This window comes from Ceratotherium simum, chromosome 12 (assembly GCF_057802395.1).
Source record: "Ceratotherium simum simum isolate JZ-2026a chromosome 12, ASM5780239v1, whole genome shotgun sequence".
Classification (NCBI taxonomy): domain Eukaryota; kingdom Metazoa; phylum Chordata; class Mammalia; order Perissodactyla; family Rhinocerotidae; genus Ceratotherium; species Ceratotherium simum.
In genome coordinates this window covers 56462943-56535031 of record NC_141911.1, presented here as the reverse complement: position 1 = coordinate 56535031, position 72089 = coordinate 56462943, and the positions used below count along the sequence as shown (strand labels likewise).

The window sequence follows — 72089 nt, the reverse complement described above, 5'->3', positions numbered from 1 at the left end:
TGCTGTGATCTGAGCTGTGGCACTGTTTGAGGATATTCAATTCTATAAAGACAAGAAAAGCAAACAAGGTGTGGTAGACATAAGATATATGAAGTATGCGTAATATATAAGCTAGTAGCTTATGAGTTATAGGCAAAATGTGTAATAAATAATAAACATACATAATAAAAAAGCTAGTAGCTTGTAAAATAAGCGCATAATTGATGTAAGTTAATAATATGTGAAACATGCCCAAAATAGAGTCAACGGAGAATATGACAAAACAAACAAAAGAGTTGCTGATAGATAGAAAGAGATGGAAAAAACAAATGCTAGTCCTGCCACTTCTGGGCTGAGAGCCATCTCGCCCCAAATCAGCTGCCCACTGACGCCCCCCAACGTGTTCCCATTTTGACTCCACATGTGCTTTATCGAAAGAGATGTAAATAAAACCCATGGCGGTTCAGCAGGCTGATGACAAGTTACTGCTGTAGCCTCGTCCCTGTATACTTGTCCCTGTATCTCTCTGATAGAATGAGTGTGTATCACTGGCCTGGGGAACTTTCTGTCTGTGGGTCCTTTGCTCAAACCCCAACTCTGGTGCTTATAACTGTAACTTCTGCAGGGGAAGTTAATTCATCAGAGAGAGAAACAGGACAGAGGAACTTTGTGTAACACCAGATCAAGGTACTGTGGACATTTTACCACTCTCATGCTCTCCTGTGTTACCTTACCCCACCTCTCTCCTTTTATTTCTTGCTGTGTGATTAAATTAATTTAATAAACTGTGTGATTTGAGCATTTTCATCAGGTCTGTGAGCACTTTTGGTTCTTTCGCCTCTGGAATAGCTTACTGGGAGTGTGCTTGGAAGCTACTATGGCCTCAGAGTCATTTCCCACATGACCCTGACCTTGCTCATCTAAGCACTAGAAAATCTTCAAGCCCTGGACAGAGGGTCTAGAGTCAGCTGGGAGTCTAACCAAGTAAATCTTCCAGGTCTGTGGTTTGATGGTGATTCAGCTTCTGGGTGAATCCTGCTCCAACAGAGAAGGACCAGTATTACTTATTAGGTAAGTTAGTAAGTCATCTCCAGGAAAGATCCAGGGAAAATAAACTTAAAATCCATCAATGAATAAAACATAGTTGTCACTTACTCCTTAAGTATCACTTTGTTCCTTATATTATTTTTAAAAATAGATCAAATTTACATGCAATATACTATTATCGATAATATTTTTTAGTTACAACTGAGGCTTACCCTTTGAAAAGTAATAAAATATCATTTTAAATGATTCAATTTTTATATCTTAATCACCAAATAATAAAAACAATACAATATTTCTCACAAGTCCTTTTTTTCTCTCAGGAAGCAGGAGAGCGGCTTTCCATCTTATATATGAATCCAAACTAAGGTAACACACACATTTTGACAAAGTTTCTGCGTAAAGGTAGCTCCTAGCCATAAGTCACACTATTTCTTTGCATTATTTAGTAGCAGACCTGGTTTCCTTTCTGGAATAAGATTTTTACTTTTATTAGGATTCTTGGTCCTGAGAGACATACAAAGCAGAATAGGGAAATCATTCTGAATTCAAAATATTCAGTCTGAGGTCAATGTTACTTTTTTATGAACTATAAAGAAGTCAGAGATTGTAAAGTAGTTGTCTTTGTCCATCATAATGTTGTTGTTGGTTTTTGTTTGATTTTAAATGCCTGTGGACGCCAGGGTGGTAGACACCGTACTTCGTCCTAGTTTCTACCATTCCCTGCTGTGTTACTGCTTCACGCAGTTCCTGCTTGACCCCAGAAGACATTGGAGGCTGTCACTCCACAATTTGAGGTATATTTAAAGCTCCATGGGGGCACTGAGGAAGCCAGGGGTGACAAATTATGCTTGGGAAAAGTTTCACCAAAAAGATGAACTTTGAAATCCATCAGCAGACTGTACTGGAACTGTACACTTATTTTCCTTATCTTAGAGGCTTTGAATTATCTTTATTGTTTAATCTATTTGTATAATGCAATGATACAATATTATAAAATGCATTTTGTAGGTTAATTTGCCCATGATTTATTTCTTACTACTTTGAAATATTTTTATAAATACTCAAAAATATTTCATAGTGAATATCATTTGCTCAAAAATAAATGGACCATCCTTATTTATTAGAGAAACTCTTTGTCATCTCTAGAAGAAAAATATGCAGCAAAAATGTTAAAATCCCGTGGTGAGACTTCTGCTTCTGAGGAGACAGAGTAGATATACTTTTCCCTATTCCTCCCAGTAAATACAGCTAGAGGGGCTGGCCTGGTGGCCTACTGGTTAAGTTTGGCATGCTCCACTTCAGTGGCCCTGGTTCATTTCCCAGGTGCAGACCCACACCACTCAACAGCAGCCATGCTGTGGCAGCAACCCACATACAAAACAGAGGAAGATTGGCACAGTTAACTCAGGGCAAATCTTCCTCAGCAAAAACAAACAAACAAAAAACCAGCTAGAAATCCTGAGAAATAAATATATAATTAAATAATTTAAAAATATAAATTATGTATAATGAAATAATTAGAAATATAAATGTTATATACACAATTAAAATATATAATTAAAATTTTATATATATAATACATATGCTTATATTTATATGTATGTAAAATGAACATAAGAAGAATGAAACATGGAGCGAAGGCAGTGGACTGGACTGGCTAGGGATTCTAGAACTCAAGGAATAACACAGGGGTGAGTTCCCTGGGTTTTCTTTTTGGCTCACATATTCCAGAAGCCAATAACCTCCCCAACAAAACCTGCTCTCCTTAGCTAAAAGACCAGGAAAGGGACAATCTAGCAAGAGAGGAACTTTTAAACGATAACCCCTCTTCTTCAGCCAAGTACCACGAGGTTGCTGTCTAGACAAGCAAGTGTCCAGTGGCAAGCCTAGCCTGTCAGGAGCCACAGCCATTCCATCCTCGTCTTTCCAGGTGTCAAAAAAGGCCGAGTGCGGAACCAGATGAGACCCTCCACTGCACAGTGTTCTCAGAAACCACTTGAGGAGCTTGGACTTTCATCCCCACGCAGAAGTAAGGAGACACCCCTCCCTCTCCCTGCTGGAGCGGTGTCAAAGGAGGCCTATGGCAGAGTCAGTACCCTCACCACTACCTAGAAGTAAAGAGGCCACCTCCCACCATGTGTCAGTGGAGGCCAGGTGGGGTGCAGGAAAGAGGCACTCCTGCCCCTCAGCCAGGGTAGTGTCAGCGGAGGCCTGATGGGGATCTGGAACCCCCATCTCTGCCGGGAGTAACAAGTCCCTCTCCCCATTGGGTGTCAATGTAGGTTGACGGGAAACCTGGCCTTCTACCGCCATCCCCCAACCCTCCTGGAGCAGTGTCAGAGGAAGCCAGAGAAGGATTAAAGAAGATCTAGAGTCTAATAATACCCAAAGTGTCCAGATTTCAATAGAAAATAACTCATCAGACCAAGAACCCAAAAAATCTCAGCTTAAATGACAAATGACAACCAACTAATGCCATCGCCGAAACAATAAAGATGTTAGAATTACCTGATAAATATTTTAAAGCAGACATTTCACCAAAAAGTATATACAGATGGAAAATAAACACATAAAAGATGTTCAATGTCATTCATCATTAGGGAAACGAAAATTACAACCACAATGGGCTATCACTACACACATATCATAATGGCTACAATAAAAACTTTGGGAGTTCATTTCTTTTTCCTGATCTCGGTTTCTATCAGGAACAGTTGATAGAAAGGGATAGCCACAAACTGTGATATTTCTCCGGCAATGGAGCATCCGTGAAAGGAGAAGAATTAAGCCCAGGTGGAATACGAGTGCAGTCCGAGAAAATGCTGGGGCAGACATGTCTCAAACTTTTATTCTAACTCCTGACAGAGAAGATCCTGGTGAGTCCCAGGAATGTGGCCAAGTCCCGTATAATTACTGAATATAATCAATATATGGGACAATAGGCTAAGAATTGATTTTTAGGAACGCAGTGCTGCCCTGCTACACAAGCTAGACTTATCTTCGGGCATCCACTAGAAATAGGGGGGAAAGGTTGACCTGCTGGACATTGGGATTGGAAGGAATGGTTTGAGAAATGACACCCTGTCAGGCTAGCAGGAACACAGGGCTGGCCCAACAGCTAAGGGACCTGGTCCCCAAAGGCCTGGGCAGAAAGAGCTAGACCTGAAGACGTGCCCCAGCCTGAGGGATGGTACTGACAAGCAGGCTTCATAGGCCATGGCAGTGTAGCTCTCTGCCATGAGATAAGAGAGAATTATTTCCAAACTCATACTTAATAATTGGGGAGGAAGCACCAGACACCATACCAGAATGGAGTCATAGCGGGTTTGAGGTAGAATAGAGCAAGTGGCATGCTTCTGGATCTTCTTTTTAAATCAATGGCTGAGTTTAGGATGGAGCAGAATAGTTTCTCAGCAAAATGAGGTGGTTGGACGAGATAGACCTCAGGATCCTTCCACTGTAGGATTCAATCGACAAAACTACACATAAATAAAATCTAGATTGTGTTTTTTCTCGCTGTGAACTTTGTGGAGTAAGATGCTTATAATCTTCTTTGCTTTGTTTTGCAAGTTAATTAGGGGTCGAAACAAAATCACTCAAAATAACACAAGAAAATATTACAACATAACATGAATACTGTCTTAGAATAACAATGCATAGTTAGTCAAATACTTGAAAGGCGTAATGACAAAATGAACTTTAAGCCAAGAAGGGTACAAACTGGTCTCTAACATTTCTGGAGATAACAAAGTAAAAGCAGAAAATTATCCATAAGTCATGATTGCTCTTGTGTCCACAAACATCTTATTGATAGAATGACACTGAAAAATCTAAATAATGAATGAGTAAAAATAATTTAGAATTTTTACTTTTGAAATACAGTATTTAATCTAACTCCAGGAACTAACTATGACACACTATTCTCTATAAGCAATTGCATGCATTTTCTTGCTCTTTTCCTCCACTGATGTTGGACTCACATTATTAACTGCCTCGTGCTTTTCTCTTTTAAGGACAATGTATTATGACGCAGAATTAATTTGAAAAGTACTTTCTGACTCTTACCAGTATTTATTCATGCAGAAAAACTGAAGAGACATAAATCGTTATTAAAAGTAGCTATTTTAAAATAAAAGGTAAGATTGGATACTATATGAATGCACACATACACATATCAATATGTAAAGCAAAATTTAGAAATCTGAGAACTGGCAGTTGCTTCCTTTGACTTTTTAATTCTGCATAGTCTTAGAGTTTCTCCAAAGCTTATAAAATGTTGCTATAAAACCTAAGGATCATCTTTTATCATTTTGAATGTATCATTTGACAGCAACACCATGTTTTATCATTTAGCTTAATTTAGGTTGATGAGCTTAAAGATGTTGTGTATTTTTTTGTGTGAGTGTGAGGAAGATTTGCCCTGAGCTAACATCTGTTGCCAATCCTCCTCTTTTTGCTGAGGAAGATTGGTCCTGGGCTAACGTCCATGCCCATCGTCCTCTACTTTATACAGGACGCTGCCACAGCATGGCTTGATAAGCAGTGCGTAGGTCTGCACCTGGGATCCGAACCTGTGAACCCTGGGCCACCGAAGTGGAGCATGCGAATTTAACCACTAAGCCACCAGGCCGGCCCCCAAGTATTGTGTTTTCTTAATTCAGTATTAAGTTAACCTTTGCATTAAAAGAGGCCTTAATCAAGAGTTAAAAATTCAATTTTTCTTGTCCTTTAAATACAATAGTTAATGAATTAGACACTGATATCTTTTCTTTAAAAAGAGCATACTAATAGCAGTTTAACTCAAAATCGGAGATGCTCATAACGCAGCTAACACATATTGGGTGCTGTGCCATGTGCGGGGCATTGATCTAAGTGCTTCACGTTTATTAACCCATTCAATCCTCACAGCAACCTGGAAAGCAAATGCATTTATTCTCATTTTACGGAGAGGGAAAGTCTTGAAGAGAGAAGGCATCAGAGGTAGTCCATTTTAGAGTTCTGATGTCTTCTGGCTGCAGGATACACACTTCTAACTATTAGCTCTTCTGTCCATTCCAAGGTAATGCATTAAAAGAAAAGAAAAAATCTCATGTGAAAAGGTTGACATTTAACTATATTCTTAACAGATATTTGAAAATCTTCTGTCAGGAATTATATTGAAACATATTTTCCTCACCATTTTTGCAATCAATTTATATGCTTACAATCTGTAATTGAGATAAAAGAAAATGCTCAGTTGGCCTGCCACTTGTATTTTAATTTTTCTCTTGTGCAGTGAAATTAAATAAGCTTGTGGATAAAGAACATATCTTGAATGGTTACCTTTCTTTTCCTGGATGAAGGAAAGATGATTTTGAATATGAGCATAGGAAATCATTTGGGCCAATTGGTAAAGCTGCCAATGATATGGTTATAACATCCTTGTCTGCAGTCAAACTCTGATGTTTAGCTGGCTTCCAGTCAGCTGAGTTTTCTCTCTTCTTCTATGGCGAAGACTGTTTCTATTTCTTGGGAGGACACTCAGTGGCAGAGAAGTGGGTTCGATAATTCAGAGCAACTGTCTCAAATATCCCAGGTGAAGACCTCACCCAAAGGTCAAAAGCTAATCACAACAGCTGCTGAGTTACCCAGCAGAATAGTAAATAGTTCCCCAGCCCAATCTCTCTGAACGTAAACACACTTGGGCTCTCACTCTTCTCTGAAACATTTTAAGGTGAATTGTAAAGAGTGCTCTTGTTTACCAAGCAGATTTCAGAGCATTAATGGGTACTGTTTACAACTCCTCAGTGGATGTCAAAGTTTATGTTTGCTTGCCTTCGAAGCTCGTTATCAACACAGCTGCCAGCGATGGTCTGAGAAATGTTTGAAACGTTGAGAGCTGCTGCTAGAAACCACGTTCTCAGCATAGGAATCAATATCAGTGAAATGTGTCTCATGATGGTACACTTATATCAGACACTTTACCTTTCAATCTGTTATCCCATATTCAAAGGAATATATCCTATTCATTTTGCAAGTCATATGAGAGAACCTCCTTCCTTCCTAGATGAAATGAGGCAGTTAATATGCATTGTCGGGCCGGCCCCGTGGCTTAGCGGTTAAGTGCGCGCGCTCCGCTACTGGTGGCCCGGGTTCAGATCCCGGGCGCGCACGGACTCACGGCTTCACCGGCCACGCTGAGGCCGTGTCCCACATACAGCAACTAGAAGGATGTGCAGCTATGACATACAACTATCTACTGGGGCTTTAGGGGGGGAATATAAATAAATAAATAAAATCTTAAAAAAAAAAAATATGCATTGTCTTTGCTGTCTACAGCAATGACTGTTCAATATTTAATGGATCTCCAGCCATGGGGCATTGACTGCTCTGGCCAAGATAGTGAGCATCCTGGAAAACCAGTGCTTGTGTTAAAGCTTTCGATTTGTTCCACCAGAAAAGAGAAAACAACACAGACTAAAGAATAATGGTGGGCCAGCGATATCTGGGGTGGAGAAAAAACATCAGCCACTACCAGCTATAATAAATGAACCAGTTTGGTTTGGAAGGGGGAGACATTTGCTATTTACTTTTCAAAGAGAATGCAGTAGAATTCATTCTAGGTTTTCCACGTGAGCATACATCGCAAAAAAAAAAATTAAGAAACAACTCTTGAAATCTAATAAAGCTAATATTTTGCAATATTCAAACCTTTGTTCAATTATTTCTGTATTGAATTGATGCATTCAGCTGTGGCAAAAGGCATGATTTTTTTGAACTTTATGGATTTCTTTTTATTGTGGATACTAGTACATTAGATTTGCAACAATTCAAGGGACAAAAACTTGCTCATCAGTTTTGTTTTAGATTATAATCATAAAATTATGTGGTATAGTCTATTAATTATCCTTTCATTGTTGTCATCATTTAAAAATTTATTTGTTCCTATGATTTCTGTAAAAGCAATGACAACTAAACATATTTATTCATTAGAGTAACATACGAGGGCTATGTGAGCCCTGAAGTTGAGTAGATGTGACAGACTTAAAGATTCTTAAGCCACTTCCCATTTACCACAGAATAAAAGTAAAGAGTAAATATAAGAATTTTTTTCCTCTTTTATTTCGACTTTGATTTTGTATATCAAGTGAATGAATAGATTTGCAATATGATGGAAAGAAAAAAAAGAAACATCAGTTTTCCATCCATTTTGTTCCCAGGTAAGGAGCTAAACCTGAAAGACAATAACTGGATTTTCTAGTTTCCAGAGCTAACTGCTGACCTCAGAGCCCCAACTCCTGGCCTACATCCTTATACATATGTGTGAGCTACGCTGTCTCTTTGCCTTGGAGTTGTAAGAGTTCTATTGTTTGGAATATCATTTTGGTTACCACTGCTCTTGGTTACTGTTAAAACCCTTACCAATCCTTTTGACAATATTCTGACTTTTCTAGAGTGTTTTTTTCTAACACTGAAAATTAGTTCATGCCTCAATAAGTCCCAAGTATGTTTTCAGTGTCCACAAGGGCCGGGTTTCTATTTAGGTATAGCAGGCAGCTGCTGAGTGGTATGGTTTCAGAAGCCCTGACTCCTCCCGCTCCCTTGCCCCAATCCAAAATCTGCTTTCCACACATGTTCACCAACTTAGGACATTCCTTTAACAGGGAACAAAAGCTTTCGATTTATAATTAGAAATATGACTTAGGAATCCCCTCTGCCAGAGAGTTCCAAGCACAGAGGCCCAGGTTACTTTATGGCGTGTCAAATTTCTCTTGGCTTTGGCTGCTGCCCAGAACACTCAGAAAGTCTTTCCACTGTGCTACTCACCAGCCTGCCACCATCTTCTTGATGTGTGAGCACATGGCAGTGATGAAGTGTCCGTGAGAAGTTTTATTAAAACAGACAAATTTCAAAACCTGTTATGCATCTTTCAAGTGATAAGTGACGTTACATAGAGCCCCAAAGGATTATTGCTCAGTGTTACAAAGATGCACTCTTCCTTAGGAAAATCCTCTGTGAACTTCTAGCACAAAGTCCCAGGCAGTGCCCCTGGCCTTAGCCTTCTGTCGCCGTGACATGCTTCCTTTTCTTTCTACATCAGTAGTGTTCAAACCTTGTGATTGAGGCCCAATGTCAAATGCAAGAGTTTTAGGAGTTTTATTTGAAGAAAGTAAAAGTTCCCCACCAGTTTTTTAAATGTTACAGAAAATCGAAGGGAAAAAAAACCCTGCTTTCCGGAGTTTTTGGAACCCTGCAGTCATTCGTAGCTCTGGGTGGCAGTTTGAATAGAACTGTTCACTTTCCTGGCTATAGTCTTCTTTGTGTCAGGAAACGAAGGTCTTGAGTGTTTCAGTAAACACATGACTTTTCATCGGGGCTAGTTTGACTAGTACTCCTGTCCACACGGCAATTACACCCATCCATTACTGCATCACCTGGCTCATGTAGCTACACGGTGTTAGAAAACATGACTTTGACTATTGATCTAAACTTGTCAGCACACGTGGGAAGGGTTTACAGTGTATTATCAGTATGGCTGAGATTCCTTGTGGTGTGTGTTTCATGAGAAATCCTTGACGTGTTTGTACCAGATCTCTCTGTGGATTATGATTTTCCAATAGCTCTTGCAATCCATTTTTCAACAGGAATATTTAATTGAGCCTCTTTCGTTTTCAACATAACCACTGTAAAGAAACAGCTCCCCTCGAGTCATCGTTGCTCCTCCCTTTCAAGCTTAGAGCTCTTCTGCTTCCAACTATGGAAGTAAAAGGAGCATCTGCTCTGTTGCACAAATTAGCCGAGAACTTTCCCCAACCTGATGTCATTTTCCGTCTCCCCCAAATAAGGGAAAACTTTCCTTTCCTCAACAGAGCTTATATCAGTTTTCTTTGGGCTAACAAGTTTCCCCACTTATGTTTTAATTTCCTCGTTAGACAATGAGGTGGAAAAAACAAGCTGATTCTCAATGAGAAGCGTTCATCACAGTGGTTACCCATCCCAGGTGAAGATATGTTTTCAATAGCTCCTAAAATATGTATATGCCAAGATATGCTTTTTTTTTCTTTTTTTTTTGGTGAGGAAGATTGGTCCTGAGCTAACATCTGTTGCCAATCTCCCTCTTTTTGCTTGAGAAAGATTGTTCCTGAGATAACATCTGTGCCAGTCTTCCTCTATTTTTTGCGTGTGGGAGACCGCCACAGCATGGCTTGATGAGTGGTGTGTAGGTCTGCGCCCAGGATTGGAACCTGCTAACCCTGGGCCAAAGCCGTGCGCGTGTACTTACTACGGCACCGGGCTGGCGTCCTGAGATATGCTTTTATATATGAACATGGAGGAGGCAAACTTGCTGTAAATGTTCTGGGTACCCAGTGTGGAAGGATAATAATTCATTATCATTATTATTATTATTATTTCTGTGAGGGAGCTTCCTTTTGGGGCTGCTGTCAGTTTTCATTTCCTAGAGGTGGAAATTTTGTTTACTTTTGTCACACACACCCTTTGTTTCTGGAAAATGACTGGGCTGGGTCTGCTAGGTCCACAAAAGTAAAGCAGTGGTCATCATGGGCATCTATTGTTTTTAGAGAAAACAGAAAATAATTTACACATTTGAATGAAGATTTTAGAGACTAAAATTTTAAGTGCTCAATTTAGTATCTAAGTTGCGTGAATAATCAGCTAGACTGTTTTTTGCTTTCTTTTTCCTCCAGTGAATAACTTTCAGAATCACTTGTCACATGCATATGTTGTATGATTCTCATGTTCACCTTCCCTCTAGAGTTTTAAAATCTACCAGCCCGTCAGTTAAAGTTTTTTTCTCCCAATAATTAAATTATATTGGATTATTAGGGGTTCTACACTTGACGTTTTTTAAGATTTAATAAGCCAGATTTGGGGAAATAATTGTTCTTTGTGTCTCCTTTAGTGAGCTGTAGAGATCAGACCATCTCCTAGGGATTGGGTTGGAAGGTGAAACTGGAATCAGGAGTATTTCCTGAAGGAAGTGAATGTTCCTACTATGGTTCATTGAGCACATCTTAGACTATGGAGAAGGCAGGTTCTTCTTCTTGTTTTGCGACTGTATGGTAAGGAGTTGTTGGATTCCATGTCTAAATGTCCTAGAGATGCTCAATGGCAGCCTTCAAAAAGTAGGTAGGGATCTTGAGATTAAGTCGGCTTCCTGCGGGCCTTGGAGTAATTTGTGATACTGATATAACTGATGCATGAACTTTATTTCTGTTACCCTCTACACCCCAGATATTATGGAAATAAAAATTATGCATATAGTCTGTCCTCATCTTTGCTTTGAAGTTTTAAGGGCTGCAACTCTGTCCATGCTCCGAGTAAACATCAATGAAGAATTGAGTCTAACAACAAGGACAACTCATTGTATCCTGTCAATAATCCTATGAGGGAGGTAATATTATTATCTCTACTTTGCAGCTAGGGAAACAAAGGGAAAGAGAGATCAGATAAACTTCCTGTAGGTCACACAGAAGTGTAAGTGATTTGGAGAGCTCGGGAGCAGCAAAGTTTCACTGGTCCATTCTTTCATTCATTTGCACATTTATTCTGTGCTTTCTATGTGCCAGTCATCGTTTGAATTGCACGGATACAACAATGAATAAGACACCCTTGCTCTCCTGGAGCTCGTATTCCACTGGGACACTGGAAGTGGGAGAAAGAATCATCCACTTAGAGGAATGCACGGACTAGAGAATTCTTCAAAGATACTAAGAAATTTCTTGTGGAAGGAAATATGAGAATGAGTGGACTTGATGTAAATCTGGGCACATGGGGACTTGCAGACCTAATGGTTTGATATACTAAGATACATATATATATAAGTGGGTGTCTGAAACCGTGGATAGTGCCAAACTCTATATATATACTATATTTTTTCCTATATGTATGTGAATATAATAAAGTTTAATTTATAAATTAGACACAGTGAGAGATTAACAATAACTAATAATAAAGTAGAACAATTATAGCAATATACTGTTCTAAAAGTTACCATAGATCTTGACAACAACAGCATATGATTTTTTTCTTTCCTTATTAAATCCAGAACTTCGTCTTTTCACTTAAAGGAAGCACGTTACGTCTTCTCTTTGGCATGTCCGAATTGCCAGCATCACTCCTCTTGTGCTTTGAGGCCATTATTAAGTAAATGAAGGATTGCTTGAATAGGAGCACTGCAATCAGACAGCAACAGGCCATGGCAACGGTCAATCTGATAACCCACACGCTAAGTGACTAAGGGGTGGGGAAGCATACAGCAGGAATATGATAGACTAAGGGATGATTCACATCCTGGGCAGATTGGAGCAGGATGGCGCGAAATTTCATCACACTACTCAGACGGGTGTGCAATTTAAAATATATGAAATTTTTATTTCTGAAAGATTCCATTTAATATTTTCAGAATGTGTTGACCGTGGGTGACAAACTGTGGAAAGAAAAACCACAGGTAAGCAGGAACTATTTATATATGTCCTCAGTTACCCCCTAAGAACAGCTTGTTTGGATGGGAGGACAAGGAGAGAAGAGAGGCAATATATTCTGGTATAACAGTTGCCATATAGAGACCCTAAGTGATTTTAAATAAATTTTCCATCCCTCATGTTTATGACACTTGGCTATTTTCTCTTCTTGGGTGTCTTTTTTTTTTTTTTCCTGGTGAATGAACATAAGAATCGTTAGTTTCATGTGGTATATTACACTATTTTCTCTCTCACCACAGTTTTCCCCTGAGTCTTTAAATCCACCCATCTGTTGGTTTCTTTCTCTTTTCTCTCAATTGGTTTTTCCCAGGTGCTTTAGCTGGTTTAATTTCCTCAAGTTCACTTTTTTATTTTATGATATGGACAAAGCCAGAGAAATTTTATAAAGAAAAACCCTGAATCATTAGGTAAGTGATTTCTTTTTATTTGCTTGCTACCTGACAGCCTTAAATGGCCTCGACACATGGTAAATACATTTTTTTTTTTAATCAAAACTATTATGGAAAAAATGAATAGCATCAGGAAATGACTGGAATGGTCTAATTCACGCTAGGTGTTTTTAATGAATTTTCTAAGAATTTGATCCTCAGCTCTGCATTCTTTATATATATCTTTGAAGGATATAAACTTATTTTTCATGTGAAAAATTAGACCACAAACTACTTTAAATGGAATTTGACAGGCTCAGTAAGTCGTAAAAATAATACATATATATATATATATATATGTATACCCTTTCTAGGTTATGTCATGTAACTTGCCCATTTCTCATTAAGGTGCAATTATGCCAGTGTTTCATCTTCTCTGATTCGTAGAACTCGCTGGTGGTCTTTCCCCTTTATTACATGGTAGCATGATTACCGAAAGTAAATATTCTTCTCTACCAACCTCAGACTCTTATACTCGGTGAATATCGAATTTATTTTTTCCACTCTCCTAAATAAGATGAAAGAAAAAAACAAAAAAATAGAGATTTCAGATATCTTTGGTTGGAATAATAGAAGTTTTTACATTGTGTCTAAAAATTGGACTTTTATATGTGTATATTTATAGAGAAGTTCAGAAAGCTATAAGGAAGGTTCAGAAAACTGTGTCTATTTAGGAAAAGTTCAGAAAAGTACAAGGAAAGTCTGCTGGCATTTCTGCTAATGATCATAGCTACGAAGCAAATCATAACTGTTCTCCCTATAGCTGTGGCCTGTCTCAGTGAACATGGCAGGTGCATTAAAAAAAAAATGCGTATTCTACAATAATGGAGTGTCGTGTTCTACATATGTTAATTAAGTCACGTTGATAGCATTGTTCAAATCTTCTACACACTTACAAACTTTTAGTCTAGCTTTTCTTTTCTTTCTTTTTTTTTTTTTAGGAAGCAACTTTTTTTTTTTTTTGAGAAAGATTGGTCCTGAGCTAACAACTGTTGCCAATCTTCTTCTTTTTCTTTTTCTCCCCAAAGCCCCAGTACATAGTTGTGTATCACAGATGTAGAGTTGTAGCTCTTCTATGTGGGATGCCACCTCAGCATGGCTTGATGAGCGGTGAGTATGTCCGTGCCCAGGATCTGAACCGGCGAACCCTGGACCGCCAAAGTGGAGCACGTGAACTTAACTGCTACGCCACCAGGGCAGCCCCTAGTTTTTCTATCAATTACTGAAAAAGGGATGATGAATCTGAAGTTAAAATTGGGGATTTATTTATTTCTCCTTTTAATTATGTCATTTTTCTTCATGTATTTTGAGCTCTGTGTATACATGTAGGATTATTGTATGTACTTAATGAATTGACCTTTTAACATTATGAGATGTCTCTCTTTATCTCTGGTAATACTCTTTGTCCTGAAATCTACTTTGTCTGATATTAGTATAGTAATACCAATATTTTTATGTTCAGTGTTTCTTGGTATTTCTTTTTCTTTCTACTTTCAACAAGTCTCTGTTGAGACTCTCTGTTTATATTTAAGGTCATCTCCTATGAATAGCATCCAGTTGGAGTTTTCTCTAGGGATTACAATAATCATCCTTAACTTATCACAGTCTACCTTTAATTAATATTATAACACCTTATGTATAATGTTAAAAATGTATAACATCTTTTATGTTATTTTCATTATATATTTTACTTCCAAAAATGTTATGAACCCCATAATATATCGTTATTTTTGCTTAAGGAATCAACTGACTTTCTTTTCCTATTTTAAACTGATTTTAAATAATTCAATAAAAGAAAGAAAAACACTGTAGCTTATTTACCCAAATATTTATCATTTTTAGTGCTCTTCATTTTCTCCTGTAGATCCAAACTTCCATCTGGTAGCATTTACCTTCTGTTTGAAAAAATTCCTTCAGAATTTTTTGTAGTGTGGGTACGTCCATTGGCAAAGAATTCTTTCCTTTTATTTATCTAAAACATCTTTATTTCGTCTTTAATTTTAAGAGATATATTTACTTAATAAATATTTGCTTAAGTTATATATTGACAGTATTTTTTTTCTTGCAGACTTTAAATATTTTATTTTATTCTGATCTCATTGCTTCTAATGAGACAACAGCCATCGTCATTCTTATTTTTGTCTTCCTATGTGTAATCTGTCTTTATTCTCTGGATATTTTTAAGGTTTTTTCCTTTACTTTTGGTTTTCGATAGTTTAACTATGATATATCTAAGTGCGATTTTCTTTGTACTCATCCTGCTTGAGTATTACATACCTTTGTGAATCTGCATTTGTTTTTTAAAAAACATTAAATATTTTTGCAAATATTTTCCACCCCATTAACTTTCTTTTCTTTTTCAGAAACTCCAGTTGCATTTACATCAGACCAGTTGATACTGTTCATTTTTTTCAATGCCCCCCCACCCCTAGCTACTGCGCTTCGGTTTGTATAACTAACATTTCCTTTTAGGTCCTTGGACACCACGTATCTGACACTAACGGCAGACACTAAGGCCAAATCAATGAACGTGGGCCTTTTTTCAGTTGGGGCAAGTGGTTGGCTCACTTGGCTACATTTCAGATCAGGACCCATGTGATCATTAGGATATGGGTCAAGTAAATGAGGACTAACAAGGAAGCTTAGCCAATAAAAACTTGGCCAGAACTTGGCCTTACTAATGTTATCCATTTATAAGAGAACATGATATACTGATTTATTTTCTGGAGAGTACTATCTTTAAAGACAAACTCTTCTAAATTCTCTGAACATGGTGAAATGTATCGGTCATCCATATTCCTCACTCCGCCACGTAGCACTGACTTCATAACTCGTCTTCTGCTTCAAGAGAGATGTCCTCAACTCCATACCAATCTTCTAGTCTGTCGAGCATTATTTTTATCAAAGATTCATATGCCCCAATGTACAAAGGGAAATTCATCACTATAGGTATACTTTATAGAAGGTGTACAGATTAGGATTAGAATGCATGTCTGGCTTTTATGACACGTGTGACACTGGGAAAGTCGTATATCCTCTGATATTGAGCTTTCTTACATCTTAAATGGAGAAATATCAAATATATATTGAAAGGAATTTTCTGAGGATTAAATGAAATAGAGTAAATAAAAATAATTTTATGTTATAAAATGTTAAATGTTTATTACCTTAAGGATATGTTTTCTTATTTAATAAGATTTCACTTCACTTGGCTTAAAATCTCCAAAGTTATTCTAAAGTTCATAGCATAAGTCACATGGCTAAACATTTTTTCAGACATCATCTCCTGAATTTTGTCTCAGAAATTACGGTCACTATAAGCTTTTCTATTACATTGGTGAGGTACTTCAGAAGTCAGAGACAGCTTTTCTGAGGAGTTAGTTGGTGGTTCAGTAAGAAAACTAAATATTTTTAGAATTAGATGAAATTAAATAACTCTGTAAGTAGCTGATCCAAAAAATATTTAACCTTGCCTATTAATCTCACACACGCAAATATGTGCATGAGTGCTAAGAATTTGTTGTAATGTTAAAAGTGTCTAGAGCCAAATAATTAATGTGCAAACCAACAACGTAAGAAAACTAAACAACAACAAAAACAAAATGGCAGGAGTATTGCCAAGAAAGCTTTGATATAGAGGAGGGAGGGTGTAAACTTTCAAAGTTAAGGATATAGTATGTGCAGGAATTCTCTTTAGTCAACTTGGCTTTTAGTCATACTTCGTCTATTTAGAAAATTAAGATTGAATGCATGCTATCTTATCTTAAAACACATCCCTGTGGGCATGTACTTTAAGAAAGCTTTCTTTTATTTTTTATTTTTTTTAATTTTTTTTTTAAAGATTTTATTTATTTATTTTCCCCCGAAAGCCCCAGTAGATAGTTGTATGTCATAGCTGCACATCCTTCCAGTTGCTGTATGTGGGACGCGGCCCCAGCATGGCCGGAGAAGTGGTGGGCGCCGGGGATCCGAACCCGGGCTGCCAGCAGCGGAGCGCGTGCACTTAACCGCTAAGCCATGGGGCCGGCCCTTTTTTTTTTTTTTTTTTAAAGATTTTATTTATTTATTTTTTCCCCCAAAGCCCCAGCAGATAGTTGTATGTCATAGCTGCACATCCTTCTAGTTGCTGTATGTGGGACGCCGCCTCAGCATGGCCGGAGAAGCGGTGCGTCGGTGCCCGCCTGGGATCCAAACCCGGGCCGCCAGCAGCGGAGCACGTGCACTTAACCGCTAAGCCACCGGGCCGGCCCAGAAAGCTTTCTTTTAAATAAATTCTGCTAATTTTCTTTGCTTGCCTATATCCTGAGGAATACATTTCTTAGAACTGTTCTACGCAATCTATAAACCAAGGATCGTTTTATCTCAAGGTCTCTACTGTCTCTAGAGTGACATACCTCTGATTGCTTAGGGATTTAATAACATTTGCCACACTCTTAATAGGAAAATCTGCTTCATTTTTCTGATTAATGAATGACTCCAATGTTTCATGATCTTTTTTCATTGCCATTGAAAGAAGGGAAATAGAGGGACAAGAATAATTGAGAATCTACTTCTGCTAATATCTCCAAAGCCTGAGAACTCTGAATATGCCTTTGGGATAATTGTACAAAAGAGAGAATTTTGCAGGGGTGGTGGGTACTGATTGGTGTCTTACTCAAATGTGAAAGTATACATCTATACACAATCAGCAATATACAGGCATCTCAATATGAGAATTCATTGATCATATAGTTCCTATCAAGAGAACCTTGATAACACCTAGACTATATTATCATATTATCTTTGGAAAGTGAATGGGGGTGGGAATTACAGGTATTCAGGCTTTTGTCAGAAGGATTAAGGATAAGTGATGATGAGAGTCATTAAAATGAGCAATGTTCACTTATCAAAAAAGACTATTTGCATTGGCTATTAAATGCTTTCAAGACAGGCTTCTTATCTACCAAAACATTATTGAAGAGAGTCTGAGGAGTTTGAGAGTATGAAAGAATTTGTTATGGGTCCAATGAGAAAGTAAGACTGATATAAGAAAAATATTTTTACTTGAGGAGGAAAGGAAAGATTTTACAAAACTTTACTTGGTTTTAATTAAAAAGATAATACATGCTTATAGGATATGTTGAAATTTTTTGTTGCTATTCTTAAGAACTGTCAATTTTCAAAACCATTTCTTAGGGAAAGATTGATTTAAAACATGTCTGTTATCTGTGCCTGTGATTGTTGTTGAGTGATGGAATTGTTGAGGAGTTTTAATTTGTCTTTAAAGCTTCTTTATACTCTATTTTGATTCAATACAAAATATAAATATCTTATAACATCATACATTTTTTATATTATTAAAAACATAAAGCTATTAATGACATTTCAGTCAATGACAGACCGCATATGACGGTGGTCCCATAAGATCAGTACCATAAAGCCTTGGTGTGTAGTAGGATATACTTTCTAGGTTTGTGTAAGTACACACCATGAAGTTTGCACAACAACACATTTCTCAGAACGAATCTCTGTCGTTAAGTGACGCGTGACCGTACACAAACAAATAGATGATAATATATTGAAAATACTTGACTTATTTATTTTATTTTTATTCATTGGATTATTATTAATTGGGGATATCTTATATCTTCTCGAGCAATATAATTATTTAAGTAATTAAAGGCATCAGAAATATTGTTTTTATCTACTTAATAATATGAGAGTATTTCCCTGGATTTTCACCGATTGAAAGAAATTTTTTTGGTGATATAGCCAAATATTTTTATTCCTACGTCTGTGCATTTAAATGGTGAAATAGTGTGATTGGAAGATATTTAGATGTTTTTAGTTTCCTTCTTTATATTTTCTAATTTTCTTACAAAAATGTGGTAAATCTATACCACAAAACTGTTTTAATTAGAAATCAAACAATGGTAAGATCAAAGAGTGAAAAAAGGAAGCTTCTATCTAATAGCTTTTGATGTGTAAATGACAGAGAATGATTTAATATGGAAGCACTGGAATATCCTGGAAAAGCATTTGTTTTTCTTTTTAAAATGTGATCACGAAGCAGATACTGCTGCTAATTGCCTAGTCAATAGCAATTCTCCCTTTTCTTTTTTACAAATGGAATCACATTTTTTTCAAGGTGGCAGTGCATCCTGTTGAAAACCCTCTCTTGCATGTGACACAGTCCTAGCAAATGAGATACGCGACGTGGAGATCTGGGATAGTTTTTCTCTTCTCATAGATGTGCTGCCTCTTTCTTCTTATCACTTCCTATTCTTATTGCATAGAATGTGAAGGCAAAACTTGGAGGATCAAGGGACCGGCCCTGTGGTCTCGTGGTTAAGTTCGGTGCACTCTGCTTCGGCGGCCCAGCTTCGGTTCCTGGGCAGGGGACCTACACCACTCATTGGCAGACATGCTGTGGCGGTGACCCACATACAAAATAGAAGAGGATTGGCACAGATGTCAGCTCAGGGAGAATCTTCCCCAAGCAAAAAGAGGAAGATTCGCAACTGATGTTAGCTCAGGGCGAATCTTCCTAAGCAAAGAAAAAAAAAAAAACTTGGAGGATCAACAGCTATCTTGCAACCGTGAGGGAGAGTCACACACAAAGGACAGAAAAGCAAAAAGATAAAGGGGATGTGATTCTTGATAATATCCTTCAACAGCTGAGTCATCCTCTGACTTTATTTATGTGGGAAAATAAACACTTTATTTTATAAGTTGCTATTTCTCACAGTTTCAGTTAAATTGGAGATGAACACAGTCTTAACTAGTAAATGCTAATATGGGTACTCCGATAGGCCTATAGTGCCTAAACATCAAGCTCTCCAGAAAATTAATAGTTCTTGGATTCATTACTGCCTTTAGACCAGGCAAGATGGATCCCTATGAGCCCCATGGTAACACTTCTCCAAATTTCCTTCCTTATGTCCTTAAAAGGAAAGACGACCATGTCTAAACATCATGAAGGGCTTCAGATTGTGCCAATGCCAGTTCTGAGAAGGACACTACTTTGGAGGTAAGAGGGTATTTGAACAGTGGAACGAAAATAATTTAAGAACAAATATAAATCAATTAACTTGTCAAATCTAGCCTATCAAATAGCATACATAGTATAGTAATTTTTTTTCCATATTAAAATGTATTTTTCTCAGTGGTATCTATTTTCTCATCTGAGTATTTTCTTGCTTGTCTTCGTGTTCTAAATAATGGTTCTGGAGACTCTTACAAACCTGTGTGTTATTCCAAACAGGTGCACATGAATGACTGAGGTACATTTTGCATTAGTAAACATTTCCTATTTCTCCTAAATTTGCAAATATATAATGACATAAAATTAAAGTATGATACCAGTTCTATATATTGGCAACCAAATATATATTAAATGTTAGAATTGGGAATATTTTTACTTTGTAAAAATTTTTAGTAATATTAATTAATTTTTTAAAAAATAAATGAAGTGTTCAGGTTTTTATTAAAAGGTCATAGACAGCAAGCGTACGATAATGATGCTAGCATGGCTAATAAAGCAGAATAGAAGCCAAAATTTTGACAAAAGAGCCAGAGCATTCTTTGTGTGATGTAGAGTGCATAGTTAGAATTTTTGCTAGAAAACATGTCTTCAATTGTGCCAGAATTGATAATATTTTTGCAACAATTCAAAATTTATAGTCTATATTTCCTGGACCTATTCAAAGATAGAAATCTTAATAAAACCCGTATAAAATTTGACCTTATAATTACCTTTGGATTTATGGTTGAAATACCATCCAAATGTTATTATAGCAGACTAGATACAAGATGAACAAAAACAGGTGAAACAACAGATGTTCAACGAAAGAAGTCACAATTTTTGTTGAAAAATGAAATTAATTTTGAATATGCATTAACCACATTTTTTGGTATGAACTGTTACTTACAATTATTAGTTTAGTAAAAGCTTATGGAAAACTCAGAGGTTTAAATTTGGTTATTTCAGTTTTAAAGGGATTAAATATTTTAAATGTTGTAGATTAAATGCATTTTTTTGTCCCTAAGTCAAAATAGACTGCATGTAAAATATGAAGCAAAGGTAACATTCCATTAAAATATAACAAAATTAGAACAAGGAAACTAAAAGGTTTGTATGACCACGAAGAAGGATATTCACACACAAGCATCTCAAAAATATTTTCTAGAAATTATTTTATAACTTAAATAGTTCAAGGAATAGTTATGATTGAGCACCATATTGCTGTTTTTGCTTTCTTATATTATCGAAGCTTTTAAAACTTTAGAGGAAGAAGAACTTAAGAAGTGCTATATGTATCCAGTTATTGCTATAAGAGATTGTAAAACTAGTAATATTAAGTTATAGTAATTTATATGGTGAAATTAAAATATTTTTCAACTCACATGGGAAAATGATAAGTTATTCCTTGGGATCCTACTTACATAATATGCAAAATCAAGGCTCCTCCCTGAATCAAAGTATTGATTTAAGGACTTTATTGATATTTACAAAAGCTGCTGCCTCAGTAGAACAGGTTTTCTTTAAAATTTGAAATTAATAAACAAGCTATCTACTTGAAGTAATAACCTAATCAGTAATAAATGTCTAATTTGGCATTGCTGCCAATAAAATACAAATTATGTTAAAAAATCCTTGCTAATAATAACATAACTGGTGATTTTACTAAAATGAAGGCAAGAAAAGAGACTTTATAGGATAAATATATACTAATTCAAATTATGTTAGTCTTTATGACTTTACTTATCAAGACATTTTAGACCTGACAGCAGAACACACAGACATGCACAATAATAATTGATTTCATTTTTTTTTTTTTTTGTGAGGAAGATCGGCCCTGAGCTAACATCTGCCAATCCTCCTCTTTTTGCTGAGGAAGACTGGCCCTGGGCTAACATCCATGCGCATCTTCCTCCACACTACGTGGGACGCCTCCACAGCATGGCTTGCCAAACAGTGCGTCAGTGTGAGCCCAGGACCGAACTGGCGAACCCCAGGCCACCGCAGCGGAGCACACGCACCCAACCTCTTGTGCCACCGGACTGGCCCCCATAATAATTGATTTCAGACTGCTCAAAATTTCATCAACTTTCAATCGTGTAAAAAACATACTTTTGCACATATTTTTAAAATTTGTTCTTATAAAATATATTTACACATATAGCGTGAGGCCCTGCTTGTCTATTCTTGTCCTGGGCCCTGAAAATATTAGAAAACACCGTATCTCCGTTACACAAAAAGTTGTTTGGGACTAAAGAGCAGAGTTAGTATCAGTAACGAGAGAAATGACAAATTCGAGAAACAAATATTTGTTGAGCAGCTAATACGTGCCATGGTCTATTCCACATCATTTAATTTTTATAAATGTCTGAGATAGGTGAGTAGGTCAATTTCAGAGAGGAGGAAATTAAGATTAAGTCATATTTTGTAGTTTTCCAAGTTCATTTTGCTTGTTATGTGAAAGAGCCAGAATTCAGAGCAAGGTCACTGTGGGCTCTCTAATTACACAGCTGTTTCTAAACTTAGATTGTAAAAGTAAAGGAAATGTGTCACAGTATAAGGCAAACCATAGTAGGCACAGAAACTATTGATTATAGAAAATGGTAGAAATAAAAAACTCACCAAGAAAAGAAAAAGAACATTTTGGAGTTTTAGAAATACTACATTTCTAAATTCTGGTAGAAGTATTAAAACATTTAGCAAATATCGAGTCTGCAAACTCTCTCCACATTCTAGAAATATGGTAGATAAGTATGATGGGAAGTGATGGAGTATTCAGGAAATAATGTTGACTATTTAGCTTTATTTCCACATTTACAAAAATAAATTGAGAATGACTAAAATTTATATAGTAAACATTTAAAAACACAAAAATGCAGACCCTGAAGAATATTTTTATAATTTCAAGGTAGAAAGGCTTTTTGAGGCGTGCAACCAAATCAGAAATCATTAAAAAAATAATAAAATATTACAGTCCCTTTTTTAAAAAAATGTTATACTGAGACAATATTAGAAACATTGATGAAAAACCAGGATTCAGATCATTTATATTAAAAAATATTACACATTAATATAACCCCTCCTAAGAAAAGAGGCAAATGACAGCAATAGGAAATTTATACAAAAATAAACACAAACACTACCTGCCCTTTGGGAAAGTAACATGTTGTGTCTGTCTCATTTTTTGCACTTCATTTGTCTTAGGATATTATTGTGAAGTCTCTATCGTGAAGGTAGTATTCAAAAGTTAGCTCACATTTGTTAGACTATGTTTATATTTAGCTGCTTATCAAATCTTTAATGTCGCCATGGTGTGACATTTGCTCAAAGAAATTCATCTTGGAGTGTCGTTATAAATCTCTAATCTGAGGATCATAACCAAGACTTTTTCTAAGGATAAATCTAAAGGTAGGTGGATACTACCAACTTTCTGATGACTGGGCTAAAACGTAGGCTGCATCAAATGATCACTGACTGTGTCTATTTTTATGTCCCCTAATAAAGATGGGAGGGGGGTGTATCTGATCAGCATGCGGAACAGAGGCTTCACCTCTGGCTCTTGCGAGAGCTTTACAAGGGTCATGCACCCTAACCTCCAAATCACTGATAAGGTTTAATGTTTTTCCTCTTCTAAGGTAATTTGCACTTCAATAACTAATAAAGGATTAGGACAATTAATGAAGAACTAATCTATAATGCTAAGACTTCATGCAGCCTTGAGACCAGTGAGTTAGGCATGCAGGAGGGCCGGATGCCTTTCAGAGTCTCTAAACTGATGGATGGAAATGTGTGCTTCCCTGGGCCATGAAGAGAAGGAGGTGGCAACACTGAAGGTTTCTTATGCTGACTGTTCTGTAAGACTGGCGACAAAAATCACAGATGCCAATGTATTTTTCTATCATTCAGTCATTTCTAGTTCTTTCTCGTCTGAATACTAATCCCATCCCCATCTTACATTCATGTCTCCTTTTGGAGAGGATAAAAGTAATACCAAGAAATGTCCTATAAAAGGGCTCAATTCTCTTGATAATCCCAAATTGTTTATTTTATTGATTGATTTATACATTTTATATTTTATTTATATTATTTACTTATATTTATTATTTTAATCCCTGTTGACAATCCAAAATTGATTATTTTAGATAGGCAAATTAGAAAAATCTTATATGTCCTAGCCAATGTCTACTTGATAAAGAGAGGTGAGCAAAAAATAGTGCTCAATAGTATGAATAAATCAACTTTTTAAAAAGCCTTTTCAGTAACAAAAAATTTAAGTTATCTAAAGATAGTTTGCTTAAGGTAAAACACACATCATTTTTCTAAACAAACTCTGTTCAGTGAAGACCCTCGGTGATCTCACTGGGGCACGTGGACGTGAGGGCTGGATATTTCTATATCACTTGCAGACAATTTGCTGCTGATAACCCTTTTCAGCTGAAACTTCACCTTTTAGGCAATGTCAGTGTCTTAGAACAAAGCTAACCCTTTAGTAGATCTTCACCGCAGATTCCAGAGCGTTTATTGTACTCTTCTGTGATTCTTTTGCTGCAAACGTAGTGTAGAGTATTTAAACTAGTAGCCAGTTGGTCAGACACGGTGTGTGGTTATTAAACAGTATTATGCCATCTCTTATATAGAATAGAACATTTAGAGTAAGAAGAGAGATTGGTTTGGTCTCCACTGTTTGCACCACTTATGCAATTAAAATAAAGTGTAAGGGTTTTTCATTAGACATTGGATCTAACTTTGCTTTATTTTACTAGAGAAAAGACATTTCTGCCTTTTGTAGAAATGGGAAAGGAGGAAATATAGAAATATATATAAAATTTATCATTTATGTATTTATATAAGTATATATTTTATATAAATAGAAATATATATGAGTATATATGTATATATAGTATCATAAAAACATTCACGTTAAAAGTTAGCCACTAAGCCACATGCATGATGTAATTCTTGCATTTTGCTACTGATGAAGAATAAATATAGTTTACATGGTACAGTGGAGAGTGTTTTTTATTGTCAGGAGACCTCATTTCAAGTGCACACAGAGTCTTCTATGTTCTCATCCCTAAAAATGGTTCAAATAGAACTCTTTGATTTCAGAGGCCCCTGGGCTCTAATATACTGTAATATATTTTACAATCTGACGTTTGTATGACTCTATATCTAAATAAAAGTGAATCCAATTTAAACAGTTCCAAATAATCACTACGCTTTTGGTGAGTGAAAGGCATATTTTTATTAGCTTTGGAATAATATTTAGAGCCTAAAAAATAATTTTTAAAATAGGAGAAAATGTCTTCTGAAAATATAACCTGCACTCATGCAAAAGTATATGGACCTTATGATTACACCTACAGAAATACCTGATAAATATATAAACGTTTAATGGAGAGAAAAGGAGAAATCCACCAAGGGAGTGAGTCGTGGCAATGGGCTTCTGAAAGGGTAATTTTTCATCTTAATATTCTTTCTATTATACCACATTAATTTTTATTCTAAATGAAAAAGACTAAGACTACTTGGGAAGTGTTAAATACTACATTTTACGGAAAGACTTGAACGTTGTTCTTTACTGTTATTGAAAAAAAGAAATCTAGTTGTACCCTTTAACGTAGATACATCAGTATTTTTCTTTACCAAGAATTTCAACAGACTTGTCAAAACTGATGACTGGTGCCTGATGGAGACTCCCCCCATTTTGAGGGTAAAACGTATGCAAGAGGACTCACATGACCCCAGACCCTCAGCCTGCCTAGGGAATTGAATCCTAGAAATTTGTCTGAATTTGTGGAGACTGAACCCACCTGGGACTGAGGACTCCTCCTTCCCCTTAGTCTAGAGGTTCCATAGATGTTGTTCAAGGGAGAGAGAACATTTTGGAGCAGTAAATGAGAATGCACTTGGTTTATATGCCAACACATATTTTTTGGAAGATAATGTTTAGTGATCTCTTGAAAATGTTGACCAAGATGTCATCAATTACACATAAAATTAAAAAAAAAAATACAAACTTTGTATTGCAGTCTTCTGGTTACTATAACAGACTTTGCTCCAGCTGTATGATATTTACAATTTGAGACCTGAAAAATAGCAGGACTTCAGTTGAAACCTTTAAGTTTTGCCCAACATTTCCTCAGAATTATTAATTGGTCCAGGTTTGGCATGCCAGTAAAGTTCGCTTGAAACTTAACTAGGGCTAGCTAAAAACTTGGCATTTATCCTTGGAAAAAAATCATCTTGAGTTTGCTTAAAGGTCTGTGAACCTCAGAAACCTTTCAGTGACCCTTCCTACAGTGTGGTGGTTTCTAGTGATATCTGAAACCAAGAATGTTTTGTGAAGGATTTGGGTTTCATTTGGAAAGCCATATCTAATCCTAGGTACTGCCTAATGAATTAAAAGTCTGGTCCTCCTTGGATCCTCATAAAGGCAGTGCTATTCATAAAAACCCATGACTTTCAGTACAGAGTTAAATTGCACCTCTTAATTAGTCATTTAAAAATGTCTTTTGTGGATTTTTAAAAATGTTCTTTCTGTGTATATTTATTCTATCCTCACTGTTATCTAAAATGTAGGCATACATTGAGTCTATCATTTGAAGCTGTAGCACAATTTCGGTTAAATAACAGGTAACGATTCTAACAAATAACTATTTTATTAATACTGTTACACATTCTAAAAATATTTCATGTATTTTGTAGACCAAGGTAATGCTGAGTAGCAAGTTTTGACCATGGGGAGCCAGAGAAAGTAACTACCCCCCAAGTAACAACTAACTGGATGGTCCTCAAGGTGTTGAGTGGGGCACGGGTGGGTCTAGCTTTCTTACTCTCCTTTATCCCTCATAAGGACACACAGAGGCCCACGTGTACACATTTCTTTGCAGCATATGGGAATTATCTCCCCCAAAATGAGAAAAATGACACAGTGGATATGAGCATTCGATAATAAAAAAAATTTCCAAAAGTATTAGAAAAATAACATGTACAGCTGATTTTCAAGGAAAGAATGCATTATAAAAATATGGCTAAGAGACTTGAATTGGAAATACCCTCTTTCTTTTTTTCTTTGAATTATCTTTGTGGCTTTTTTGGCCTAAATGAATTTTTTAGTTTTCTTGGTCTAAGGATTCATTGTTCACAGTTGTTTTTACTGTGTTTATATCTCAAATTCTTAGATAAAATGCCTGAGAAGTTTTGACATCTGTTATACTTCTCAATCTGTTTAGGCATTATTGTTTTAGGATCTGTTTCTATTTTAGGAATCAATAGAAAAGATTTTGGAAAAATAATCTATGAGGATTGTTAAGAAAATATACATATGTATATATTTCTTTCAGTTTCTCTGAGCCACTATGCAACCGTAGAGAGAAAAATGTTTATATTGATAATGACTGATTCTGATTCTTAGGGAATTAAGGACAAGTTCTAATAGGGCCAAAAAAGAAAATGAAATTCTAATGAGGTAAGAAATAACCTTCTAACCTTGATATTAGGTCCTTGATATATACTTTCTTTTGTACTGATTTTTGGATCCTGTACAGCCATGTACAGTTCATTTTTTAACTTTTTTATTTGAAAATTTTAACAAGTTTTAAATAGGCTTATTAATTGATACCTTATGAGATGTCTCTATATTTACAAAAAGTACTTTCCACTCAGATGGCATATCTGTGGACAGACTCGCCAGGGTGCAGTGTTCAATTTTAGAGCCTCCAGTTAGACTTTCCTTTTTCACCTATGAGACTTCGTGATCAAGTAGAACATCAACATCTCAGGTCATACAGGTGTTTCTAAGATACATCTGTGCCTACAATCTGTCTTATATAGTCTTTTTATTATCATAGGCAGCAGAAGGAAAAATGTGTTTCTTGTAAATTTTTAAGGAAAAAATTACTTCTCCCCTTCCAATTATAAGACAGTTGTTAACAAAGGCCAACACATAATCAAGTAAAAGGAATGCAGTCCACGAGCTTTGGACCATGCAGCGCTCCTGCGGATGCTGGACGTGCTCTACGCCATGGTATCAGCAGTGACCTTGTGCTCCAGCTGCTGTTATGGTTATAGATCTTTCTAAACCACCTCTTTTTCTGAAGAAGAAGAAGAAGATTGGCCCTGAGCTAACATCTGTTGCCAATCTTTCTCCTCTTTCCTTTTTTTCTCCCCAAAGCCCCAGTAGATGGTTGTATGTCATGGTTGTACATCCTTCTAGTTGCTCTATGCAGGATGCCACCTCAGCATGGCTTGATGAGTGGTGCGTAGGTCCGCGCCCATGATCCAAACCGGTGAACTCTGGGCCGCTGCAGTGGAGCACACAAACTTAACTGCTACACCACCAAGCCGGCCCCTCTAAAACACCTCTTAACCACCACTCATGTATTTCAGGTCTTTCAGTAAGCAGCTTTTTGGGGGCTTGTCATGTAAGTCTCCAAATTTTCTTATAACATCTTAGCTGTAATAGATATCTTAGTAAATCTTAGTCATTTTTTATTTTGCTTCTCGCTAATTATATCGTCAATGCCAATGCTTTGTCCTTCCACCCAGAAGTCACCAGTCTGCCTGTCTTACTGCCGTTGGTTTCTGATTTCTGCTACACTATAACCTCCTGATAAGAAAACTCATGTGAGTTAGGGTTTAATCTTCTGCATACTTCATTTACACAATTCTCACAACATATATTTATGTACAATCTGGTCATTAATTGGTTGGGTGGGTCCCTATAGATATGTCAAACTTCCTTTTCTTTATTCTATTAAACATATTTTGCTTATAAGCTATCTACTCATAGCTATTTACTTTTGTAAAGTGAGGCTAATTGACGTGAATTATAGCACTACATTTTGCTAAGAGACAAAATTATATCTGAAGAAAGAATTTTATTATAGAATGTTAGGTCATTTACAGGAATGAAAGTTTGTGTTTTGAGGAAAGCATAAGAAGATGATAATGTATGATGAAATATTGTATAGAAAACAGACAAGCCCATTTAACTTGTTTTTGATGATAAAGATGGTTTTACTCAACAAAGAATGGATTAGGCCTGTCAAAATGTCAGAGTCAATAACATTATCATTACCTCTTTCTGCAGCCATTAGCAAAAGTGATTTCATTTCACAAAAAATAACATGAAAAAACACTATTTGGCTGATATGCCATCATTAAACTATCCAAAGAATTTTTTTCTTTTCTCATTATTCTTCCAGATAAATTCACTTCTCCTTTATAAATACTGTCATTTTTTTTCTCCTTTGACAATACAGAATCAGAAACATGTTGATGGAGGGACTCAGGATTACCAGGAGTGCAATATCTGTGGATAATTTCCCTTAAGGCAGAGTGTTCACATACTCACGATGCCAGGTCATCCAGAGGGCAGGGCTTACCAGAGACAGTGTTCAAAGAAGCTTCGTGTTGGCAGAGTTTGCCTACTGCAGTCTACGTCTTTATGTCGGTTTTGGAGCAAGTTACTTATTAACACTTCTTGGAACCAAGGAAGATTTTGGGAGGAGTAATTTGAGGACCGTGTTTCTGCTTCTTTTCAATTTGTTTCTTCTTGTCCCAGAGGATTATGTGATATGCGAATAGACAAAGTACCTCATTTATTAAGCTCATCTAAACAGCAGGCAGAGTTTAGGAAGCGTTTCATACATTTTCTCATTTAATTCACAAAGCAGGCTCTTGAGATGGGCACTGACTATCATCGCCATCATCCCCTTTTAGAGATAAAGAAACTGATACATCAGGAGTTTAAGTAGCTTGTTTAAGGAGAAATAATTTGTAAGTTCCAGAACAAGGATTGCAACTTAAGTCTTTAGAATTTCACAGAAATATAGCATAGAGGAGCATGGACTCTGGAGCTGGACCCTTGGGTTAAAAATCAAGGTCTTTTGGGGCCTGCCCAGTGGCATAGTAGTTAAGTTCACACACTCTGCTTCGGCAGCCTGGGGTTCACAGGCCTGGATCCCAGGCACAGACCTATGTACCACTCATCAAGCCATGCTGTGGTGGCATCCCACATACAAAATATAGGAAGACGAGCACAGATGTTAGCTCAGGGCCAATCTTCCTCACCAAAAAAAAAAAATAAATAATAATAATAATCAAGGTGTCTTGTTTTTTAATTGTGTCACTTGGGTACATTAACTTTTCTGTGTCTTGGTGTCATCAAATGGAAATAATAATTATTTAACACATGCAAAGGACTTAGGGCTTAACACATAGGAAATGTTTAATAAATATTAATTATATAGCTAAACTTTCTTCAAAGAATTTTATTATGTATTAATTCAGTATGCTGATCATAGAAATTATACATATAAATACTAGTATTCAGACTTTTATATTTGAAATAATTTTTCAGGAATGGGTTTATTATATCCTAGACACCATATGTGTCTATCTTTTAATGCTGAATGAGAGAGGAATGCCCTGTTCTCTCTGGTAATGTAAAATGTCACTTTTCTATACAACATGCAAATGCTTTATTTCAAAAGGCCAAATCTAAAGGTGCTGTCTAGCTTGATTGATCTGGGCCTATTTTAATCAGGACTGCTTTGCCATACAAACTAAATTGCTTTAAGGAGGCTCTTTCTCTGGGAATTCTATTATCATTTTGGCATTGTATGTCTATTGAAGAGGTCCTAATTTATGCTCACACAGCAGGATGCTTCCTTCACTGTAATTGGGCTTCTTTTAGCTCCTCTTCTATGAACAGAGCAGAACCTTGGTGGGAAGGAAGGGAAAAGCAAGACCAGACATTGTCATGGCACAAATAGTACCATGACAAAAGATAAACAGGTGCACAGAGGTACAGGCATGAATGCAAGTTCAAGAGAGTTTGCTCGTGTAACTCAGAGTTAAGGTTGTCCATCAGTAGTCTCCCAAAGCAATCCAACCTACACCAACGGTTACGTCTGTAGGATTGGAACAATCATGAGAATAAATACTGCATGAAATTTGGTAGAATTTACAACCCCCATCTCCAACATCTTTTTGGATCCAACAGTCTAAGATATAGCAGCTATCTTGTACAGCTAAGAAAAAGGAGTTTGAAAGCAGATAAAAGACTTATGTGAGGATCTGCACTTTATTAGTTGGTAGTAGAATCGTTAATTCCAGAGCCCAAATCTTTCTGTTATAAATCCTGCCTCTGATCAAATTAAAAATGCTTTTGGATCATTAGCCAACGACCCAATAGTCCAGTGCTTAAGGATGATTAGTATTATATGATGAAGAGCATTCGGAGAAGATTTCACTGGGCTACCAGCCCCTGAGCTGGCATTGAGCATGAATAGGTTATTTTGGATAGACATAGTAAAGGACAATAGTAATAGAAATGACTTGGCTTTTTGTACTTTGAGAATTTGTTTGAGTTATGGAGGTCAAAGTTAAAATACATTAGCAGCAATTTGGAAGGAAAAATTAGCAAGTCAGAAAATAGTATGGAGACTTGGGTGGCTAGACTTGAAAGTGCACATTGATGAGTGGTTGAGGAGGTAAGACGGAAGAGGTGTGGCTTTTCTGCTTTCTTCTTGGGTCTCCTGTCTTCTGGTGCTCCAACTGTTTCTTAGAGGGAGACATGGAAATACTGGTAGAAGGGATGGTCTACGACTCAACCATGTTATCTGGATAAGTAGTAGACGTGGCTTCAAAACTTAGCATGATTTTTTTTTCTTATGTGTTTAAATCTAGAAGCAATAGGGTGAATATCTATATAAAGTTTGCCAAACACTAAGGGCAAAATAAACAACCAGTAAACAACCCATATAATTGAGGAGCACAACAAGGAAAAAGCAAAAGGAAGTCAGGCAAGTGAATGTAAAGGAAAATAGTGATTTACCAAACAATGCTATAACCCAACAGAGTTAATGGAGAAGCGATACTTTTTCATACAATGCTACCTCTGAGCTCAAGACTTTGTGGCATATAGGGCACCTCCTTTGTTCCCTTGTCTCTAGTCTGTTCCTCTTTCCAACAGACAAAATAAAATGAAAGCACTTATAGAGCGAGAGAAAAACCTGGGGAGAAACTGCCTGCTCTCAAAGCCAGACAGGCACAGTTGCTGCCGGCCGCACACATTTCACAGCTTGGTGCTTGGTTCTGCAGCTGCCAAGGATATCTCAAGAGTGACTATAAACACTCTTGGCCCGAGTGGAGTAAGGGATCCAGAGGCTGACAGAGAGTCCATGAACCGATTGCCAGCAGGGGATGGGGACAAGCCAAATTCTGATTGAATTACACCCGTGTGACACTTCCTACTGTAATCACACCCTCCTTTTGCAGAGGCTGGGCTGGGACTGGAAAAGCAACTACTGTGAGTCAGTGTCATTAGAGAAGCTGGTTTCAGTGCAGAGCCCAGCTCAGCAGTCATGAGAGCTCAGTCAGGCATGTGCTCGCTCCAAGAGGGGTTCACTTAAAAGGGCTGTCTAGGCAAACAGATGGAAGAAAGACAAATGTTTTTCCAGAAATATACCCTAAGCTTAATAATGATTAGATTTTAATGATGTATAGCGGGAACAAAATGTCTTAAAAAATGAGGGTTTTGAGACGTCTCAGTGGGCAAAGCACACAATAAATACATAAAAGCAATACAAGGAGAGAATGATTTGGATTTTTTTTTAACCTCATTAAATATATGAATAAAAGATCTCAAGTTCAAAGTATTTTCATGTCATCATCTTTCAAATCTTTTTAGTACATACGCTCTCATTTAGAGTTTCTTTCTCTTCCTCTCTAATCCCCTCCTTCCACTGCATTTAGCCTTAGTTTTCTGATACCGGGCACGACGTCATTAAACGAGAACATTCCCTGAGCTGGCAAGTGTGTGCACCTCAGGAGGCTTAGCTGTGTTAGACAAAGACTAGCATTGAGTTTATATTTAAACTCAACTGGGGGTGGGAAAGGCCTTTTTCAGCTTGAACCTCAATCATGAATTAACCCTATTCCAGAAAGAAGGTTGGTTATGTCAGGAAACAGAAGTACAAAAAGCAAGATATGGAGCCCTTAGGTTACAGAAGACGCTGCTCTTGGACTGGCTAGTGTATCAGACAAGCAGCCTTTTGCTAGGAAGAAAGGACCGTGGAAGTCAGTTGCTGAATATTTAATTGAAAGTCATCTTAACAATTATGTTATTAATGACAGAAAATAGTCTACAAACAACAAAGGGCATTAAAAAAAGGCAAATATGCAAGCAGTGAATGTGAGAAATGGAGACAGAAGAGAAGCAACAGAATTTGAAGGTAAAGGAACCCAGCCTGGACACAAATAGACGCAGAGGTTACAGAGTTATACATATATCTATATATCTATAGATATATATACACACACACATATATGCATTTATTTATTATTATATTTATATACATATATATGATCATTGGGAGGTAAGAATCTTTGTGATTTTACACGAAACAATAAAATTCCAAGTGGAATAACTTCTCCTATTATTGTTTTATGTGAGGCCTGAATTTGCCAACCTTCCCTGATGGTCCCAGTAAGCATTCTGACGAACAGAGTGGGCTAAGTTTATGCTTCTCGGAGTGTAGTTTGCCGACCAGCTGGTCCATCACTGGACAAGTACAGACATTGAGAGTAAATGGTTAGAAACTTTTATAGCAATTTGATTGAGTAATTTTTTTACGACTGCTGAATCAAATAATGAATAATTTGGGTTTGTGTTTCATGTGTCTAATGTTATTAAATTTTTTAGATATTCATGTTATGATATTTTACAAAATTATCAAGCCATGAAGGACAGGGAATTTAAAATGTCCTTTACCATGGTTCCTTGCATAATGCTAGCTTAATAAGGCTTTATTCTGACTATGTGTTCCACAATTATTTGTGCACATATGCACGCTTACTGCAAAGGCCAGTGTTTAATGAGGAAAACCAAGATGAAATAGATCATGTCATCTCCCTTGGAAGAGGTTTTAAAGAGCACAGTATCTGCTTCCTAAAGCTGTCTGCTGAGAAAGGTCAACAGTATTGGGGAAAAAATGAATATTAAACCAGAAGGTCTGAGAAAGTGGTCAGCATTTAATGATACAAACAACTACCTTTGTGGAAACCCTCCATCTCAGCACCCATGGACACCATAGAAGAACACATTATTGAGGAGAAAACTTCATCTTATACCAATTAAAATTATAGATATTAATACTTAGTGCATAATGAGTATTCCTTTTTTTCTAAGTACAAATTAGCTTTACTACTTCTTTAGCAATCCATAGTGATCTCTTAGCAATACCACCTTTTCCTCCCCCTTTTCTATACTTTCCTTTTCTTCTGTCCCGTCCTTCCTTCTCCGTATCTGTGCTGGGTTGTTGGGATTTAGAGAATTATGGGCTTAAATTTTTATTAGTAACTGACAATGCATTTGGAATAGATTGTCACTTGCTAAATATGTCATAGGTGATACATAGTTTTATATTTGTATGTCTATAAATATATATAAATGTATGGTGAAATCCTTGGGGAGGAATATTTATATAAATCTACAATAATATGATAAAAAAGAGACAATAGAAAGTAACAAGGTAGTCAGGGTGGCAAAATTAGTTTTTCAAACAAAAGCCACTTAATTTCAAGTTAATTAATGAGAGAGGATATAGAAATTTTATCTATTTTGACATGTATATATTTGTAAATATGAGGACTTGGTTCTCTGCTCTGTTTTGTACAGAATTGAGTACGTTGAACATTGCAGGGTTACTTTTTATTTCTGGTCAAACAAGTTTTTCTATTAATGTTCAAATTATCTCCAGCAGTTGTTCCCAGGCTAGCTAATTATCAGAATCACCTGAGGAGCTACCAAATAAAAATCTTTGGAGGTGAGACCTGGGAATCCTTGAACTTAAAATCCTCCACAGGTGATTTTAATGAACAGTGCAGTTTGGGAAGCACTTGTCTAGAGTCAATAGTCCCTAAAGGGACAAAAACTAATTTAACACTTTTATAAGCATCCTAATTCATGTGTAGAAAGTTCTATTCCTCCTCGAAGTTCCATGGCATCCTCTCAAGACGCTGGGCTGAATTGTGTGGCATGTATTCTGTATGGATCTCTCTTATAATCTCCTTAAGGACGAGAATACAATTTTCTTTTATTGCTGTCTCCTACACAGTTATTACATTGCACTGAGATGAGGCAATCAATTAACTCTGCTGAATAAAATGGCATTCCCAAGAGAAAATGTGGCTTAAAAAAAGAATAGAGCATTAATAGGAGGTGGTACAAGTTATTACACACCAGAGGCTTCCTTGAGCAGCCAATTGCTGGTGGAAACTTGCTCTTCTGAGAATTCTTTAGCAATGGGAAATTGTTAGGATTCTGTATGTGCTATGGAACCCTTAGCTGTCTCAGAAGTAGGACTCAGAATTATAAGAATGCTAAGATATTATCCAAAGCATTGTCTTCAGAAAAAAACACATTTTAACTGAAACAGATAAATTTATAACTCATATACTCTAACTTGAAAGACCTCCAGGGAAGAATTTTCAAACTCCAAACTCACACGAATAACTACTTCCAAGTGCCAATACACAACTGTCATTATTAAAAAAGCAGACAGTTAAAAAAACACTCAATCCTGGTGAATTACACATGAACAACAGTAACTAATTGAGACAATCATTTTAAGAATACATCATAATTCCTAAAGCAACCACAATTTCATTTAATGTTTTATTTGACAAATTAAACTTTTCAAGATCTGGCATTATTGTTTCTATTAAAATGGCAGTGTTAAGCTATGCAATTTTTTCATTATTATTTTAAATCTTTGATCATTTATAGTTGCTTATAATGACAAAGTTAATTGTTACTTAATATTTTTAATATTTAATATGTTTAATATTGTCATATTCAGCAATTAACAACTGTGCTCTGTTATTTAAGAATACTTTTTCACAAAGTGTTAAGCCCAATTTAAGGACATTGATAAGGATGAAAGAATTGTATTGCTACTAAAAGCACTCAAAAAGTGCCAGATAGAATCAGAGAGTTGTATTTTACAAGTTTCTTCTTTCGTATAGACTGTCTTTCGACAGTCTTAGAAAGACTGTCCCTTTAAAAGGTCACCTTATCTGTTGTTCTCATTCATAATTTGGCAGATTAACCAATTCTCAAAGATTTGTGGAATGATAGAGCAGATCACACCCTGACGAAAACCAATCATTCAGCTTTTCTGGCATTTGTTTATCTAAATATTAACCCCATTAGTTGACAGAATTTAAGTGATATAAGTCTGTATTCCCCACAAACAGTTGGTTTAAAACATCTGATGGATCTCTCCAAAGATTTCCCAACACAAAATTATAAGTGGATCTAGTAGTCTCCTTCTTCACTATATTTCGTGGTGTCCGTCACAGTCAACACACCATCCCACCTACTCCTCAAGCTCAGAATTTTGGTTATCATGCTTTGAAATTACCTGACTGTGGCTCATTTTGTTAACTGGCTAATCAACTTCTTCCGTGCAATGTAGTCTTTGGAGAAGAGTTGAAGTGCTGTACACCCAATTAATATATGCATCTTGTGTTTTTAAAATGTATTTTTTTTATGAAAGAAATATAATCACTTGTTAAGTTACGTGTTACAGAAGGGCTTATAATGGAAACCAAGAATTCTCCTTTCCAGTATTCTCACTCTGTCCTGTTGCTGAGGGACAACTGTTCGTAAACAGATCAATATTTAATTTTCTTGTAGCTACCTCCATATCTCCCAAAGCCACATTTACTGCTATGTCTTTACAAAATTTAAAAATTTTTACTACTTCCTCTTTTATAAGTGAGGATTTAGTTTACTCATCCAACTTTGATCTTCCCTAACACCTTTCTCATTTGATAGTTATTTTACTACTATAGTTCTATTGTTACTTTTCTAAGTTTAAATAATTACACTGAAAAATTTATTTCTTGTTCCATCAGAAATGACTCTTGATGCTTAATTGATCCATTAAGGATATTGGCACTCTTATCTTTTTTGAGATTTTTTCCCCACCGTCTCTTTTCTACCTTCCATCCAAGTTACCTTAAATTTTATATTGCTACATTGATAAATTTATATTCAGTTCTATAATCCAAAACTAGTCTTAAGTGCTTTATCTATAGAATCCCTTGAAAAGTTGAAAACCAATAAGCTATCTAAGTTATCTTTTTAAAATTGTTTTTACATTATTGTGACCACGTAAATTTGGTTCACTGTACAGTAAAGTAGTGGGCTATGTTTATATTTGCTTCGTAGGTGTTCTTTGTGTGAATTTTAGTATCCCTCAAAGGAGACAATGTCTACAATTATGTTCAAATGTAATACCTTTATTATACTCCACCAATTATTAAAAATTATATTCAATTTGATCCATATTTCACTAGGAATTTTTTAACTTTTCAATAGTTTTTTTTGCTTTTGTTTTTTCTTACTGGGATAAAAGACATATGCTCTTTCCATTGCATTCCTAGCATGATCTAGGTTCTTACTCATTTTATTTGTTTCTTGAAGTCTGTTACATCCTTTTTGCAGGCATTCTTCTTGGAGGCCACTACCTTCCATTTTCCTTTGGACTAGTGTTTTTTATGCCTATATTGAAGAAATTCAAATCATACTTTATATTTCAGTTCTTTTGCTGGTTACACGTGAGAATTGCACTAACTTGAAATTGTGCATGGCCATATGACTTGCTTTGGACAACGATATATAAGTGGAAGATCCTAAAAGCCCTTGGACAATATGCCATATTCTTTCCCCCTGCTGTGCAGGGGTGGGGGAGGGCTCCAAATTCTAGGTCCCAGAGTGAGGAGACATGAACCAGAGCCGCTATCCATTATTCATCAGATATTCATTTATTGAATAGTATGTATGAGGTATTATTTAGATGCTGGAGATACAGCAGTGATCAAAATGACAAATTTATTACTGATGTGATTTTAGATTCTAGTGAAAGAGAAAGAGAGTAAACAGATATGTAATGTATCAGGTAGTTGAAAAATACAATGGAGAAGAATTAAGTAGAGTAAGTGTGACAGAATGAGACAGAAGCCTGATTCTTTCACAGTGCAGTTAGGGAGGCATTCCCAGGTGGAAACACCTGAGCAGAGATAAGAAGGACATGAGAAAGCTGCTTATTTGCATATTTGGAGGAATAGTTTCAAGGCAGAGGGAACTCTAAGATCAATGACCCTGAATCAGGAGCATGCTTGGCTTGAATAAGGAGTGGCGAGGAGGTCAGCGTAACTAGAGAAGGAAAGTAGTGCTAGTAGCCTTGCAGAAAAGTAGCCAAGGGCCAGATTGTGAAGGGATTTATGACTATGGTGAGTAGTGGCTTTTGTTCTGTGTGAGCTGGGAAGCTACTGGAGGATTTGAAACAGAAAATGACATGGTCTGATTTGCATTTACGCAGACTCACTCCTGTTATTTGCAGAATAGACTATAGGAGGCCAGGGAGGCATGGAAATCTAAGATCTAAGTAATTTTTCCTCACGACTTGAAATCCTTACTCAGCCAGATTTTAGTAGTCTCTTTTGCTGATAAATTTGATGTATGTTTTTTTCATTCTTTTATTGGGAAGATTTTTTTTTCATTACTGATAAGCTTTTAGGGTCTTATTCTTGTGTTCTGAAATTTCATGATGATGTGTTTTGGATAATGATGTGCTTGTGTTTAAAGTTTATCTCGCTCAGCATTTTGGGGCATTTTCATTTAAAGACTCGTGTCTCTCTTCAGATCCTGAAACTATTTTCTATTATTACTCTGAAAAAACTTTTCCTCTCATTTTCCTTTATTCTTTCTTTTAGATATTTTATAAAAAATACTTAACTTTCTGTTTTAGCCTTCTATGTCTTTTATATTTTTATTTTCTTATTATAGACTTAAGAATGTTTTTTGTATTTCTGCCTCTATCAAAAGTGGAAAAACCAAAGGTAGAATAAAAAGACCATATGTTTTAAGAAAGACTGGGAGCTTCCATAATTTTTTGTGTGAAATTAAATAATATCCCAATGTGTTTAATATGTATGATTTTAGTAAACCTGTACCAGTTTACTCTTTTCTAATCCCCAATTTATATTCTTATTTTTCCTAATTTTTTAATTGTTATTTCACTGGGATCTCAGAAAACAAGGAATAAATTTTTCCTGTAAATCTAACCCATTTTAATAATGTCACCACTTTTAAGGGAGAAGGAAATAGCTGTTCGCTCAGTCATTTCAGACTACACAGATAGTATCACAAACTTCTTTTGACTAAAGGCATCCCTGAATTTTACCTCCATGTCTCTCAACTTGGAATCTATCAGTTTGTAGAATGTAATCGTATCATCCAATAGCTCCTTTTAGATGCCAACTAAATTAAAATCATATGCTATAAATGACAAACCCTGCAGAATTATCTTAGAAGAGACTTTTCTCTAGGATTCTTTTTTTTGTTTTTTTTTACTGGGAAAGACTTGCCCTGAGCTAACATTTGTTGCCAGTCTTCCTTTCTCTCTCTTTTTCTTCCCTCCCCAAAGTCCCAGTGCATAGTTGTATATTCTAGTTATAGATCCTGCTCAGTTCTTCCATGTAAGCCACTGCCATAGCATGGCTACCGACGGACAAGTGGTGTGGTTTTGCACTCGGGTACCGAACCCAGACCACCAAAGCAGAGCGCGCCGAACATTAACCACTAGGCCATCAGGGCTGGCTTCTCTCTAGGATTTTGAATGTGGGTTTGACTTTTTGATTTCAGATATGAGCTGTAGAGATCATCATTTACCCATCATTTAATTTGAAAAAATTAGGAGCAACTCTAAAAACATTACATTGATACCTTTTGAATAGTGTATAGGATTTTAAAGTGAGTGGATAAATATAGAAAAAGTAAATTTAGGACAGTTTTTTAAAGGTGAATTAAGCTCAAGAGTGTAGATACATATTACCATATGCATACAACACAGCTAGAGTTAGTTCATCTGAGATGATTGGTATGTATAGATACTCATCATTTTATAAACTATGCCATCAGATCTACGGAGATTTGATTCTGGGGAAAATAAACAGAGGTTAACTTGCCAAGAATTCCTCTGCTTATAAGAAAGCCTACGTTTTGGGCTGGCCCGGTGGCTTAGCCGTTAAGTGTGCACGCTCTGCTACTGGCGACCCGGGTCCAGATCCTGGGCGCACACCCACGCGCTGCTTCTCCGGGCATGCTGAGGCCGTGTCCCACATAGAGCAACTAGAAGGATGTGCAACTATGACCTACAACTATCTACTGGGGCTTTGGAGGAAAAAAAAATGAGGAGGATTGGCAATAGATGTTAGCTCAGAGCCGGTCTTCCTTAGCAAAAAGAGGAGGATTCGCATGGATGTTAGTTCAGGGCTGATCTTCCTCACACACACACAAAAGAAAGCCTACGTTCTAAGTTTGTGAAGAACTATCCATATAGCACTCATCTGCTACAGAGAACTGCATGAATGAACCGAGAATTTACCGTTATAACTTTAAGAACAAAAATATCAGAGACAAGTGCTACAGACTAATAGAGCATAAAAATGAAACCAATTCTCTGTTTCCAGTTATAAAAGCAAGGCAGTGCCTAGCCTCTAAACACTCAACTGAGTTTTAATTCAGGTAACAAAAATATCCATATAATGGAATTAACTCAGTATAAGACGTCCTATATGACTCTATAGAGGTTCTGTAAAATGTGTCCCTTTTGTCTAAGTAATAATTATGTAGAAGAATACTAGTAGATATTTATTTATGCTAAAAAACATAATTCTACCTGTCTGGGTAGAATTCAAGGTGCTTTAAGAACGATCCTGGGGGCCGGCCTGGTGGTTCAGTGGTGAAGTGCACATGCTCCACTTCCGCGGCCCAGGGTTCACAAGTTCGGATCCCGGGCGTGCACTGACACACCGCTTGTCAAGCCATGCTGTGGCAGCGTCCCACATAAAGTAGACGAAGATAGGCACGGATGTTAGCCCAGGGCCAATCTTCCTCAGCAAAAAAGAAGAGGATTGGCATCAGATGTTAGCTCAGGGTTGATCTTCCTCACCAAAAAAAAAAAAAAAAAAGAATGATCCTGACATATTTCTAAGAAGTAATTTAAGAGATTTTTCAAGTGATGATATTGTAAATGCATAAAACACTGGATCTCTTTTTCAGACTTTTTTGTCTTCATTCTCATAAAAATTATATGAGTACATGGTTTAAAGATTTCCCTCTATTCTCTAACGCACTCCTCGTGTCTGCCATTTTCTACTCCTAAGTGGAGGATGTTTAAGAGATTGATATTGTGCGTTGCAGACAGCTACATAGAATACTCCATGTCAGTTCCCCTTATTAATTTCTCTTTTTATAACATCATCATTGCGTTCAGAGCATGCACCTATATGTGAGTCCTAGGAATGAGCAGAAGAGCCCACAGCTGAAGCTGCGTCTACAGGGCACAGTGGAGCCTCGGCTACAGTCCTCTCAGCTACAGTCCAAGTTGCCATGCATGCTTTGGTTCCCTTGCTGTCAGATTTTGTTTGTTCTCAAGGCAAGCCAGAAACATGGGTTTGTTTTTTCAACTCAGCCAGGTCATTTTGTACCATTTCTTATCCTTTTTTCTTGTTTCTTCAGAGTACTTCTAATACTGTTTTATTTCTTTGAATATCTTAAATATTATTATTTTTATTCTATATTTGATAATTTCAATATTTCCAGGGTTTTTTTAAGGCTTAATTTTTTTAGAGCAGTTTTTGTTCACAGCAAAATTAAGAGGAAGGTACAGAGATTTCCCATATACCTCCTGACCTCACATGTGCATTATCATCACCCACCAGAGTGGTACATTTGTTACAATTGATAAACCTGCCTTGACACATCATCATCACCCAAAGTCCATACTCTATATTACAGTTCACTCTTGGTGTTGTACATTCTATGGGTTTAGACAAATGTATAATGACATGTGTCCATCATTATGGTATCATACAGAGTATTTTCATTGCCCTAAAAATCCTCTGTGCTCCACCTATTCATCCCTCCCCACCTCCACCTGCTGACAACCACTGATCTTTTTATTGTCTTCCTAGTTTTGCCTTTTCCAGAATCTTATATAGTTTGAATCATACCATATGTAACCTTTTCAGGTTCACTTCTTTCATTTAGTAATATGAATTTAAGGTTCCTCCATTTCTTTTCATGGCTCGATAGCTCATTTCTTTTTAAAATGGAATGATATTCCACTGTCTGGATATACCACAGTTTATTTATCCATTCACCTACTGAAGGACATTTTGGTTGCTTCCAAGTTTTGGCAATTATGAATAAAGCTGCTATAAGCGTCTGTGTGCCGGTTTTTCCAGGGACATAAGTTTTCAAGTCTTTTGGGTAAATACCAAGGAGAATGATTGCTGGATAGTTTGGTGAGAGCATGTTTAGGTTCATAAGAAACCTCCAAGCTGTCTTCCAAAGTGGCTGTACCATTTAACATTCCCACCAGCAAAGAATGGGAGTTCCTGCTGCTCCACATCCTCATCAGCATTTGGTGTTGTCAGTGCCCCATATTTTGGTCATTCTAATAGGTGTGTAGTGGTACCTCATTGTTGTTTTAATTTGAATTTCCCTGATGACATATGATGTGGATCCATCTTTTCATGTGCTTATTTGCTGTCTGTATATATTTGGTGAGATATCTGTTAAGGCCTTCGGCCCATTTTTGAATCAGGTTGTTTGTTTTCTTATTATTGAGTTTTAAGAGTTTTTTGTATATTTTGGATGATAGTCCTTTATCAGGTGTATCTTTTGGAAATTTTTTTCTCCCAATATGGCTGGTCTATTCATTCTCTCATCATTTTCTTTCTCAGAATAGAAGTTTTTCATTTTAATGAAGTCCAACTTATCAATTATTTCTTTCATGGATCTTGCCTTTGGTGTTGTATATGAAAAGTCATTGCCATACCCAAAGTCATATAGGATTCCTCCTATGTTATCTTCTAGGAGTTTTACAGTTTTGTGTTTTACATTCAAGTCTGTGATCCATTTTGAATTAATTTTTTGTGAAGAGTGGAATGTCTGTGTCTAGGTTCATTTTTTTTTTTTTTGCACATGGATGTCTAATTTTTCCAACGCTATTTGTTGAAAAGACTGTCTTTGCTCCGTTGTATTACCATTGCTCCCTTTGTCAAAGATCAGTTGATTATATTTATGGGCTTCTATTTCTGGAGTCTCTATTCTGTTCTGTTGATCTATTGTCTATTCTTTCACCAATACCACAATGTATTGATTACTGTAACTCTATAGTAAGTCTTGAAGTCAGGTAGTGTCAGTCCTCCAACTTTGCTCTTCTCCTTCAATACTGTGTAGTTTATTCTGGGTCTTTTGCTCTCCATATAAACTTGAGAATCAGTTTGTCAATATCCATGGTTTTGTCATTTTTTATCACTTCAGTCATGGTAGCTTATTTCCTTGTGTTTTGATTTTTGCTTCTGGGTTATGTTATTTGAAAATTAATCTATAGGAACTCTTTCAGGTCCAGATATAAAGTAGTTTCCTCCAGAGAGGATATCTATAGGCTTCTGCCACACATCAGAGGGTAATAACAATTTACAATCAGATATGAGATTTGTTGTTGTATCTGGCTTCCAAGTATTTCTGTCACCCATTATCAGTTCAGTCATCTTTTCATATAAACAATTTAACTTTTTATCCACCATAAAGTATCCTTTACCGTGAGAATTTTTCTGGATATGTAGTCTATCATATTGATAGAAACAGAAACCAGGGAAGAATGAACTATTGTGATTAGTGAATTTGGAGAAGGAGCTAATCACTCAAACTTGGCCTCTTCTGGCCCCTAGTTGGAATGCCTGGAGAGAAGGAGAATGCCGATAGTCTCTCTGGGAGATGGTAAGTGTAGTCAGTGCAGGCCCTACTCAGTGTTTGTCCAGACCTGCCTCTGACTGAGTGGAGGATTTTTGGTGCTTTGTTTTGTTTTATTTATAATTCAAAAGAAATGGAATAAAGTATTTTTGGCCAAACTTAGGCCATTTCCTCAAATCGTCTTTATGAGTTAGAAAGGTTACGATTTTATTTATCTCCACCTTCATGACTTCTATATACATCTCTCAATTGGTTTTGAACTTGGGAGAAGAAAAGAGTGAATGATTTTAGCAATATCCTCCTGAAATCCTATTTGTTTGATAATAATAGTGCTTATAGGTAAATTTTGGTTAACAGTTTTACATTATATCTGTTCTATTCCTATTTTTAATATTTGGGTATCATAATTTTCAGGTCTGTGTTTTATAAGCATCATATTTATGGATTTTTAAAAAATATAATTTGTGTCTCTGTCTTCTAGTTGCTGTGGTTAATGCATTCACATTTATTGAGATTACTGATAATTGGATTTATTTTTATCATCTTATTTTTTATTTACCATGATTTTTCTTCATTTGGTTACTATTTATTTCTTTTTTTCCCTGCTGTTTCGTGGCTTTTTCTTTATTCTCTTTACTTTTCCCATGCATTTAATTTCTAATAAATTCTTTCAGAATCTATTTTCAAATGTCCTTGTTTTCCTTTCTTTCTTGTCTGAAAGTTGAGCTGGGTTTGGAATTCTAGGTAGATAGTTTTTGCATTGTCTTCTGGCATCTATTGTTGCTGTTGAGAAGTCTGCTCTCATTCTAATTGTCATTCTTGGGAGGTAATATTTGTTTTCTTCTGGTAATTTTAACATTTTTCTCTTATGTTTTATTTTCTGCAATTTGCTTCTGTTTCCAGGTACTAAATTCGTGTTTAGTCATCTTCCTCAATACTTATTATCATCCTTTTTACTCAATTCTTTCTTCACTTATGAAAAAATTCTGAGCTGTTAAGTTTTGTGTATTGTCTTCTCTGATTCTCTCTATTGACTCCTCAGATGGTATTTTAGATTTTCTCCTTCTATCCTTAATATCCACTGACTTTTATTTCATATTTTCCATCTTTATATCTCTCATTACTGCATTTGTGAGATGTTTTTCTCTTCTGTTACCCAATACACAAACTTTCTCATCAATATATTGCTTCACTATTTTACATGAGTTTTAAAAATTTATTGTTAATGCTAATGATTATATTTTTTATTTCCTAAGTTTATGTTTGGTTCTATTTTAAATCTGACATTTTCTTTTTTGAAAATAACTTGCTGATGTCTTATGCTTTTATTCTTTTCTTCCAGCTCTTTTATTTTATAATGCCTTTCAAATCTTTCTATAAAGTTTAGTTCTCTCATTTGTCACTTATGCTACTTCTTGATGTTTTAATCTCAAGTGGTTATAGTTTTTTGACTGTTACTTAAGTGGAGATTGTTTTCTGTGTTTTCAAGATCAGGACTCTGGCAGGCCTCCCAAAAGGATGGTTTTGAGTTTGACTCTGTTTCAGATCAAGTTTTAACATCTTACCACAATGTTCCTGTCTGACAAGAGTAGTATATCAGTTATCTTCGCTGCATAACAAATCACCCCCAAAGCTACTGGCTTAAAACAACAGCCACCATTTTTGTTCTCACAATTCTATATGTTGGCAATTTCAGCAGGGCTCAGCTGTGCAGTTTTTCTGCTGGTCTCAGATGGGCTCATTCCTGTGCCTGTGGTCAGCACCCAGGTCGATGGAAGTCTGGTTGTTTGGTGAAGTGGTTCAACCAAGATGGATGAACTCTGCTCTACATGGCCTCTTATCCTTGCTAGGCTGGACTGACTTTTTCGCAGAGTAATCACCCTATGAAGAGAAATAGCAATTCCCAGTGGGCAAGCACTCTTTAATTCCCCTCATGCATCATATTTACTACTGTCCTATTATTCAGAGCAAGTTATATTGCCAAGCCTGAATTCGGGGGATAGGGAAATAGACTCTACCTCTTGATAGAAAGACCTGCAAAAAATTGTGGTCATTTTTGCCTTGTACCGTAAGTTATGTGAATTTGACCTCAGAAGAACAAAGGCTTAGAGTTCTAAATTCTTGAAAGTGATTGCTTTTCTTCCTACTGCTTTAAGCACAAAACCAGCTTTCTGACAGTGTTAATCTCTATTTTAGTTGTGACTCCAGGGACAACTTCTGTTATAGACTGAATTGTGTTCCCCCAAAAGTCATATGTTGAAGCCTTAGCCCCCAGGGTGATAGTATTTGGAGATGGGGCTTTTGGGAGGTGATTAGGATTAGAAGGGATCATGAGGATGGGGCCCTCATGATGGGATTAGTGTCCTCACAAGAAGAAACACTAGAGAGCTTGCTCCATGCACTAAGGGAAGGCCATGTCAGCACATAGTGAGGTGGCCTGTCTTCAAGTCAGAAAGAGCTCTCACCAGAACCCAAACATGCTGGCATGCTGATCTTGGACTTCCAGCCTCCTGAACTGGGAGAAAAGAAATTTCTGTTGTCTAAGCCACCCAGTCTATGGTATTTTGTTATGGCAACCTGAGCTGACAAATCCAATTTCCTATCCTGCAGCAGCCTCAATGTCTTATTTCTTCCTTTATTTTGTCTTTAAAACTTCTTCTATCCCTATAACTTAACTTTCCCAGTGAGCCACTCAGATTTGGTACCTGTTCATATCTCTGCCTTTGAGTTTCTTCTTCATGTCTGGCATCTGTAGATTTCTTTTTTTTGCTCTAAAATTTGGTTAATGAAATATTTCAAAAATATTTTATATTTATTTAGCTAAGCTTTCTGTGTGATTCAAGTGTTTTCCAGCAACATATCCATTCAATATATTAGCCGAAAATCTGGTCTTGCCATCTTGATTGCAATTCAGGGATAGTGGATCTGAGGTTTCTAATGGGTAGGTGACACAGTCAGAGAAAATACAAGTGCAGTCAAAGCAATCGAGCAGATGGACAGTCATTTGGGGGACTATCAACTAGGATCAGGGAATCTCTAGTGCTGCACTGTCTAACATGGTAGCTGCTAGCTCTATGTGACTTTTTAAAATTAAATTAATTAAAATGAAATCAATTTAAAAGTTCTGTTCCTCAAGTTCACTAGCCATATTTTAAGCGCTCAATGGCCAAATGTGGCTATTGGCTATAATATTGTACAGCCCATGGGAACATTCCATCATTTAAGAGAGTTCTATTGGGAAGTGCTACTCTAGTACGTTTGCTGAAGGTCAGACTAGAAAACGGCATAACTGGGACAATAAATCCACTTGACCTCTGAAAGGAGATTAATTTTAAGCCCCATGAGATAGATGGTGAGGTGGGACCTGGATTATTGATATTTTTACTTTATGTTGATAAATATTGACACAGAAAATGGGGAGAGATTGAACCTGACTGAAAGTGACATATGTAGATTCAATTACATAGAGTTGGAGCAAAGCAGAGACATTGTCAAAAACAAAACCAAACAGAAAAATACCAGACAGAGGCTTATAAACTTCTCTGTCTTTTTTTTCTGTGCTTTTCTTGCTGATAATAACAGTAAGGTAGGAACACTGAGGAATATTTGAAAAGCATAGCAACTTCCATGCCTTCTTATGCAGAATGTACTAAATGCATTTTATTTTCTCCCTAGTGACTATGAGTCATCATTATTGAGTTATAGAATGCTGCATTTAGAAGAGCATGGAGAGTAATGTTCTCCCAGACCGTTGGGATATTCAGAGAGATTTAACGCAGGCATTTCTCCAGAAATTAGGTGCCTGTACAGTGTAATTATTTTTTATCTTGTCATTCTTTTACTTCGTGTCTTGTTATTATCTGTAACTCCCTACATGACTGTCTGCTTCCCCTAGCCCGCACTGCAGTACTTCTACTTTGTTGTCTTCTATAACTTAATACACAATAAAGCATGTTAGAAGTGACCAGATAATCAAACTGGTCAAAGTAAATTTTAACTTTACTCTGAAAATGCCTCTGACCTGCTCTGCTACTAAGTAGAATGTATGAATATTATGTGAAATGGTTTCTCACTCATCATATCCTGCCTACTCTTTGGAGATTCTCAGTAAGGCACAATTGAAAGAGCAAGGAACTTAAAATAAAAAGTGGGGGTGTGACTTATGGCTCAGGTGTACCACTTTGGCCTGGGCCAATCTCATATTTCTATAAGGATCGGTTTCCTCAGCTGGTAATCATCATCCTCACTATTATCATCACTAACACTAAAGAAGTTCTTAGCACGTGACAAGCAATGTTCTAAGTACTTTCCATGTATTAATTCATTTTCATCTTCATGATATACAATGACTTAGGTCTTGTTAGGTACTATCCAGATTTTATACATGAAGAAACTGAGATATGAGCAGATTAAGTAACTAGCTCTCATACCTGTGTTTCCAAGTTGCAAATGTTATATTTCTTTGAAAGACATTTAGCAGGCTTTTGGGTTCATGATTTTACTCTGGATGCTTGAAATTTTGGATGATGAGTTTCTAGATAACAGCACATCATAAAGCACTTTGCAATTTCTGGAGAAACTGTGCAGAGCAGCACTCACTCTCCAATAAACCAAGTGGAAATCCATTCTTCCCTAATGAAGAAGAAATGATCAGAGCAATGTTGCCTGGGAACAAGCAAAAGAGATTCAGTCAGTTTGTCTACAATCTATGAAGGTTTTGTAAAAATTGTGTGTGTTATTAATTTAAGCTTGGGATTTGGAAAGACTCAAGACAAGGTTTACATGACAAGAAGAGAAAGTAATGCATTGGCTTATGTGGGAAAATCAAGGTTTAGTAGAATTTTTGCTCAATTTGCTTTTAAAAAGCATTTTCAAGATTTTATTTTAATACTAAATATTTATGTTAATGTGAACACAACAGCTTTGTCCTGGAAATAAACTTGTCTTTTTAAGTGATATTTCTTTGGCAATTCTCCCAAACTTAATTTGATGATTCAAGTAGAGTTCTGAGTATCTATATGTCTTTTAAATTATTTTCCTATGTGTGTAAACCAGGGACTTTATACTAAGAGGAAATCACACCTAGTTATTTTTGTATCAGGAAAGACAAAGATTTTTTGAGGAGATGTCATTATCCCTTAGGCAGACATCAGTGCTGGAAGCTACCTTTGCTTGGGAAATGGCTGTCAGTGAAAGTTGGACAAATGGAATTTCCCACTGAACTAGTGATCTAGTGATCAGATTACTATAGTAGATGGATGTTAGCTAAATTTTACATGAAAGTAAATGGAGAATATTAAAAGCAATAATGATTTTCAAAAACTTACTTAGTGTGGTTTCTCAGAGGATTGAAGGTGTTTGATTATCTTCCTTCTGGTTCTTTTGCACTCATAATCTCACATCCCTCCCAGCATCCTAGCCATACTCCTCCAAAAATATACAGACTAATTTTAGCAATCATATATTTAAGAAAGTTTAGTATTTTTTGAAAAATTACAATAGGTTTTCGTCTATTACATGAAAGAAAAGCTATATATCAGGTCTAGCGACATTTCCTTCCAAATTGCTGTCATAAAATTGAATTCCTCCAGTGGTGAATCACAAAAGTAATTTGTAGTACTATGTGATTTTTACCCTCTGCGAGGCCATAAACTTTGCAGTCTTGGGGCCTTTGTTATGCTGTGCCAGAAGACAGATGCACCTTATCCCTACCTCTGGCTGATCACTTTTTAGGACTGACCGCTAGGGCCCAGGCTGGCTGGGAATGGTCACTGCAATATGTTTGGAACAGCTTTCCTCCTAACTCATTTTCATTTTTATTTGGCAGATTTGAGGGTAGCAGCTAACATATCAACAAAGCAAACCTATGTTTACTGGAAATTAGCAGGGGCTACCGATGTGGCTAGTACTTCATCTTGCTAGTCTCTTTTTCTTTTCAAGGTATATATAACCTAATAATGATAGGACAGTTACTGCCCAGTGAAAGCAACCTGGCGAAAGACCTATAGTTGGCAAAATTTGGAATGATTTAGGTTACAGAGCACCCACAGGGCATAAATGTTAATTTTGCACTAATATGTGTTAAAATCTTAAGATTATTTAAATTCTTCAGGAAATTCTGGACGGAAAGCATAAAACAAAACAATCTCATAAAACAAAGCATGACAATGGGACGCAGGAACTGAAGTTTGTGTCAGCAGTGTGTGAAAAATAAAACTCACTTAAATCCTGTTTATTTACAAGTTTGCATTGCATTGCTGAAACTCTGGGCTCATGCTGTTAGAATTCTGTGAAGTGAAATATACAGGCCAGTACTTATTTCAAGTGTTTTGTGCTCTGCTCTGTCGTTCTCACGCATACACTCTGATTTTTTTTTCATTTGTTTGTTTTTGGGAGTTTTTTCGACAATGCATTTCAAGCTTTAATTAAGAAAATATGAGCACTATTATTATGGCCACTCATAAGGATATGCTAAACTTATTTATGAAAAAAGAAAAAAATAGTTTAAAAACACACTAACCCTAAGATATTACTTTTACCTCCTTTTAAACCTATTGCAAATAATATCCTAGTTACATTAACCTTGGCATATAATTTTGTAAGAATCAGCAGAATTCTCAAATGAAACATGCCTAGTTCAAACCATCTAAATATTTACCTTGCTTGACTTTCACTTGACCACATTGCTGCATGTCCTTATGAATTTTACCATATTAGCTCTCTATTTCCTTGTATCTGGTCATCACTTCTCCTGCTTCAACTGCTATTAAGGTTTATTCTATGTAGCTACTTTTGTCTGCAATCTTTTCATGCAGGCAAGGGTGTATTCTTTCTTCAAAATAATGTGTTTAACTTCTTTACGTAATATTTAGCATTAAAACAAAAATTTCATTTACTTTCTCTTTTGAGAAGTTAATATAATGCATGGGGGAGTAATAAAGGAAAGGAGATGTTCTCCTTCCCAGGATCATGAATTCTGGGGCATTTAAAATTGAGAAAAAAAATCTCAGTAGAGTGGTTTCCTTTCATTAGTTGGCATCATTTTATAAGACAAAGTTCTGTAAATCAGTGAATGAATCTGGATTAACAATGTCTGGAGTCTAAACATAATTTACAAGACAGACTAAGCCTGGAGACATGATGTTGGGTAAAGAGAGTTGAGAAGAAGGAAAGGTGAATATGAATTCTCACAAGTGATTATGGAAGGACACCCTTAAAGAAAGGATCAGCAACACAGTTTAATGGTTGGACACCAAGAGGTTAAACCTGAGTGCTGATTTTATGTTCATAGAAATTAAGTTAGAAAAGTGTGGCTAAAATTAAATTTACATTTCCATTCTAACCTCCAATTTTTTCCCCTTAGTTCTAGTATGAAAAAAAAAAAAAATTGAGAGTGAAAATTCTTTGGCTTGGACTTCAGCCGAAAATGAATTCCTTTCTGCATTCTTGATTAAAATTTACTCATCTATTTTTGCAATCTTTGAATATGGGAAGAAAGAGATTTCTCAGATTCACACCATATAACTCATACCACTAAAAAATGGCTTTCTGTTCATGCTTTAGTCCTGGCAGACAGGTGATAAAGAATACGAGCTTGGCCTTGTTTGAAGAAACTTTGTATTGAGAAAACAAAGTATGACACTCGAAAATTTTTAAGAAACACAGACATAGAACCCAAACATGTGCTTGATAATAAAGTACAGGCTATTCCATGTTTAATTCCCATTAAATTTATAAAGACATACTTGGGATGTCAGCAAGTGTGCATTCCTGAAAATCTTTGTGTTCTGAAAACTCATGAACTAAAATTAGCAGGGCTTATGGGAAAAATAGGGCTTGGAGAAAGACTTCCCAGAATCCATGCAACTTTAGAACCAAAGCAATAATAAAAAAAAAAATTGGTATGTCATGAAATAACTGAGTCCAGGGATGCCGCCTTAGGGATATGAAATAGGTACAAAAACAATCAAGTAGAAATGGGGGTTTGGGAGCCACTGAGATAATGCAAATGCAAGTGAAGGTCTGTGCTCTTTGGGGAAAGAGAACCTGCAGAGAGAGAGATCCATGCTAAGCCCAGGAGTGCCGCTCTGGGGTCAGAGCCCCAGCGCAGGAGGTTGTTTTTGATTTTTGTATAATATAGTTAAAAATGTTCTTGCTTGTGTAGTAGCCAAGCTATGAGCTTTTTCCTTTCCTAACAAAGATTATAATTCTATTCCTGCTCTACCAGCCTCTCTTGCCTACGAAAATTTGTTTATGAAAGTATTTGATTTCACGTTACACTGATGTCATCTCCCCTACTTACCAATCATGTATGAGCTAACTTGTGTTAAAGAAATACGTGTTGTAGCAGAATAACAATAGGCATCTGAGGAGCTTTCTCTATATTTCTATTACTTTATTGAGCTACAATGTCCATGTCTACATATTTCTTTCCATATTTTATTAATCATAGTGGGGCCATTAAGAACCTCTCACATCTCTCTCCATATATACGTATATTTTATATATTCCCCTAGATCTGAGGCCAATTACAAGCATTATATGAATTTCTATTTTTCATAGCCATCTCTCCCAGTGCCCTGTAGCTGTTTGGAGGTAGAGAAAGATCATGATATAAATGCCAAGGAGAAGAAGCCACTAGAGAGCTGGAAGGATGACCCAGCGTGTTCAGTGATGTGGAAGCCACGGCAGCAGCATGTGGCAGAAGGAGGGAGAGGTCAACACCATCAGACACAGCCCTGAGTTCATGGAAGGTCATGGCTGATGGAGACGTATTCTTTGGATTTAACAATAATGAACTTGTCAGTGACCTCAACAGAAACAGTTTCAGTAGAGTGGTGTGGCCGGAAATTGGATTTCAAGAGTTTTGAACACTCAATTGGAGAAAATAAGTAGAAAAAGAGGGTAGATGACTGTTTCATAAAATTTGCTTACAAAATAGAGAAGAAAATTAGGGCAGTAGCTAGCGGGGGACATGGCTTTGGTTATTTGTTTTGTTATGAGAAAAACAAATGTTTAAATGCTTTTGTGGAGGGTGGAGACCCAGAACATACATTAGAATATGAGTATATTATAGAGGGTGGTCCGGAGAAGGCAGGAGGAATTGAGCAACAGAGATGTAGAAGCAAGGTGGGCAACTTTTACGTTATAATAGGAGAAAAGAGGAAATGATTGCTGCATGTGAATAAGGTTAGAGGATTAGAAGAAGGAAGTTGAAGGAGTTTTTGTCTGATGTGCTCTATTTTCTCTGAAGTAGAAAAGAAGATTATAGCATTGGATGTTTGTAAGAGCTAGTGTCAAGGACAAGAGCAAGATGACAACAAGAAAGAAGTGAAAGGGCTCACCAGAGAGCACAGATGCGCCGCGAGATGAAGGGTCCCCTTTCCCCGTCATTCCTGGAACTCAGTCTGAACTGACTCATGTGTGACACACATACTTCAGGAATATGATTTAAGACCCATGTGCTCCAAGAGAGAGGTCCCTTCCGCTATATAATCCTAACGAGACCCACCCGATCCAGATTTGGTTCTCATTGGCCTCCCGAGGAAAATAATTCTGTAATCCTTCTCGGCAGCTCTGCTGTGCGTACGTCACCCAGGTGAAGCAGGAATAACACAGGCTTCAGCACAAGGCAGATCTAGATTGGCATTTTGGCTTCATTGCTTCTTAATGGTATAGCATGGACGTCATTCTCTGGATTTTAATTTCTACACAAAGCAGAATTAAATACCCAACTTTCACAGTTGTTACAAGTATTAAATGAGGCAGTATATGCAAAGCTCCTGGCATGGAGTAGATACTCAGCAAATAAAGGTTCCCTTCATTCTATAGTTAAATGCTGCTTCTAGAAGTCAGCTTAATAAGAGAAAAGATGACTAGATAGAGAATTTGGAACAAGAGTCTCTCCAATGTTAAAAGCTTTGCTTTGCTTTTCACGATTAAGTTGTCAAACAGTACTCATGGAGGAGAATTGTTTTACATATTTAGGTTTCTCAAGTTAATAATCAGTGTGTATTTGAGAAAGAAGAGACATCACAGTGTTGCTAAAGCCTGGCAGGTTGGTATTAATGCCAGGAAAAAAGAAAACTAACAGTTCTCATTGGGATAAAGATGAATCGTACCTATTTTTCTTCCAGATTTCAATAGAATCATTCAAGTAGATTAGATAATGGCTTATAAGATGAAATAAAACTGTATTATCATTGACAAAAAGTTCTTCAGATTTAAATCCCAGAGTTCTGGGTTTTTATTTTATGTATTGGGTATAATTTGATAAACTTTTCAGACATAGGTACTTTTTTGGGTCCACTACCAAGCAAATCACATACCAACTGGAAGACGTAAGGTAGGCCCTGGAATGTGTTTGCTTGTCACATATTAGCAGGTGCCATGGGGCCTATTTCAATGGATAGAATTACAGCTCAAGAGGTTAAATACTTAAAAGCTGTTTTAGACAGAAGTCAGAGTATCTTATACATGTCTGTGCTTATACATACATACATACATAAATTTTTGAGTTTATAGCTATTTTTCCATTTTGCTGGCAATTTATATTTGTTCACAAGCTCTTAAAAATAAGACCTCATTTTTGTTTGTTTGTTAGTGCTTTTGTTGAAAGACAGATGCTCTTGCATAGAAATTGAAATAAAACTCAACCTGCCTATCTCAGTTACTTTAGTAGACTGCTTGAATTTTTTGTTCTAAGAAATACTTTTAAATCACCAGGTAAACCAACATACAGATACAAACAAGGATCCAGCTGCACAAGAATGGTTACAAATATGAAGATTGGCCTTGTGACCACTGTAAAGGCAGAAACACCTGCCCTGAACAAATGGATGGTTGATCTCATCTCGATGCTCGTTGCTCCCAGCCTGAGAAGTATTTTATTTGTGCGATGGATGGACCTGGGGACTGTGATGCCATCTGCCTGAAGGACAGTGCTTCCAGGATGGGATAGGGACAAAGAGTCTGTATTATCCTGTAAGACTCTTATAAAATGCTTTGAGAGGTCAATCCTGTGAAACAACTTCAAACTCAGAAAAGATTAACTTTTCAGATTATAAATATCTGGCTCCTTCTTTCATGTTTATCAGAATCTTTTCTAAGATACTGGCTATACCTGAGCTTTTATCACATATTTCATATTAATTATATTAACGTCATAACATAATCATGCTTAAAAAACATTTTTAAAACATACAAGATTTCTCAACTGAAAAACACTATAATTTACAAACTAATGACTTGGAACAGAGCACATGATATAATAAATTGGATCCCGTGGACAAATGGACTCTAAAACTTCAGATGACGTTTATAAATTCCTAACCTTGCAATTTATAGTGAAAATACAATGGAAGATACACAGGTTTTAGTGAGGCATAAAAGAAAATAAATGAAAGTATGAGACAACAGTAAGGCTTTGAACCTTTAATGGCAGCTTAAGAAGACTTAGAAAAGCTATTAGAGGCTATTGTTTAATACTTCCCCTGACCCAGAGCTAGCAACGGTAGAAAAGCCTTAAATTATTTCTCAAATGGGTAAATGGGAGTCACTCTAAATAAAAGAGCTGTGAATGGTTTAATTCAGAATTTATTTCTGTTCCCTGATGTCAGTAAAAAGCTCCAGCAATAAAAACAAAGGCAAATTAGATTTCTGGGCACTTTTAAGGGTTTTAGATGTTGAGGTCACACTTCATTATCACTAATTGCACTCTTAAAGTGTATTGCTTTTCTTCCCCTTAACGCTTATGTAGATTTTTTTTCTCATATAAGAGAATACCACTTCGGATGTGGTTGAAACAGTCTAGATGAGCAGTGGTAGGGCCTGAATTAAAGAAGTAGCAGTGAGAGTGGAGAAAAGGGACTGATTAGAGATATGTCCGTATCTTTCTCATGAGATGTATGTAACTGGATATTGCAGGCAAAGGAGAGGAGAGTAGCAAAGGTGATTTACAGTCTTTACATTTGAATGATTGGATAAATGGCAATGTTGTTCACTGAAACTGGTTATATATAACACAAGAGGGAGGCTTGGAGGAAAACAATTGAGCTTCATTTTGTAATGTTTAGTATAACCTGCTCACTGTTGGGATGTCAAATACGCTGCCAAATACATAGATCTGGAGCTTAGGAGGTGAGCTGGAGATAATGATTTGGCCATCATGAGTACAAAGCTGGCAGTTGAAGTCATAACAATAAATCAGCTTGCTCAGAGAACATAAGAGCATGAGAGAAGACAAAGATAAACCTCTGAGGAATAGTGAAAATGAAAGGGCAGCAGAGGAAATGAAGCCAAGTAGGAAACACCCTGAGCAGTGGTCTGATTAAGTTGGAGAATGAGTACATTTTAGAGAAGCCAAAGGAGGCCAACTTTGAAATGGAAGGAGTGGTCACCAGTGAACAGAGCCACAGAAGGAACAAATCCCCATTGGGTTTTGCAATTAGGAAAGTATTGGTGACCTTAGAGAGAATGGTCTCCATGGAGTGGTGTTAAAATCGAACCTGATTATTAGGTGATTAAATGGAGACATAGACTTCTCTTTTAGGAGGTTTGACACAGAGAGAGGATTCTAGCTAAAGGGCAGTAAATGGCCAAGGAAGAACTTTTTTTTTAAGTTTTAGAGAGCAGATCTAATTTATATGTAGAAGAAAATAATCAGCAGAGAGGGAAAGGATGAAGAATAAGCCAAAGAAAAGTAAATGATGGAGGTAAAGTTTTGGAGCAGACCAGACATAATAAGATTTGGCACAAAGATGGAAGAATTAGATTAGATAGAAGGAGAACTACATTTTTCCCTAAGGAGAAAAACGGGGTGTATCTTCTAAAGCAAATACTCAAATTCCTTTCATTTTTGATGGATAGGGTTACTACTTATGCACCTCCAAACTCAGAGAGATAAATTGTTAAATGCTTGATAGATAATGGTAAATAAATTCAGTTATGCTAATGAAAGTCTCCCAGGTGAGAAGCAGAAAGAGAAAGATCTAGCTCTACACAGGGGGTTGTGTTGATGAATTCTCCAATTACCATCAATTCCATACAGCAGCCACAAAACCAAGGTGGAAAAGAAATCTTTAGGCAAGGAGCTGGGTGACAGCAGCCATGGAGTCATCCAGATACTTCCCTGTCCTCTGATTCCACGTTCACAACACAACATCCTCTTCACAACTTGGCTTCCTACCACAGTTTCCCTGCAAGTGATACTTCAATGGTCATGTTATTCCTTTCCCTGGGCAATTTTAATTCTATTTTCTGTTGCATCTGGCTAGTAAGAGCCAGTCCCTGAAAGACTGATCACTACTTGATGCAATATTAAGAATGGTTCTGGACTTTAAGGCTGGGGAGAACAGAGCCTTGATGGAGATGATTTCACCAAAACCATAACACCCTGTGGGGTTCTGCCCAGTGGCTGCTCAGCACCCCCTAGATGACATCGCTATCATCTTTGGTCTCAAACATCTTTATCAAGCCAGATGTTCATGAAATTATACAAAAAAAGAATAGCAGTGAATAATAGAGTTTACACATTTCTTTAAAATCCCATGCCTTAGGCTTTCCCGTTTTAGTTAATGTCTGGGCACGCTAGGCCTGTGCTTCTTTGCATGTCTACAGTGTGCCCCATAGCTACATCATAGCTGCACATTGCTAATATCTAATTCAGTCTTTAAAATGCCTTTCATTTTCTCTTATCCTAGGATTTTATTTTTTTGTAAAGGGAAAATAACTAAACATAATTTCTTTATTTCTCTTTCAAAACTAAGGGGAAAACCAAAGATTCAGTCATGACTAGAGGCCTTCTGTTTCACAGAATTTGATTTATTTGACGATCCGAAAGCTTAGCTTTTACAGTTCAGTTGCAAGTATGGTTGGAATCCAGAGATGAAAATTACATTTTACAAGCCTTATAAATACTAGAATGGTAAATTAAGTGCAGGGTAAGCAAGAATTGAATGTGCCAGCAAGAAAAGAGAAAATGTTCAGTGATTTTAAGAAAGGGAAAGAAAATTTAACTTTTAAAGGATAGCTGATGCTGTCTGAATGGCAAATGGATGAGAATCAAGAAGATATTTTTACTCTAACTTATCTTTTAGTGTTTTTTACTCACAGAGTTTGGTTAAATTTCTTATTTCTCATTCATTTGTATCTTTATTTCAGAGTTTATTATCACCATATGGCAATGGCTAGAAGGATGACAACATTTGATATTTGTGTGGGATACAACCATAGTACCCATTTTGGTGATTCTCGATTTAGAGACAGATGGCATGAAGTGGAAGTAATTGTGGAAAAAGAAGAATTTCATGTAACTGTCAAAGTTCACAGCCCTTGAAACCAAGCTGTTGATTATCCATCTCACAGCTCTCTCTTCACACGAGTATCTCTGGAAAACAAGAAGGTGGTGCAAGCATTTCCAGTGAATATACCCTGGCTCAAAGCTTAGATATATCTGATGCATACAGATACACACACACACACACACACAAATGTAGGGAGAAGAAAATTCTCTAGAATCAGGATTATCAATTGTTAAAATAAAGAGTGTCGAAAGAAAGGATCCTTAAATGAACAAAACATACCAATTTCTTGAGCTTCTGTTTGCAAGCACTGATTTTCAGTTAGTGATAGATGGATGGTGCTTAAATTTTATATCACATTTTTCTAGAAATTATTTTGTGGCAATGTTGAGGAGTAAAGAGAGGAAACTGAGAGAGATTTAACAGGGTCAGATTGTGGGAAGCCTAGAGAAGAGTTTGATGTTTATTTCATAAGCAATAGAGAAGCTACATGTTCTTAAATGAGAATGTAATGTGAAAGCCTAAATTATTATAGGAAAGTCATTATAGCTAAGTTTTCTTGTATTCACAGGGCTCACCCTGAAGAGGAAGTCATCGAATATTTGTTAAGAACAACATGACGTTAATGTCAGGAGCTGCCACATGTCACAGTCATAAAGTTTATGGAATATGCTAGAACTGGAAAAAAGAGGGAGCCGGGCTGGGACTAGTGCCGGGCTTAGGAAAGAGGAAAGAGAGGTTGGATTTACAAAACCAAGTCTTTCTCCCAACCCCCACCTCAGCCTCCATCCCAATTAAGTGTGTGTGTGTTTGTTTATTTGCTGCTTGCTTTTTTATACCCTTTCATTCAAGTTGTTTGAATTGGGCTTAAACATCTTAAGTAAGTTAATAAAGGATATCCAAGAATAGGCATTATTCTTGCGTTCAAAAGCATTTTGAGCTTCCTTCATTTGTTAGTGTCTTTATGATATTTTAATGGGAAGTTGTGAGGAGGCGTATCAGGCACTGCCTGCCTTCGGGCTCCTAACTCCGGAGTTTTTACAATTTCTGAATTCTCAGTCAATCTATCATGTGCAAAACATGACATGTCTCCAAGATGGTGGAGGAGAGCGAGACCAGGTAGATAACCATGACATGAGGAATTGTAAGAAATGAAAAGGATCATTACTCCAAGAAACAAATAGTTCAAGAGAAAAGCAAACTTTTTCCTTAATAAGCCCTAATCATCAGCAAAGCGCTTGTCTACAGAAGCGTTTTATTATTAACAAAATGCATTTGTCATAGTGATAATCAACTCTTTTTTTATGTTCATCATTTGGAGTTTGCAGCAGAGGATTCTGAGTTTTAACATTAATTTAACTTTCAGGACATCACTTTATCTTTGTTTTCGCTACTCAAAACTCTTGTTACCATGGTTTGAAATTACTGTTAACGGCTCTGTTTTCTATTATTCAAGTTATAAGGGTGTTTAAGAAATTTAGTCATTATTTTACAGAAGAAAAACCCAATTCATAATTTATTTTTCTACATGCAGTGATATTTTAAGTAAAGTACACAGCACAGTCTTCATATTTTTAATAATCCCATTCGACTCTTTCCAAAGGATGGTAGTATGAGGTTTTCTGATGGTTAGAGAAACATTTAAATATGAAACACATCATCTTGTGCTGGGGTGTGCTGGGGTGTGCTGGGGTGGGGGAATCTAGCTTACTGGACCTGCAGCAGTATAATACAAAAATCCTTTTGTTACCCCAAATTCCATAGTGTCCAGCTGTCAGTACCTAGACATTTATTGTTCAGTTTGACAACTAAACAGTTGAGTACTATTTACATTTAGACAGTGTTAAGTATATTTCCATGTACATATTGTCAAAATTCATATGAAATTAATTTTAGTAAATGTATGGAAATAATAATTTATTTTAAAGGATTATTTTAAAAGTCTCTATAAATCTTGTGACAAATTTCCTAGCTTGAGTCTAAGCTATGTTCCTCTTAGGAGTCAGGCACGCCTGGGAAGCCCTGAAGGACTGGAGGAGCAGGTCAACCATGGTCCATTTGCATGAAAATCTGAGATAGTCTGTGGGAAAGGAAAGAAAGGATGGAGGACAAGGTATTTGGGGATGTGTTAGTAGAGAAGGGTGGTTCTAAAAACAGCCCAGTATAGTTTATCCAGCTTGTCCTCTGGTTTGATCTTCACAGACTCATGCTTGAATGCTATAGTAAGCAAGTAGAAAAAATGTATGATAAATGTTTAAAAAGCAATTAAACTTACATCTCCATGGTTCATGAAGAGTGCAAGGTGTCTTCTGCCAGAGTAGCTGGCAATGAATTGCCATGGGAAAAAGCACCTTTGGCACAACACCAGCACCTTCACATTGCCCCTGTCAGCTTCTTTGGGGCACGAGCAGGCGTTACCAGGAGTGATAGAAGCTTCGTGGCACAGTTATAGCTTTTCACATCGGGAACAAAAGAAGAAATTACCACAGAAATCAGAGCGGTAAAAAGGAATAGTGGATGCCAAGTAGCAGTCAAGAAGTTTGGTTTGTAGCTCACAGCAGAGACACTTCCACAGGACATCTAGAAACACTTGGAAAGATTTGTGAAGGAAGAATTTAAAAAGCAGATAAAAACAGAGCCAGTCAAACTTCATATAGTTGTGCTATTGTTACCACGATTATTATTTCTTCCAGATTAACTTGGTTTGGGAAAGAATAGTTAATTTTTTATTTTTTACAAATTGGATGTCAATTTTAATGTAGATTTTTATCTCTATGTTCGAATAAGATAGAGATGTTACGTATGTAATCAAAATATTTTCTGTATTATGGAATTACTAATTCTGTATTATGTGTTACTAATAACTTCAAGGTTAAAGACTTTTTTAGATACAGCATATTATTTAAAAATAATATGCTTCGCAGACGTATTCCTAAAATTGATTCATGGAAACATGTTATACAAAAATCTCTGCCCAGTACCAGCCTTGGATAAATATATTACTCTTTGAAGTTCACATTCTTTTTTATTAAATGACTGTGGTAATCTGCTTCAAAATAACTCCCAATTGTCCCTACCTCCTTGTATTCACATCCAGTTTAGTCCCCTCCCCTTCTAGTGGGCTGGGCCTAGTGACTATATTCTTTATTTCTATACTTCATACATACATTGTATTCCATTAATTATGAAGATTTTTAAATTTGTCATAGATTGAATAGAACCTAATTCTGTAGTGAATTGATGTTGTTCTTTGTAACCTGGTAACTAATATAAAAGACAAAAAAATGTATGGACTGTGTAAGTCTGTTTTATGGAATACCCACAGCACATTAGATGTTTATGGTACAAACACATTGAGTCTTGACATTGGCCGTATATTTATGGTCTAAGAAACCAAGAAGAACAAGTACACCATCTATATCCAATTGCAATTGTGTGGCAAGAGGAAGTTGGAAACCTTAATAGAACAGAGAAATTAACTATCTTGTGTTTTGGAGACAAGAACTACTCTTTTGACCCTTACTTAATTGAAATGGATTTCCTGGAGGAAATAAAGATTTGCAGGAACTTGTGGGTCAAAGAGACTTTGCTGATGGGTCTTTTCACTGGGAAAGAACATTCTGCAAATTGGCATTTCTTTTCTCAGAAACTATCCAGATTGAGATCTGACAATGTTCCTCTTTTCATCTCCTTGAGCCCGACCTTGGCTTTGTCAGTGAGTTTCTTAGTCTATCATATTTACTAAATGTCCACAAGATCAGCATACTACCCCTCTGCAGTCAGTTTAAAAATATGGAGGATTTTGCCTACTGGGATTTTAAATATTTCTTTCCAACATAAAGTAAACTGTGTTATAAGTTCCTTGAGGATAGAAATTTGTTTTTGCTTACTTCTCTATTCTCAGCACTAGAAGAGTGCTGTCATGTAGAAATGCTCCAACCTAAGGGTACCAGGAAAAATATGAAAGACATTTGAATTATCTTCATATGCATTCAGAGCATGATATGCCGTATCATGTGAACCCTAGTTTGCTTTTCTTAATACCATATTCTAAACACGCCTTTCTTTGATAATGATTAGGCAAGAAGGCCTGGCATAATCTCTCTTACTTCCTGGGAAACTTGACATTTAAAATCTTTTATCCTTTTTTACTTTGTTTATACTTTACAGCACTTTCTACTGTCCTCTCTTCTACCTTTGCTACGACTAACTCATGGACTTTTAATTCCATAAAATCCCAGAAGCTCGTCTAACATTTGGCACAGGATTGATATTGACAATCAAACTCTTAGTGGAAAAGAGAAATGAAGAAAAATTAGACTTGTTAGGAAGCTGTGGAACTGGGCAGTAAAAAATTGACCAGAGCAGAGCCAAGAGGAAGCATGGGGAGCGAGGGCCTAAGATCAGGACGAAAATGCAGCCTCTCCTTGTGGCCCGCTCAGCCAGCAATCTGATCCCCCTGCAGAGTCTTGCTATGCCTTTAAACCAAAGGGGAAACAAGGTGCAATATCTGAGAATATTGAGAAAGTTATTAGCTCCATTGACAAATCTGGCGTATAGACACTCATTCCCTGGCCTTGTTCTACACATTAAAAATAGATTGTGCTGTCTTGGCATTCTATCTACCTCTTTCATAAACTCTGAGGTCTTTGAAAAGAAAAAAATGAGAATGGTGTACTATTGATTTAATAGTCTGCAATATTATTATGATTTATAAAAAATATGTTTGGTCATTCAGATGACTAAAATATATTTCTCATATATATGTGGTCTTTGTCCAGAGTTCATGGCTCACAGCTGTCAAAACCCTTGGAATTTCTTGTTTATGTTAATGAAGGTGATTTTTGGACCCCACTCAGGGTGGAGACTGGTTGCCAGGAGAACCACTGTGGGACTTTCAGTCCCACCTCCTGATTTCCGGGGAGAAGTGAGGGGGACTTGAGGCTGAATCAATTGCCAGTGGTCAATGACCTAGTCAATCACGACTAGGTTATGAAGCCTCCATAAAAACCCAAAAGGACAGCTTGTCAGCCTATTTTCAGAGAGCCTCCAGGTTCATAAACACGGGGAGGTGCTGGGAGAGTGGCGCTCCCGGAGAGGACATGGAATCTCTGCATCCCCTCCCTCATATATCACCCTACGCATCTCTTTCTTCTGAATGTTCATCTGTATCCTTTATCATACCCTTTAATAAACTGGTAAACATTAAGTGTTTCCCTGAGTTCTGTGAACTGTTCTGGTAAATTAATCGAACCTGAGGAGAGGGTCACGGAAACCTCTGATTTATAGTCAGTTGGTCAGAAGTACAAGTCACAACCTGGGGTTTATGACTGGTGTCTGAAGTGGGGGGCGGTCTTGTGGGGCTTACCTGAGCCCCTTACCTGTGGAATCTGATTCTCTCTCAGAGTAGATAATGTCAGAATTGAGTTGAATTCTTAGGTGCCCTGCTGGCGCCCGAGAACTGCTTTTTGGTGTGGGGAAGCCTCCACACACACACATGCATTGGAATTGAGTCCAGGAATCCTTTGTATAGTCCAGGGTTAAAGAATGCATGATTTATTTTTAGCAACCATCTAGCCATTTAGTTAAGTGCTTCATATTGCGGAAGGCTTATAATATGGGTTTAAAAGTTGTAAGGATTTCAAACCATGAATTTGTCTGTTGATGTGTGTGTGTGTGTGTGTGCGCGTGTGAGTACATATATATAAATATAAAAGGTAATATATAAAAACATAAGGTAATAGAAGGTAACTATATAAGGTTTTATGTATATAATACAATATGTGTGTGTACATATATATATGTATAGTGAAGTATGAGGTTTATTTTCCTTTTTTCACTCAAGCCTGTTTGGTATAAGACCATAATGTAGCCTAATAAGAAACTAGATTTTTATTTGAGGGTAAGCAGTCCCATGCCCTGGGAGGGAGGGAGGCAGTGTGAGAGAAGGGACATATTTAAATAGAGTAGGTCTCTAACTCATTGGAATTCCAGTCTTATTAGCTCAGCGGGTTCAAGAGCTCATAAGAGCATCAAGTCTCCACATAATATTTGATATGCTTTATGAAATGAGAAGTGAGTTACATAGACGTTAGAGAGAAAAAAGGTTATTTAATCTTCTACCAGTTCACTTGAAGGCATTGTATTCAGCCCTAAGATTTCTGTCCCATTTTATCAAATTTTACATCAATTACATAATGTAAAATCAGGTTTCGTACATCAGACAAACTCTGAAGAGGGTAAGATATAAGATGGTATGCAGTTAATAATCTGGATTTTTCTGTGGTTTAAAATTAGAATATTTACTTAAAGACTCAAATATTTGAATTGTAAAATATGATTGGTGTGAAATAGGATTTGAAAAATAAAATGCTATTTATTTATTTAATCATCTATTTACTTATTTATGCACTGTTTTATTCCAAAAGGATTTGACTCATAAAAATAAATTATATGTGGAAAATTGAGGAAGAAATTGCTAAATAGCTCATTAATTAACCTTTATTAAATATTGTTAAGGTGCCAGAAACTTTCACATCCATCTATTTAACCCATCCCACCAACTCTGTTAGGCCTATTTTTATTTTTTATAAGACTCTGAAGCTCATATAAGTAAAGTCGTTTACTCACTCATTATGAAAAAATAAGTAAATGGCAGAGCTTGGGTTCAAGCCAGGCCTTCTGACTCTATACTGGTTTTCCCAGTACTTCCCATCGCTTTCTCTTTAGCTTATAATCATGATCAAAGTTATATCCTTCAAACTGGCAAAGGATTAGACATAAGACAAAAGTTTCCTGGTGAATCAAGTAGAAAACCACAGCTCCCATTCATTACCAAAATGTAACAAGTCTGGATAGGAGGAATGAAGCAAATATTCCACAAATATGTGTTGTCCCGTCTTTAATGATAGATTTCACCGTATGTGAATTATATTCTGGGAGCTCAATCACTATTACAAATTATTTTGATTATTCTGAAATAAAGGGTATGTGCAAGTGGTTATTTATTGGAGAAAAACCTGAAGGCCAAAGTGTTCCTGGAGACAGTCTCAGAACTGCTCAGTCTCACTTCAATTCCAGAGCAAAATTGTGGTTAATAACTTGCCATTCTCGAGGACTGTCACCACAGCATTCCATGCCTTTTTCCTCTCTTCTCAAGTTCTCAGTCCTATCTGGTGCCACCACTTTTAGCAGAGAACCACTCCTTCCACCTCACTGAGATATCAGTATCCTTGAGTTGGTTCTCCTTCATCCAGAGGCGCCTCTGGCACAGCTGCCGTGCTTCAAACAGCTGTTCACCCTTTCCCAACCTCACAGAAGAACGTCTGTCTCTCACATTTTGAGGCTAAATTCTCTAATTGTGTTTGCAATCTCTATTTCCTCTGTCTTATCTAGGACCTTGCTCTATCATTTATATCTTTTTTCTACCATATACTCTTTTATATTTATTCTTTTATTTCTTCATAAGAAAATGTACGGAATTCAATGTTGCAAGCCAAGTGCAGATCTCCATCCTCCATGTTCAAGTGCACTTCAGTTCCCATCCACCCCTTAGTTCCTACACAGCCTCCATCAGACTCCATTTTCTTCACTCTGCCTTTAAATGCTGATGTTCCCAGAGCATCATCCTCATCACCTTTTATTCTCATTCTACACCTAATTCATCAAATTCAACACTTCAAATTCTACTTCCATCTATGAATCCTAATTAGTCTTCAGCCTAGACTTTTCTACTTTTCTATTGCTCTATGTGCCTATATATTCTTCTTCCCACAAGATACTCCCAAGTGGATATATCAAAGCCCCCAAAATCAACATGCCCAGAGTTATGCTAACCATATCTCCACTCTCTGATATGTGCTTCCCCTGTGCTCTGAACTTTGGAGATAGCAAGATCACGCCCATATCTGAAACTAAACCCCTGAAAAGCATCTTACTCCCATCCCTTTCCTGCTACATCAAAGTCTCCAAGTCCTGAGACAGCTACCCCTTAATATATTTCATATCCCCCTCCGCTGATTCCTAGTACCATCACTTTACCTTAGGCCTCATGCTTTCTTGTTTGCATCACTGTAACATCCTTTTAACTGCTCTCCCTCCCTTTAGTTTGACTGGCTTCAAATTTGTCACCCGGTGCCGTTAACATTGTCTCTGATCAAGTAGCTCCCTAGTACTAGATAAGTGTATACACTCATATTTTGCTCTATTTATCCAATCATCTCGTATTATAGACATGACTCTAAATGTTCAAATGTTATTGATTTACTAAAAGCAAAGGTCATGCGAATAATTAAAACAAGATTTTTGCAAGAACCAACATAAAAACATTTTGTGCCCAAATTAGCAAAATAAGTATATTTTAACAAAAGGTAAATTTCTTGATCTTTCTTTTGAAGTTGTCAATCTTTTAGTAACAACTAGTCTTTGCAGGATATTAACGGAAGATAACGGTTTTGTGAGAGCATTTTCTACCTTGATAATGGAAATTAACTTTGAGTTTTGTCGAACACATGGATACTAGAAACGGCTCTTTGAAAAAAAGTTTTTGATTCCTTTTTTTCCAAACATAATACAATTAGTTCTGTTATAACATGACATATAAATTCCTAAAAATCACCACGCTATGCAAAATCCTGTAATAAAAAGCACATGGTTTATGAGAAAAATGGAGTTAGGGGTGCACTATTCAAAAACTTCATCAGTGACACCTGAAAAAGGATAGAAACTGAACAAAATTAGTAGCAGAATTTTACCCATGTCAAATTGTTAAGAAATACATGAATACTACAATAAATATAACAATTTACCTTGAAAACTCCTGAGGTTTGCTTGTAGAATTGGTCATCAGATGTGTTGTGGATTGTAAATTATTATGAAACGGTGAAAGGAAGGTTATCTGAAATCAAACAGAAAGCTGCGACATCAGATGTGGGTGGATGTGGCTCCTAATACACACCACGGACTGAGGAAGCTGGACATGTTTGAGATGTGTGCGTGCACCATTTTTAACCTTCAACACAGGGCTGGCCAGTTGGGTACAGTTATTTGCCTTCACCTAGTGTTTCTCATAGATGAAACTATGCACAAGCAAATGTAAAATGCTTGAGCACTATGCTCAAATTATCACTTAAGAGATTTAAAAAATGTCTTATTTATTTACATTAAAAGAGGAACTTCTTTGCTACTTATGTTTACATCTCTGGAGCTCAGTGTGGTAGGGCCCAATTCGCAGAATCTGAAGTAGCCAGGTTTTCACAAACAAAATAAGATAGAAATCACCCAATTAACTCAGAAAAAGTATTGCTGGATCACACTGCACACCGACCCGGTGAAAAGGATTTCTCTTTAATTTGTAAATAAAGAGTAAGCAGTACTGGAGGGCCCTCCTTGATTATTAGTATTAATTCAGTACATCATTGAGAAACCCCTCAAGGGTTACTTCCATGCTCTAATTTCACTTTGAGTGTGGTAACCTCTAAGTTAATATTATATGTTTTTCATTCATCAGTTAGCAGAAATGATAGCCTTTCTGAATTGTGAGACAAAATGATAATGCTACTATTACTCTTTCTTTAGAGTACTTAGTTCCAATGATTGTTGGAACTATGGTAGTAAAACAGAAATAAACAATACTGGCTCAAAGCAACACACTAATTTTTGGCTAAGCATAAATTATCTTTGTGTTTTCTCAAGAACGAGAGTGATAGAATTCTTCAGAATAACAGGATATTACTTTCAAGCAGTGGAATTAGTTTCCCTAACATTTGTTTCTATCTTCTTTATTAAGTACTGCAAATAAATATTCAAATGAAAATAAAAAATAGCATTAAAGCTTACAAATGTTGACGGTGGTAGAGGATAGAGAATAAAAGGCATGTTATTTGTGTTTTTCTCTTTTAATAACAAAAATCTAGGCTTTGCTGTAAATCACAACTAAGTATGAACAAATCGTTACAAATATAAATATATGTTGAAGACACATAAAATTTTAATAGTGGTAATTTGAATTGGAAACCCAAATATTAATACTTAAGATCATTAACAAAATCTTTACTTGATTAACAAATATAATCTTGTTGGTTCACAATGCAGGAGAGGAAAAATTTTCTTTCTACTCTTCTTGGTTTTTTGGCTGGTCTAATAATCAAATTGACATAAGACAGATTAACAGGAGAAAAACAAATTTAATTATGTATGTATAAGGGCCCCATAAGAATATGAGACACATGGGCAGGCAGGCAATTAAGACATATGCCATCCTGAGCTAAGGAGAAGTTGGGGGGTCTTGGACTTCAAAGAGAAGGAAGACAATTTACAGGAAGATGGGAAGGACAAATGGTGGTAAGCAAATCTTTGCTCTGCCATGCACAGACAATGGGACACAGAGAGGACTTTGAACAAGTGGGTCTTAGGGCCGTCCCTGTGGCTTAGCGGTTAAGTGCACGTGCTCCGCTACTGGCGGCCTGGGCTCGGATCCCGGGTGTGCACCGATGCACTGCTTCTACAGCCATGCTGAGGCAGCGTCCCACATACAGCAACTAGAAGGATGTGCAACTATGACATACAACTATCTACTGGGGCTTTGGGGAAAAAAAGGAGGAGGATTGGCAATAGATGTTAGCTCAGAGCCAGTCTTCCTCAGCAAAAAGAGGAGGATTAGCATGGATGTTAGCTCAGGGTTGATCTTCCTCACAAATAAATAAATAAACAAATAAAAATAAAAAAAACCCGAACAAGTGGGTCTTGCTGTTTCCCCAGTCTACCACACCTAGCTCATATTCTTAGTAGTTATCTCTGGTGATAGCTCTCTTCCTGGACCAGGCCCTCTGTCTAAATTCTTTTAGGCAGGTAAGGGGGAGGTAAAAAGAAAAACTTCCTGAGTCTTCCATTTCTTAAAAGTAATCAGCCTAAAATAATCCTCATGCCAAAGAGACACAATTTGGGGTGGCAAATTTTCCTCCCCTACAGAAACCTTAGCAATTCCCCAGGTGAAATTTGAAACTGGCCACTGTATACAGAGGGCAAGGAGAGACCAAAGAGGCAGACCACTCCAGATGGGTAGGTGGCAGGTTTAATAAGCAAGGGAGCTTACATACAAGGCTTGTCTCGAGTGGTCATAAGATGAGTAGATCTCTGCACTCGAAGGCCAGAATCTTCTAAAGCAAGTGGGTTCAGTCACATATCCAGTACAGATGATCTCAATAACACATTACTCTGTCAAGGCTGCATCCTTGAAGTGGCTCCCCCTATAGACCAGTGGGTAAAATATATCCTCCAAGAATAGGGGTGGGGGTGAGGAATCTCCAATTGCCCTGGTCCAGCTCACCAGTCAACCAGAGGTCACGTCCTCCCCATGACCTCCTCCAACAAATCTAGAGATAATTATTCCTTAGATAGCAAATAAATATTACTCATTCTTAAATAAAAATCAAGATATTAATAAAGAAAAATTATGAAATTCTTGATTGTCCCTCATTAGTTAGTGTTTATAATTTCTGACCCTACTTATGATATCATGTGAAGATTTATAGATCAGTGACTATGTCCTTGGCAACAAAACATTTAAAAAAATCAAATGTGAACAAAAATATTACCAATTAGCATATGTATATACACTATACAAGTATTAGTAATATTATATTTATATTTGTGTGTGTGTGTGTGTATGTTTCCTGCATTTCTATGCATAGAAACCTCTCTTCTGAGACAGATTCATTGCTCTTGGTTCAGATTCTATCAATAGTAATTTTAGGCCAGCCAAATACTGCTTTGTGTAGTATTGTGTAGGAATAAGGAACATCAACTCTGCACACTTGGTAGCTCTAATTCCATGGGCAAGTTATTTAGTGTCTCTGTGTCTCATTTTCCCCATGTTAAAATGGGGGCAATGGTAGTACTTACCTTATAGACTTTCTATGAGAATTAAATGAGTTAGGGGATGTAGGTTGCTTAGAAGAGCACCTGTCATCTATTAAGATCCATGTAATGATGTCGATAATGAAGCAACTGATGCATTTGCTCAGTCTCCTCTCTCCATTGGCTCTGTATTATCCGTATTGACCATCTAGTCCTGCTTTTCCTTAAGATGGATGTATCTTTCAACTTGATGTGGTACAATCATGACTCCAGTTTTATTTTAAACAAATTACAGTGAAATATTGTGAAACAACATAGCTATGCCAATGCTGTCACTGTTGGGAAATTATTTTAAAACAAACACTTCATGTAGATCAGTTTCTATAGTATCGAACCAGACAGCAAAGAGTTTCATATTTCTCCCTGATTAATATCTTGATTTAACTTTATGACTGAGTAATCCTCATTTGCCAGCTAAGGACTAGAGCTATAAAACACCCACAGTCAAAAATCTGTTAACTTACTCCCTCTTTTTTCTCAATACCCCAAGGAAGTCATATCCTCTTTCATCATCAAAAAGACCATGGCTTGCCTGGTCTAGCACAGAGGTGGGAAATATATACCCTCTATTTATTACCCCAATGTCAGGTACTTAGACTGCTCACGATGGGGGCAAGAATCTTCCATATTATTATAATAAGGAATGTAATTTTTTCCTAATAGCTAAAACAACTTACATGATGAATTTTTAACTGATTTCAAAGTCTTAAAAGGCTGAGTAAAAGCAAGTAGGTGGTATGGGAAAATAAAAGCAAAAAGAGAGAGGAAAGAAAAGACTCAAGATAAATATAGGTGAAGCCTGAGCCAAACGTAAGAGTACGAGTTAGCAAGTTCTCTCCCATGAGAGAGCATTTGTCAGTGGTGGTGGGGTTGGTAATACGTAGAACCTAGAAAAGGAGAGAACCCCACTCTGGAATCCAAGAATGACATAACTAGGTGGTTCCTGCTTAGAGTCTATCTCTCACAAAGTAGTAATTAAACTGTTGGATGGCACTGCTGTCATCTGAAGGTTCAGCTGGGTGAGGATCTGCTTCTGAACTCACTCAGATGACTTTTGACAGGCCCCAGAAGATCTACTTCTAACCTTACTCATGTGGATCTCCCCAGGGCTGCTTCATGTCATGGCAGCTGGTTTTCCTCAGAAGCAAGTGATCAGAGAGAGAGAGTAAGAGAGGACCAAAGCACACAAGATGGAAGCCATGGTCTTCGATAATCTGATCCTAGAAGTGTCATCTCATCACTTCTACCATAGTCCATTGATTAGATATGAGCTATTCAATTCAGCCACACTCAAGGGAGGGCGTTGAACAAGGACCTGAATTCCAGGAGGTGGGTATTATCAGAGGCCATTTTAGAGACTGCTTCCCACACTGAATTTAAGACTATCCCTCAGGCTAATCCCAAACTTGTGTGCAGGCACTTGGAGAACTCAAGTGTCTGTCTGTAATTTGATAATAGTACGAAGGATACACTTTTCTTTCGTTGAAGTCTTACTCTTCATCTCACAATTCAGAAATGCAGTAATGACAGGAAAAAAAAAAGTCTTCTCTCTTAGAGGTACACCGGAATTCTTTTTTAACGTTTCAATTGTGACATCTGGCTTTAAAATATCTCAAGTTTAAATGTTGAAGTTTGGAAGAAACAAGAAGGCAAAGAAGAGTTAAAGCATTGTTGAACTGGATTATGAAAACTTTTTTTAAAAAAACAGAACCACAGTAACCTATCACTTTTAACAAACTTAACAATAATTTCTTAGAATAATGTAACACCTAGGAAATATCCAAAGTTCCCCATTTGCCAGGAAGATCCTATTATGCCTAGCTACTTCTCTGACACACCAGATGAGAGTAGAAAGAGATCCAGGGAAATATTGACCCTCTCCACTATCCATCAGGATCATCTGAGAGCTATTTAGAAATACAGACGCTGGAGTCCCCATCCCAGACCTATTTTCAGAATTGTAGGTGTGAGGCCCAAGTTTATTTGTTTAAAAAAATCTTCATGCATTTTTGATGTGTAGATGTGGATTGAGAATCACTGCTCTAACTAATTACCACTTGATATGAAACATCTGTTCACATTCCTCTG

At 36.7% G+C, this 72089-nt stretch overlaps 1 long non-coding RNA gene across 1 annotated transcript; it reads left to right on the top strand.

The window, feature by feature from the left end:
- Positions 1–12358: 12358 nt before the first annotated feature.
- Positions 12359–54907, top strand: LOC147915859 (uncharacterized). The gene is made up of 3 exons (XR_015553748.1): positions 12359–12916; positions 19868–19946; positions 54511–54907. It is a non-coding gene; the product is annotated as an uncharacterized LOC147915859 (long non-coding RNA).
- The last annotated feature ends 17182 nt before the right edge of the window (positions 54908–72089 follow it).